General features: G+C 38.7%; 1 protein-coding gene across 4 annotated transcripts; it reads left to right on the top strand.

Moving 5' to 3' along the window:
- The first annotated feature begins 15,555 nt into the window (after positions 1-15,555).
- ZNF326 (zinc finger protein 326) lies at positions 15,556-40,991 on the top strand. Of its 4 annotated transcripts, none has more exons than XM_060773899.2 (12): positions 15,556-15,769; positions 18,444-18,564; positions 20,586-20,991; positions 24,348-24,543; positions 26,312-26,346; positions 26,632-26,710; positions 30,046-30,142; positions 30,998-31,145; positions 31,951-32,050; positions 32,727-32,857; positions 35,825-35,920; positions 40,331-40,991. In XM_060773899.2, exons 1-12 carry the CDS (start codon positions 15,754-15,756, stop codon positions 40,508-40,510), a joined length of 1,605 nt encoding a protein of 534 aa, XP_060629882.2. In that variant the 5' UTR covers positions 15,556-15,753; the 3' UTR covers positions 40,511-40,991. The 4 variants fall into 4 exon arrangements, with proteins under 4 accessions (XP_060629882.2, XP_060629881.2, XP_060629884.2 ...); XM_060773898.2 differs by having other exon boundaries at positions 30,046-30,160; XM_060773901.2 differs by lacking the exons at positions 26,312-26,346; positions 26,632-26,710 and having other exon boundaries at positions 24,348-24,477; positions 30,046-30,160.
- Positions 40,992-66,026: the final 25,035 nt, after the last annotated feature.

The following is a 66,026-nucleotide window of genomic DNA, read 5'->3' as shown; positions in this document are numbered from 1 at the left end:
AATCTAGGAAAGACAGGAAGGAAGGAAAGAAGGAAGAAAGAGAAAGGGAGGTAAAGAAAAAGGGGGAAGGAAGGAAAGTTAGAGGAAGAAGAAAAGGAAAGAAAAGGAAAGATGGAAGGAAAGAAAAGAGAGACAGCAGAAGAGAAAGAAAAAGGGGGAAGGAAGGAAAGAGATAGAGAAAGAAGAGGAGAAGGAAAGATGGGAAGGAAGGAAGGAAGGAAGGAGGGAGGGAGGGAGGGAGGGAGGGAGGGAGGGAGGGAAAGAAGGAGAGGAAGAGGGAGGATTGGCCACAGCAACACGTGGCGGGTAAAGGTTGTTATTTCTATTATTATTATGATGCTATTCTTCCTCTGAGACCCTTTTAGGGGGAATGGGAGAGGTGTCAGGTCCCAGAGGCAATGCATTGCATTATTGTTATTGTTATGATGGTGGTGAAATAAAAGGAAATAAAAAGTGAAAGAAGGAAGCAAACAGGGAGGGAAGAAAGGCAAAGGAAGAAAGGGGGAGGGAATGAAGGAAAGAGAGAAGGATGAAACCAAGTAGTGAAAGAAGGAAAGAAAGAAAGAGGCAGAGAAGGAAGAAAGTAGAGAAAGGGGGAGGAAAAGGGGGAAGGAATAGGTAGGGACCTCTCTTTCATAATAGTCCAGATATCTACCTCAACTTTGATAAGTTTTACTATAGGCCACAGCAACGCGTGGCAGGGCACAGCTAGTATATATATATAGGAGGGCTTTGGATGGCACAGGGAAGGGTTAAAGTCCTTGTGCTGTTTGTTTTGCAATCTGTGCTCCTATTCAGAAGATTTTCCCTCACTTTCTGTTCCTGTGAGAATTGGATTTTGAAAAATTTGGCTTGTTGTAGAAACAAGGATTGGTGATAACAGCTTTAGTGGAGACATCTTTTCCCCATGATAACTCTTTCAGGAGTGAGTTTCACTTTCTGGGAGTAGATTTCGATCACTTCCTGTTGTCTCACCTCTGTTCTTAACTATGAGTCATTTGTAAGTTAGATGTTTGCAACTCAGGGACTGCCTGTAATGGAATTTTGGTAACCATGGTGTGCATATGTGTGTTTGTCTTCAGATTCAAACTACAGTAGATACCAAGGGTCCACTGTACAACCCAGTGTGCCTTGTAACCTTGCAATCTCAGAAAAGGAGACTTAAGGTACTGCATATTCTGTTGGGCTCCACGGATCCCATATTAATATTTGAACATCGTTAACTTGCTGGAGTTGCTTGGACAAAAACAGCATGTGTTGTTTCATAAGAGGTTCTCTGCCAAATAGAGCATGGGCTATGGTCCTAGTTCAGCACAAAAGGGAAAGCAAGCATTCAGGTGGATACTTAGAAAAAGTGTGCTTTCTTTACTGCAGGCGCAGGCAGAATTCCTGTGATGCAAACGTCCAAAAGGTCATGATGGGCCTGTACTTGCTGTAGTAAATGGGACTGGCACAAAGAAGCAGAGGTGAGAGTAGAATAAACAGTGCTAGCTTCAGGACACACACACACACACACACATATATACACACACACACACATTTGTGTGAAGGTCATTCACTTCCTTGATCCCACAGTGGCTAAGATACCGAAGTGTACAACTGCACACACACATCTTTTGGGTGTGACAGCAAAATAATAATAATAATAATAATAATAATAATAATAATAATAATAAAAGAAGAAGAAGAAGAAGAAGCCAGTATAGTGATAATGTTTGCTGTGTACTAATCTTGTTATGTTGTTGTTGTTGTTGTTGTTGATGATGATGATGATGATGATGCTGATGTCACCATACCAGGTGACAGTTGCTTTGAGGAAAAACAACAGGAAAAACTCAGCCATTATCAAGACCTCAAAATCGAACTGCAAAGGCTCTGGCATAAACCAGTACAGGTGGTCCCAGTGGTCATTGACGCACTGAGTGCCGTGCCAAAAGATCTCAGCTGGCATTTGGAAACAATAAATATTGACAAAATAACAATCTGTCAACTGTAAAAGGCCACCTTACTTGGATCTGCTCGCATCATTCGGAAATTCATCACACAGTCTTAAACGCTTGGGAAGTGTTTGACGAGATTTTGTGATACAAAATCCAGCATATAGATCTTGTTTGCTGTGACATACTGTGTTTTTGTGTCAGTAAAATAATAATAATAATAATAATAATAATAATAATAATAATAATAATGTAGCTGACCGATAATGAAATATAGGAGCCAAATCTTTATTCTTTTTATTTTTGACTCAGGCACACAGTGATCTTGGTTTAACCTTTAATTGCTCTCTACTCAACATTATCCTTCCTTTTATATAAAAACATGCATGGGTGTTGGACAGACAGACACACTTCATTTGACGTTTTGAACTTGTGTGTATTTTCCATTGTAGAGATGACTTTTACTGATCTGTGTAGCTTGGATCCAAGTCTTGTTTTTGTTCATCCTGAAGGGTTGTTCTTCACTGTGTATTTAGGAAACATGAGCAAGGCTACATAAAGGGCAGTGGAGTAGAAATACGGTCTGGCTAGCAAGGAAGGGTCATCTTTCCAAAACTAGCAAGTGGGGCATTTAAAAACATATCTAGGAGCTACTAGGATACTAGGTTTCTAGCTCATCTCTGGAAAATTCTAATCTTTGATCTTGATTTTCACCACAAAATTGGGTGTTATCTCCAGGAAAGAGGCACAGGTTTATATTTCAGAAAAAGGACCTTTATTAATATTGATGCATTCAAGTCCGAAGACCCTGGCATCTTACCTGAGAAATGTCAACAGATGAACTATAGCTTTAAGATAAAATAATTACTCTTCCTCAGAAAACTGAGCTTCAGTGTCAAAGTACAGACAAAGTTCAACCTTCTGAATTACTGTAAATATGACTGAAAGGCATTATTGTATGCCGTAATCCTTTGGCTGACGTAACTGAAAATACTCTGAGGTTTTCTGTTGACACAAAATATAATTAGTGAAACTACCATATATGTTCATAAGTCGACCTTGTGTATAAATCAGAATATAATTTTGAGGTAAAAATTATGGATTTTTTAAAAGGTTTCTACAATGTTAAAAAAGAAAAGAGAAAAAGAGCATTTCTTTTTCCATCTAAAACAGAAAGAAAAGTGAGTGTACAGTGTTTTGAAATAAAGGAGACAAAAAAGTTGAGAAATGGAAAATAACCCTATCTAACGCTTCCTACCCTGTCTCTGCTGTCTTCTGCTTAATCAAAAAATCTTTTTGTCATAGAACTTCTTATATCTGGTAGATTAACTTTCAAGGATCCCTTGGATATTATTGGAGATCCTTTTATTCTTGTCACTAACTTCACTATTTTTTTTTCTAATTCCTACATTCCTGTATTACTAATTTTCCCTTGATGCTATATAAAACCCAATATTTTCTTTCTTCTTCTTCTTTTAAATAGTCAATACAGGTCTGCCAGTCTTCAGATTCGGAAGTATTTATTTATTTATTTATTTATTTATTTAATGCATTTATATCCCACCCTTCTCACCCCGAAGGGGATTCAGGTCGGCTTACAACAGAGTACATATAAAAATAGAACAACGTATTCATTAAAATCACATGATTAAAACATATACATTAAAAACCAATTATTTAAAATCACATAAGCCAGAAACATAAGCCAAGAGTCATTCCAATTGATCTGGCGATTGTATTAGCCTAGTCCGTTTGTCCATCTCTGTCATAACCAACATTTTTGTAATCCATATATCTTGGGTGGGAATTTCTTCTGGTTTCCAATAGCAAGCATAAACAATCCCTGCTGCAGTTACTATGTATAAAAAGAGTATCACACTCTCTGAGTCTGAGACAAAGGCAATGGCAAATCCTCTCTGAACAATTTTTACCAAGAAAACCCAGTGAAGAGCCACCATAAAATGTGTGACATGAAGATACACAGTACAAAGATGATCTAATATACCCTAAAATCAATCTATGCTTTTAATTTCTCTGGAATAAGTATCCACATAGACTGCATCTATGTTGTCCTCTTGATCTGAAGCAAGTCTGGAGCATTAGTTCCCAGATCAAGCATGATGGAAGTCAACACACTTTGAAAAACACTGCAGCACTGTATCGATGTCTTGATAGTCTAGAGGTGTCAAACTAATTTTCATCAAGGGTCACATTTGCCTTATGGTTTCCTTCAAAGGGCAGTTGAATCCATGGATGGAGAATCCATGGATACAAAGAGAGAGCCAAGTATAATTATTTCACATAGTAGTGGTGAAATAAGTCCACAGATGTTACTGAATGACAACTCCCATCCCTTTTGATCTGCAGTGCAGGGTGGGAATAATGGGAACTGCAACTCAACAGCACTTCTGACTCTGGGGAAAGAACATTCTAAAGTCAGGCATGATATCCGCAAGCCCTATATATAAATCCAAACCCCACTTTCCTGACTAAACAGAACAAATGGCAGCCTTCCAGATGGTACTGTATCACAACTCCAATCACCTCTAGTCATGACGTCCAATGAGGAAGGATCCAGGAGTTGTTGTACAGAAGTTGTAGAGCCACATAAAATGACATGGAGGGCCAGATATGATTCATGGGTCTTGAGTTTGACACATGTAGTCTATACAGACCAAGAATGCATTGCCTCTGCTGGGCCATTCCCCTGTCCATGGGTCATCATCACCATTCTTCGCCTGCAACTGCCTTGCTATTTGTCTATCATATCTACTGAAGTCATAATGTTGTACCTGCATTAGTGCCCCCTTTTTCTTGCTGATCATGCAGCATCCCATTCTGAGTTCAGAAGATGCAACCATGATGACTGGGTGCTTCCAGAGAACTCTGCAACTGTTAAGGAGCAGTGGTAATGACATGGATGACCCATCCCCTTAAGTGATCATAGAATAATAGAGTTGGTAGAGACCACAAGTACCTTCTAGTCCAACTGCCTGCCATCCAACAGATATTCACTCAGCCTTTGCTTAAAAGCTTCCAGAGAAGGAGACTCCATCTCCTTCTACACTGCCAGATAAAATTAATCTTATCTGCTTTGAACTGGATTATATGTCAATCCAGTTCAAAGCAGATAATGTGGATTATCTGCTTTGATCATCTGGATTACATGGCAGTGTGGAAGGGTCATCTAGCACACTCTGAGGCAGTATATTACACTGCCAAATAGCTCTTACTGTCAGGAAGTTCTTCCTAATAATGGTGGCTGTGTGCATGTTGACAACAGATCAGGCTGAAATGGACCTGATCCAGTTGTCTAGATGATTGCAAAGTCCACAGATAATCTAGAGTTTCCAGCAAACTCCACAGTTACTCTTGACTTTGGCCTCTTTCATACTGCCATATAATCCAGATTTTCAAAGCAAATAATCCACATTATCTTCTTTGAACTTGATTATGAGTCTACATTGCCATATAATCCAGTTCAAAGAAGATAATCTGGATTTTACATGGTAATACAGAAGGTGGCTTTGTTTAATGTGTAGCAAAGTTGTGTTAAGGGCAAAAGAACTCTGGATAATTATGGGAAGTCACTGTGGGCCCTTCCACACAGTCATATAACCCAAAATATCAAGGCAGATAATCCACAATATCTGCTTTGAACTGGAATATCTGAGTACACACTGTCAAATGATCCAGTTCTATGTGGATTTTATATAGCTGTGTGGAAGGACCCTGTGTGTCATGAAGCCTTCCAGCACTGGATTTGGGGTGAGTACATGTTTTTTAATGAGTGTAGACAAGTACATTGTAACACAAATTCCTATCTCTGCCCTTTCTCTTCTAGTGTTAGTTCCACATTATGTGTTACAGTCAACATAATTATTTTAAAAGAATCATATCCAAAAAAGCCAAACACTAAGGCCCCATGAGAAGCAGCATTTCTGCAACAGTGATCAGCAGTTGTTCATTATTAGCAAAGTTTAATGGTTAGGAGAACCCTAATCTTAGTTTTTACTTTTGTCAAATGCTTTCATATAAAACTTCTTGTCTTTAATCTGGTGCTCCTCCACTCCATTACTTCACTGTTTAGCTTATTTAATAGCACTCCCCCACCCTAAATTATACTTTTGAGCAGCTGTATCTTATTGTTTTGTGTTTGAAGCCATTTCTGATGAATGGCAATCTTAAAGAGACCTTGGGTCCTTCCACATAGCCCTATATCCCAGAATATCAAGGCAGAAAATCCCACAAGATCTGCTTTGAAGCAGGTTATCTGAGCCCACACTCGGATAATGTGGGATTTTCTGCCTTGATATTCTGGGATATAGGGCTGTGTGGAAGGACCCTCAGTCAAAGGGTTTTCTTGGTCTTTGCCTTCCTTTGAGGCTAAGAGAATGTCACCTAGTAGGTTACTATGGCCTAACAACTATTCAAATGCTGAACTTCAGATTTGTAGTCCAATCCTCAAACCAAGGCTCCATGCTGGCTCTTACACCTGGTTCTAGCTGCTATTTAAATTTCCCACAATACCCCAGAGACATGCTTGTAGGATAATCTGCCTGAGATGGCCATAGGTATTATGTGACTTAAATTGCTGAGTTGAATGAGTGCCATTTTACCTCCCAACTCAAGGACCTAACTTCTTAGATTCATTTTTGGAAATGTACCGCTTAGATTTGGAAGCATGGCTATATCTCCATGTCTTCTAACTGGTGTATATATGAAGGCATAGCTCCAGGACATAATTATTTATTATTATTTCATTCACTTATACCCCGCCCTTCTCACCCCGAGGGGGACTCAGGGCGGCTTACAGGGAGGGCACAATTAGATGCCCAAATCACACAACAAGTAATCCAAAAAATATAACAATTCAGCAGTTAAATTAAAACATCAATACATAATAAAATCATAAATCCTAAAACAATCTCATGTCAGAGTCCATATATCAGAGTCCATACATCCGTTCTATTCCGTTTGTCCTTGTCTATCGCCAGGTCCTTGAGTTAGTTGTCAGAGTGACCAAAAGCTTGGTCCCACATCCAGGTCTTTAGTTTTTTCCTAAATGCTAGAAGGGAAGTCGCCGATCTGATCTCCCCGGGGAGTGAGTTCCACAGGCGGGGGGCCGCCACTGAGAAGGCCCTGCTCCTTGTTCCCGCCAGCCTCACTTGTGACACTGGCGGGGTCGAGAGCAGGGCCTCCCCAGAAGATCTTAAATTTCGAGGTGGGATGTAGAGGGAGATCCGTTCGGACAAGTACACTGGGCCGGAACTGTATAGGGTTTTATAGGTCAAAACCAGCACTTTAAATTGTGCTCGGAATTGGATCGGCAGCCAGTGGAGCTGACGCAACAGGGGGGTGGTGTGCTCCCTGTACGCCGCTCCGGTGAGCAATCTGGCTGCTTCTCGCTGGACTAGTTGAAGTTTCCGAGCAGTCTTTAAAGGCAACCCCACGTAGAGTGCGTTGCAGTAATCCAGCCGGGATGTGACAAGAGCGTGGACCACCGTGGCCAGATCCGACTTCCCAAGGTACGGGCGCAACTGGCGCACAAGTTTTAATTGTGCAAAAGCTCTCCCGGCCACTGCTGAGACCTGAGGTTCCAGGCTCAGCGATGAGTCCAGGATCACTCCCAAGCTGCGAACCTGCGTCTTCAGGGGGAGTGTAACCCCGTCTAACACAGGCTGTAACCCTATACCCTGTTCGGCCTTCCGACTGACCAGTAGGACCTCTGTCTTGTCTGGATTCAATTTCAATTTGTTAGCTCTCATCCAGTCCGATACAGCAGCTAAACACCGGTTCAAGGTCTGGACAGCCTCCTTGGTGACAGGTGAGAAGGAGTGACAGATTTGGACGTCATCTGCATAGAGATAGCATCTTAGTCCGAAACTCCGAATGATCTCTCCCAGTGGCTTCATGTAGATGTTAAATAACATCGGGGACAAGATTGAACCCTGTGGGACTCCACACAACAACGGTTATGGGGCCGAACAGGTGTCACCCAGTAACACTTTCTGGGTCCGTCCCTCAAGGAAGGATCGGAGCCACCGCAAAGCAGTGCCTCCGAGCCCCATATCCATGAGGCGGCCCAGAAGGATACCGTGATCGACGGTATCGAAGGCCGCTGAGAGGTCCAGCAGAACCAACAGGGACACACTCCCCCTGTCTAGTTCCCTGCGCAGATCATCTACCAAGGCGACCAAGGCTGTCTCAGTTCCATGTCCCGGCCTAAAGCCAGACTGTGCCGGATCAAGATAATCAGTGCCTACCAGAAACCCCTGGAGTTGTGTTGCCACCACACGTTCCATGACTTTGCCCAAATAGGGGAGATTGGAAACTGGCCGATAGTTGTCGAATTGAGTGGGATCCAGTGATGGTTTCTTCAACAGCGGTTTTATAATAGCTTGTTTTAAGCTCGCTGGAAACTCTCCTTTCTGTAAGGAGGTATTAACCATCACCTTCACCCACCCTGCCAAACCCCCTCTGGCTTCCTTGATCAGCCAGGAAGGGCAGGGGTCTAGGATGCATGTGGTGGGTCGCACCTCTCCAAGGATCCTGTCCACATCCTCAAGCTGAACCAATTGAAACGAATCCAACAAAACTGGACAAGCAGATGCTCTCGTTACATCCCCAGAGACTGCCGTTAACATGACGTCGAAGCCAGACCGAATCCGCTCAATTTTATCCGCGAAGGATCGAGCAAATGCTTCACAGCGAGCCACCGAGTTATCCGAGGCCTCGCTTTTTGGCGGGTTTAACAGGCCCCTGACAACTCGAAAAAGCTCAGCTGGACGATTCTTTGCTGATGCAATATTGGCTGTGATGAATGTTTAAATTGATGTAACCTTTGGGATTACATCAATGTTATAAGTTTATTCCCTCCCTGCTTTGCAGCCCAGATCAGCAATCAAGTGAAGAGTTTTCTTACAGCCATGGCACTGCTCTGATACTTGGGCTCCAAAAGTGCTTCAGATGCCGTTATTGTGATCTATGGTGATCCTGTCATTGGAACTTCTTGGCAACATTTGCTCAGAGAGGGGCTGCCATTGCCTTCCACGGAGGTTGAGAAAATATGACTTGCCCAAGAGGCAACTGTGGGTTTCTGTGGCCTAGTAGGGATTCAGCTCCTGGTCTTCTTCCAGTGTTTGAACCATTACACTATGTTGGCTCTCCTGAAGGTTATATAGTGGATCAAATCCAGATACAGTGGTGAGAAAGAGTGGCCTTGCTGTGTATAAAACCATATCTACACTTTTAAACAACTCGTGTGTAGCTGGTTCTAGGTTCAAAGCAACTATTCATACATTTAGCATATGATTGTCACACAGATGATTCTTCGCCCCTTACTCAGCAAATACCATTTTTCTTTTTGTGAATACATTTGGCCAATGCTAGTGTACTGAGAAAACAGTGGGTGAAGTTCTTCTCAAGCCATTCTGGCCTGGTTCCCATCCATGAAGAAGCAGCCCTTTCATTCACGTGTAGATCAGATAACAGCTGTTCCTGGCATCCAAAGAGTGGGCAAGCAACCAAAATGGCAAGTGAAAAAAGCACGATTGTTAGGTGTTCGAATGCCAGTTACTATTCTGTTGCTATACAGAGACTATTATTCTCTGACAGCGCAAGATAATCAAAGCTTTATCTGGAAGTTGTGTGGGCACCTACTAGACCAGAACTGTGACATCACTACATAGATCCAAGTATATTGTCACATGGCATTTTGTTTATCTTGGTATATGAAAACTCATATTGATGTACAAGGGTTATCCGGAAAGTAAGCTTACAAGATTTTTTTAATGCAAAGAAAGAATAGAGTTTAATAAAACTTACATGGATTGTAGGGTAAGTATTACATTATTTTTCCACATAATCACAATTTGTTCAATATATTTTGTTATTTATGGGATGAGTTTTTGATGCCTGTATCATAGAAGTTTCCCTCTGCCTTTTTCAGCCAGTTTGTCACTTTGATTTTCACCTCGTCATCACTGGAAAAGTATTTTCCACCAAGCAGTTTTGTGAACTGATGAGAGTCACTGGATGTGAGATCAGGGCTGTGAGAGGGGTGGCTTAAATCATCCCAACCAAATGAAGTCAGCAATTCTTGTGTTGCATGAGTGGTGTATGGGCACACATTGTCATGAAAAAGACACACTCCTGCCGTCAGCATCCCATGATGTTTGTTTTGGATAGTTCTTTATGGATGTTCTTCATGTTCTCAAAATATATTCCGTTATCCATTTTGTCACATGCTGTCATGACATTACGCCCTCTCCATAAACTGAAACGATTTCGTGATGAATTGTAGCAGCATTCATGCCCTTAGCATTTAGGTAATGTATTACAGTGCAAAGTGCACACTTGGAGGGAAATGGAATGATTATGCTCATGTCTAACCTTCACCACAATGCCAGTAGATGACCTACTGATGACTGGCACGGTTCATTTGCTTCTGCTGGTTTCCCGCTACACGGCAGTAATACCAACTTCCCCTGCGAAAATTCCCTGTGAGAGCTAAGTGCCTTGTAACCTTATTTCCCAGATAACCCTCATAGATCAAGGTATAAGCATTTGATTTTTAAAATATAAATGTAGAAGCGGTTGTGGAGGGAAGTCAAAAGAAAGAAAGAAAGAAAGAAAGAAGAAGGGAAAGATGGAAGTATGTAGAAAATAACAGTGTTTGGCACATATATTAATAGAAGCTAACTATTTTGTTCAGTGCTGATATCTGTCAAACACATGTTCAATTTTACTGGATTTTTAAAATAGAATACAAAGAAGGGCACAGGCAGACAGCTGCTTGGCTTCATCCAATAGTTCTAAAAAAGAAATTTAGTATCTAGTGTGCCCTTGGTATCTGCTGTAGTTCAGTTTCAGGACCTCTTGTGGATAGCAGAATCCATGAATGTTGAAGCCCCATTATATACAATGTCAAAGTAAAATGATATCCCTTATATAAAATAGCAAAACCAAAGTTTTCTTTTTGGAATTAAACAAAATCAAGCTGTGGATTCAAAATTCATGAATACAGAGAATGACTGTAGTTTGAGAATGCAGGGAAATATGCTAATTTTCAACTGTTCTTGGAATCCAAATACTTTTGTTTCCAAAATATGTCTTTTGCATATTTTGTGCAGGGATGCAATCCTACTAAAAATACCTAATCTTGTGAAGCTAGATTTGGAGTTGAATAACATGGTTGTATTACTGATAAGGTTACTTTATTTATGGTGGGAAGAAAAGCATTAAAACATTACATTAGCAAAAGAAATTTCGGGCTGAAGAAGTGATATAATGCATATTGGGACCACCTCCCAAGTTCACATATTGATGGTGTCTGAGTTGGCGGCAATTGATTTTAGGCTGATGGTAGATAGCTCAGTGGAAACCCTGACCCATGGTGCCACTGTATAAAATAAAAGCCAAATTCCATGTTGAGTATGAAAAATGAAGACTGTAACTTCTAATATTATGAGTCTCTTATACAAATCCACAGTATGACCATAGAAGGAAATGTATTTACAGACCTAATCATTGCAATCAAAATAAAATTTTGCTTTGTGCCATTCAAAATAATTAGCAACCATTGCATTTTGACATACATATAAAAATGGCAGATTTTGTCCTAGTTTTGGCAAAATTGTTATTGAGTCAAAGCACCCCCTTCCCAAAATAATAAAGATGATGAAGAGACTTCAAGCAAGTTATATGATTTTGCACAGCTCAATAGTTGAGAAATGTCAAAGCCGCTGGAGGCTCTGGGATGGACCTAGCAGCAGTTGTGCCCCACAAACTCTCAAATCTAGCCTTTTAATTAATGTATCAACTTGATATTATATGTGTTACTTGTATCATTTGTATGATATATCAATTCTTAAATGTATAAAAGGTATCAAAATCTATCTAGAAGGCAGCTACACCTTTGGGCTTTCATTTTGCATAATTCTTTGAGATCACAGGCAGGGTTCCTCTAGCTATTTCCCAAGCCAGATAAATATCACAACCTTTGCGTGTATATGCAGACAGATTATCCTCTTTGTCATAAGGATGTGTTCAGGATGTTTGTTCATTCAACTTGTGGAGAGTCTACCACCCACACGGAAGAGGCAGCTCAGCAAACATGAATTAGTTAACTCCCTGAATGCACAGTCAAGCCCTTGATTGTCTACAATTACCATCTTTGCCTTTTGGGTCTTGCACCATTTGTTTCACATGGAACTGGACACTTGAGTTAATCAGGGACTCACCAGCATATCCACGTTACCATTTCCTCCAGGTCCACATCCTCCCAGGGGCTGTCCCTACAATGGATTGGTCCTTCAAACTGACCAACTACCAGCTGTCTTCCTTCCCACTGCAGGAATCTCTTCCTGCAGACTGTCAAGGGAATCTCTGGGTAATCCTGGTATTAGCTCGCCTCTCTTTTTAGCCAATCAGGAGAGGGAGCGGGAAGCCTGAATAGTTGTCAGAACTGTATAAAATGTCATGTATTTTTCCATGAATGTATGTGTGTGCCTTTTCAAACATAGTACTTGTACTTGCATCATATTTGGTCAAATCATAATAAATCTCTGTATCTTTGCCTTCAACTCAGAGCGCCTGTACTCTGTCCCGGCTAATCTGGTTTAGTACTCACCAAGCATGGACCTCTCTCTCTGCAGTCATAGCTGGTCATTACAAAATGACAAATGACGATCATATTATAGACAAAATTGATGCTTATGTTATAAATGGTACACTCAGGCATGTAGCGGGGGGGGGGGGGGACTTGAGAGGCTTCAGCCCCCCCCCCCCCAAATTCTCATGGTGGTCCACGAGAAGGCCTTACTGGTACATTATTTAAACTGTTATGTTTATTCATATCATGATCTGATCACCATGCTCAATATATCCCATATGCATGGGAGTATTGGGGTAACGATACAAAAGGTTTGCTAGGATAGACCCTCTTTCACTCAGACTCAGCCCCCCCCATCAAACTCGACTCCCCCCGAATCAAAATCCTGGCTACGGGCCTGGGTACACAGTTTCATTGGCTTTTTTGTTGTTGTTCTTGATACTTCATGCCTCCTTTAATATCTCACTATCATGTTTTTAAATGTAATTATTTTACTAGCATTTAGATTTCAGGCAAAACTGAGCTGATAATAACCCAAGCTGTTGAGTAGAGAATATAAAGAGAGGCTTGGGAGGAAGAATTTGGGATTACAAGAACTGCTAAAGAATATTTCTAGTGACAACTTGTTTCCTTTGAATAATACACAGAAGAGCCAGACACAGGATGTGTTCCCCAAAGAATAACAGTTACAGTGCTGTTCAAATCAGTCACCTTGGAGCTGCAATGGTGAGACTAGATGAAAGATTGTTCTCTTCTTCTGGGTAACAATACTGACAAGAAACAAAAATCATAGTTGTTGTACAAAGGTGCGGGTTGCGGCTGCCATCTGAGACACTTTACCTTGGAGTAAACCTTTCCAAACGCAGTGAGGCTATGCTATGTCATATTATTGATATCCCGCCTTACTTCTTATGAAGGAGCCAAGGTCCTGCATAAAATAAATGTGCCGATAATTGTACTGCCAAGCTCAGTCTTTCACGCACAAAGTTAAATTCTGGGATATTTTGGCTTAGACCTTTGTGGTTTGGACCTTTTCCCCTGCTGTCAGAGACAGCAGTTTTATTCTGTGCCTTTTTGTCTTTCCATTTCTTTGTCTTCTCTTCCCTTGCTTTTCACTTTTTTGAAGTCCCACAGAGAGGAAAGAAAGGGGCTTTGTTTTAAGCAGATTTGAACAGGCAGAAACTCATTGCTGGTTTCTCAGGCTACAACAACCCCATCTTGTCCACTTGTTTGTCTGAGATTGTACACCTGCACACGCTTCCTTAGTCCAGGGATCCAATTTGTTTTCATTTTCCTCCTTCAACTTTCTGCTTACCTCAAGTAGAAAGGCTTAATATCAATGTTCATATGATTAGATGGAGTATTCGGATATATTGGAAAATGTTACCATAAGGAAATATATATCTCATTGAGGACATTAGCCCCCAGTGGCGCAGTGGGTTAAACTGCTGAGCTGCTGAATTTGCTGACCAAAAGATTGGTGATCAGAATCCAGGGAGGGGGGGGGGTGAGCTCCCACTGTTAGCCCCAGCTTCTGCCAACCTAGCAGTTCGAAAACATGCAAATGTGAGTAGATCAATATGTACCGCTTCTGTGGGAAGGTAACGGCGCTCTATGTAGTCATGCTGGCCACATGACCTTGGAGATGTCTGTGGACAATACCGGCTCTTTGGCTTAGAAATGGAGATGAGCACCACCCCCCAGAGAAGGACATGACTGAACTTAATGTCAGGGGAAAACATTTACGTACCTAAGATATGGAATGATGTCTTTTTAGAGTTAGCATTAGACCTCCTCAAGACTAGATGTATTGTCAAGGGGAAACCTTTACCTTTACTAGGGACATGGTGGTTGAATAGCCAGTACAGAATGTTAAGGCCCTGAACAACAAATCAACATTTGATGCCAAATTCAGGACAAGTGACAGAAACAAAACACAGAGTCGTAAGAATAATTTACTAACAGCAGAAAAATTGTTGATAGCAAAAAAAATTGAAAGAAAGGAAGGAAATTCAATTAGAAGAATGCTACAAAGAAATTTGGAACACAGCTAATAGGGACAACTTGACTTGGGATATTAAAGTTAAAAAGGGAATAGCAAAACAAACAGGCTTTTGGAAAATATGGAAAAATTATTGAGTATATATTTAATGAGGGAAAGGGATACAAGCTGGCAACGGAAACAACGAAATTCTGGGCTTATGAAACAAGATCAAGTGCTGGAGAACAAGCCCTATGAGGAGCGGCTTAAAGAGCTGGGTATGATTAGCCTGCAGAAGAGAATGCTAAGAGGAGACATGATGTGATATAAATATGTGAGGGAAAGTCATAAGGAGGAGGGAGCAAGCTTGCTTTCTGATTCCCTGGAGACTAGGACACCGAACAAGGGCTTCAAACTACAGGAAAGGAGATTCCACTTGAACATTAGGAAGAACTTCCTATCTGTGAGAGCTCTTCAGCAGTGGAACTCTCTGCCCCGGACTGTGGTGGAGGATTGTAAACAGAGGCTGGATGGCCATCTGTCGGGGGTGCTTTGAATGCGATTTTTCTGCTTCTTGGCAGGGGGTTGGACTGGATGGCCCACAAGGCCTCTTTCAATTGTATGATTCTAAGATGAGTTGATTGGTCCTGGTGAATAACTGTATTCTTAATTCGCTTCTGGAGCGATAAATAAAATAGCCATTTATGGGCCAAACTCAAGCATACGATCCCATTCATCTCATTGCATCATTCACTATACAGTTGCTTCCCAGGACGTCCATTTCTTTTGTCCCTTTAAGCAACTAATATTGTAACCTTGGTCCTCCTGGGGTTTTAAACTACACCTCCCAGAGTCCCTAGCCAGTAGAGCCAATGCTCTGGAATTCTGGGAGTTGAAGTCCAAACCCAACCAAGGGAGAAGCCTATTGAAAAGTCTAGCGGCGGAAAAGGTTCCTTCCTGCCACCGCTAGGGGGCCACAGCAGCGACTTCCCGGACGTTTTTAGCCCCCCATGCGCCCGCATTCCATAGGCCTGACGCTCCGTCGAGGAGTCGGTGGACCAATCAGCGAGCCCCGAGGCCGCGTAAGAGGCGGGACCTTGGGACGCCGCCGCCGCGCCTCTTCTCTCTTCCGTCCTTTCTCTCCGTCCGCGTCGTCGAGTCTTTGCGGCAGCCCGAGCGGCGAAGCGGGTGACGAGGAGCACCTCAGGGCCGTCGCCACCATGGATTACGGGGAAGGTGAGCTTTTGGGCGCCGGGAACGAAAGAGAGAGGAAGGAAGGCGGCCGAGGAGAGGGCTCGGCTCAAAATGGCGGCGGCGGCGGAGACCTGGCGGGAAAGGAGGGCCGCTCTTGGGCCTTGTCTCCTGGCCTCGACCCCCGCCTTGCCATAGCAAAGCCGCTCGCTCTTTCCCTCCTTTTACAGGTTGAGCCTCCTTTGGTTCCGAAATAATAATTAATTATAGTAATAATAATTGTTAGGGATGTGCGATCCATTTTTTAAAAAATGTTCAAAAGTAATTTACAAAACGAGATGCTGGCGTTTCATTTCTAAAATGTTTCCAAACTGTAGTTAGTGACGAATTCGTTACCATAACCACAGTTACGGAATTTTCTTACTATTTCGTTACACTAATTGCGCATAAATCTGGCCAGAGGGAAAAGAGAGGGGGCTACAGTTGTAGACAGTTCCATCTTGTCTCCTGTGGTTTACTAATATAATATAATATAATATATTTTATATACATATAATATTTATAATATTATAATGTAATACAATATAATACTAATAATAATGCTATATTTTAATTATATATTTTATATTACATATAATATTACTAATTGGTGGTGGCCCCACGGCTGTGGAACTCCCTGCCTAGGGATATTAGATCAGCCTCCTCCCTCCTGACTTTTCGGAAGAAAGTAAAAACCTGGCTCTTCAAGCAAGCATTCGGAACCCCTGAATAAATAGTCAAGCTTGAGATGGAGAATGACCCAGGAACGGCCAAGACTATGAAACGGATGAGGATTGGAACGAGAGGATATAGCTCTTTTAAAACTGTCTTTTTTGTCTAAATGCACTTAATTGTTTTTGCATTTTGAATGTATGTATTGATGGCATCGAATTGTGCTGATATGTTGACCGCCCTGAGTCACCTGCGGGCTGATATGGGTGGGATATAAATAATGTAAATCAATAAATAAATAAACTAATAATACAATATAACAGTGTAGTACAATATAGTAATATATAATGCTGATATTGTACTATGTTAATAATTTAATATATTGCAGCCCCTTCGGGGTGAGAAGGGTGGCATATAAAAGTAAGTAAGTAAATAAATATACAAATAAAAATGTAATGTTCGCTTGTGGGATTAACTCAAAAACCACTGGATGAATTGACACCAAATTTGGACACAATACACCTATCAGGCCAACGAGTGACCATCACTCATAAAAATAATCATCACTCATAGAAACACTGAAAAACACTTTGGAAGAGAATCAAACAACCAAAAAATAAAAAATACAACGCATGCACAAAACATAACAACATGTACAGATGCAAATACACATATATACACATATATCTAGTGATTTTAGGGATTTAAAAAACCATTTTGACAAAAATGTGTTTCTTTTATTAGAAAAGCCACAGCACTGTCTCATTGAATGTCTCTCATACTAACCAATTCTTTGTTTTCATTGGATCCTAGAGTTGGAGGGACCCTCTAGAGCAGTGGTTCTCATTCTGTGGGTCCCCAGGTGTTTTGGCCAGTGTTTTGGCCTGAAATCCCAGCCAGTTTATCAGCTGTTAGGATTTTTGGGAGTTAAAGGCCAAAACATCTGGGGTCCCACAGGTTGAGAACCAGTGCCCTAGAGCCATCTAGTCCAACCTCCTTCAAGGCAGAAGGACACCATCAAAACTCTACTGACATAGCCATCCAGCTTCTAAACCAGTGGTTCCCCAACTTTTGGTTCTCCAGTTGTTTTGGATGTCAACTCCCAGAAATCCTGGCCATCTTAACAGCTGTTAGGAATTCTGGGAGCTGAAGTCCAAAACACATGGAGGACCAAAGGTTGAGAACCACTTCTCTAAACTAATTAATATGCTTCCCTATGGGGGTCATGCATTTAAGGATTTCTTCGCAGCCCAGAACAGAGATTAACTTGCTAGAAGTATCCGTCAGTCCTCCTCTTAGCAGATTCAACCATTCATTGGAACTCTCACTGGCTGCTGCTAGGGAGGAACAAATCACTCTCTCTGCTACCCTGATTGGTGCTTTGTGATGCTGATGCAGTCTGGGAAATGCAGTTTAGGGCAGGACCTTTTGAATTATCTGGCATAGAGCTCCTATCTTCCCAAACTACATTTCCCAGAGTTCTGTGCTCTTCTCAGCAAGTGCTGCTCCCTCTTTTCCCCCACTCCTAATGCCGAGACTCCATTAATTGATAGACTGTAGAATGAATGCAGCTTGATGCCACTTTAGCTGCCAGGGCCCAGTGCTGTGTAATCGTGTGAGTTCTCTTCGGTGCATGAAATATGTATTAAAAGTTATATTACTTCTGCCCAGCAGGTGGCAACCAAAAGCACAGCTTCAATAAATCTGGAGTTTTGGCCTCTTTTTGTACTGCTAACCTTGGGGTGTCATTCTTGTGATCAAATGAAGTAGTGGTAGCTGAAGATCTATTAACTTCAGCAATTCAATTCCATAAGCTCAATAATGCCACTTTAAGTTTTAATGTGATTCTGTGATGTAAACCTTAGAGAGTGTTTTCTCAGTTTTTTTTGTTTCCCCCCTAATTCCAGCGAATTTGGAGGACTGACTGTATAATCATTGAGTCATTGAACATATAGATCTTGAGGGGTTAAGTTTCATTTTAAAGAAACTTGTATTTTTCCTTCCTTAGAAATGGACCGTGACTATGTACACGGTGCCTATGGTGGCCCAAGACCTATGGACTCTTATATGAACCAGTCCTATGGAATGGAAAGCCATGGAGGCGGTGGTGGAGGAGGAGGTGGTAACAGGTAAAATATTGAATCAGGTGTTTTGTGTATCAAACATGGTATAATTGTAGTCTGTAGCAAATGTGGGAAGCCTGTGGATTCCCAGTTGTTGCTGCACTACAGTTCCCATCAGCTATAATGAGGCCTGTGGTGTCAGGCTCACAGAAGTGAAGTCCAGCAACCTCTGGAAGGTCACATGTTCCCTATTCTATTCTATAGTTTTATTCAGTTTAAGTGTTCCTTGAAAATACTACAGTAACTGCACAGTGTAAGTGATGAAAAGACTGCACAGCAGATATCCCCCCCCCCAAAAAAAATGTTTAATTTATTTTGACAGTGTATGTGTGTTCATTGCAGACCTGCTTTCAAATTTGTATTTATCTGTATTTGTAACATTAGTAGCATCTATAGCAGAAGGAGGAGCCATCTGAATATGAATAAAACGTATTTGTCTTATTTCAACATTCTTTATGAAAGGAGCACTTACATTTAACTACTTCAATGCTAATATATTTTGCAAGGATATTGTCTAATAGACAACGTCTCATGTCCAGATTATTTTATTGGCAGGTACTAATTACACTAAAAATGTGTGTTTGGGTTATTCTGCAAATTTTCTAGCACTGTATTTTGAAAAGCTTTCGGATTTGCACTGTGTCTCAAGTTCATGTATACTAACTTTAGGTTGTAAATATTTGTGAAAAATTGCCTTTCTTATATGATCTGCAGTTTTTTTTTAAAAAAATTGATCTATTAAACTTACCTGACTTTTAAATGTCATTGAAAGACTACAGATAGACAACTCTGAATCCATATGTTATTGTGATAGTGATGATTAAGGAACCAGAAAACAGTGCTTTTCAAACTTGTACATAGTTAAATGACCCGAGAAGCAGTAATAAACAGTACCTACCATCTAGTAATCTGCATATGATTAGAGAGTTCTCAACAGTTAATACATGAAATTGTTTTTACTGTTGATATGGATTGAATGATCTGTAGATGATGTTTCAATATGCAAGTCTTGTGTGACTGAAGTTATTTGAATTGAGAATTATACATGAGGGCCATATATTTCTTACCAGGTTGTGCTTTTTAATTAAAATATTTTTATTTCTCATTACTTAGCTGTATTTTAAAAGTGTATTCCCCTTTCCGGTATAGTTCTACATGACATTGATGTTTCCATGAACTGCTATTTTGTATTTGATTAATAATTGAAACATTGCCTATGGCTTTTGAGGAATGGGTATTTAGAAGCTGTTCATAGCCTTTCTTTCTACCTATTCCACACAGATACTGAAGACTTACTTTGTCTCTTCAGTTCTATATAGAGGTATTTACTTTATACCATGGGTGGGGAATGTGTGGCCTAACATATGTCATTGGGCTGCAATTCCCAAGTATTCTAGCCAACATGGCTAGTGGTGAAGGATAAAGTGAATTGCAGTCCAGCAACATCTGGAGGAGCACAAGTTGCCTATCCCTGCTATAGAATGTCCTAAATGTGATAATAGCAGATAAGACATGTTGGAAATTACATTTTAAAAGTGGCATAATACAAAAAGCAAATAAGTGATCTGAAATTTTCAAGGTATAAAAAAGTCACATAGCAATCACTTCTCATTATTGATATTGTCACAAAATTCCCAGTGAAGGGCAAAGCCCTTTAAGTGCTGTTGAACTGTTATAGGCATGACTTTAAAGACAGAACTGTTATATTAACAGTTAAAAGACTGTGCAGGTGCCTGCATTGGTATGACTAGGTCTGGGCACAAACAATGAGGTTTAAATAATGCTGAAAAATCAAAATTTATTGAAGTTCAGGTATACTGAACTTGAACATTACTTTTATGGAAAAGTGGCTCAGATAGCTTTCTGTCTGGTCACAGTTTGGAATTGCCCAGCCCTAATCAAGGCAAACCCTAACACAGTAAAATATACATTGATTTTTAGTTGATAAATGTCAACTGATGACTTGTCTTTTGAAATGTTTAACTTTAGTAAGCTTACTGTTTTTTTCCTCACTACAACTTTTCCAGGTTTGGACCTTATGAGTCTTACGACTCCGGGTCTTCTCTGGGTGGGCGAGATCTATACAGATCTGGCTATGGTTATAATGAGCCCGAACAAAGCCGCTTCGGAGGTAGTTATGGTGGTCGATTTGACAGCAACTACCGGAATAGCCTTGACTCTTTCGGAGGTAGAAACCAGGGCGGGTCTAGCTGGGAAGCACCTTACTCACGCTCAAAATTGAGGCCTGGGTTTATGGAGGACAGAGGAAGAGAGACTTACTCTTCCTACAGCAGTTTTTCTTCACCCCATATGAAGCCTGCACCTGTAGGCTCTCGGGGGAGAGGAACGCCTGCTTACCCTGACAGTGGATTTGGAAGCAGAAACTATGAGCCTTTTGGAGGACCATCAACAGGCAGAGGCCGTGGCCGAGGAGTAAGTACAGAATCTTTTCAGATTCTTTTCACTAGTCACTCTTTTAAACCCTTTAAAGACCATAGCATTTAAAACAAATGACACTGTATGTTCCAGTGCACTTTTGGCCAAACTGTTAGGGTTGATGACCTTCCAATCTGGTTTGGTATTTACCCAGAACCTAGTACCCTGTGTCTCCATTTACATGTAAAAGCATGAAGAGATTAGTTGCTAAGGCTTTATTGAATCTCTCCTTGTTTGAAAGCTGATGATTAAGGCAATGGGTTTGGTCTAAAAGGGGTTAAAAGGAATTGCATTTTTCCTTGTTAACACTAGCATCTTGGCTAGTGGGAGAAGTCTTGAAACATTGTAAAGGTTAATTAGAACCTTTCTCAGTTTGAGTAGCTTAAAGGTGCAATGTATGTATAGTTTTTAATTTCAGAGGATGAATGTAATACAGTGGATTTTGTGCATGTAGGCAGGAGTTTGGTTCTTTGTACTCATATTTAGCTTAATGTAAAATCGACAGACTTGAGTGGAAGGGTGGGTTTAATAAAGGTAGGTGATAAGAAATAAGTTGATTTAAAACCATAGTTAAAGGGATGCCATCAACTTAAAAACCAATAATGCAGAATGAAAACTAACTTAATGCACCTTTATTGTTATGTCTAACAGTTGTGTAATAATTCTTGCATGGTAGATGTAAGGCTTCAGTACAAGTTCAAAAGTTCAGCTGAAAGATTGTGAATAAAGTAAAGCTCTGATATTAGCATAAAACAAACCAAAAAACACAACCAAGGCAATTAAAACTTTCTGCATTACTATTAGAATACTCAAGTTTTATAAGATGATGATGTCCCATTAACTTACTTTATAATATTATATCTTATTTCCATATGCCTAGTTAAGCTATTAAACCTACATGGGTATCTTAATGTGTTTATGGTAGCTGGCCTTTAAAAATAAGTAGTTGATTTATAATTTGAGTATAGAAGGCAAGATTTTTTAGGTGATCTGTGTGTGTAATATATTCAAAAATGTTTTTGCTCATGTAACATTCTGAAGGGTGTAATTGGCATGACTAGGTTTAATTCGTCCTAAAAGGAGCCCCCGGTGGCACAATGAGTTAAATCCTTGTGCCGGCAGAACTGCTGACTGAAAGGTCGGCAGTTCGAATCCGGGGAGCGGGGTGAGCTCCCGTCTGTCAGCTCCAGCTTCCCATGAGAGAAGCCTCCCACAGGATGGTAAAACATCCGGGCATCTCCTGGACAACGTCCTTGCAAACGGCCAATTTCTCTCACACCAGAAGCAGTCGGTCCTGACATGGAAAAAAAGATCCATCATAAAGAGGGCTGGGATGAGGAGAAAGCAAAAAACTTTGATGCGGTTTCATAACAATACCTGCAGATTTGTGTAGCTCTTCAGTCCTAGATTTTCTAAAAGTTGGCATATGAGAGCGAATGAGTTAAAATCCCAGTGAATTAATTGTTATAGTAAATTTTTAAACTTTAAACATTTTGAGGAACTAACATGCTTACTGTATTTAAAATGCATTGCACCTTTAATAGATTCTGGAAATATTTGCCCATGCAAATGTAAATTATCTAGAAAATGTGCTTTGATTTATGCATATGTATGTGAAGATATTGCTAGATTGTTCTTTACTATAGCCCATTATGTGGGCAAATTGAAGTGTAGAATTTGTGCATGGACTTTGTTAGCATATTTATATTTTATTGATTTCTGATAAATCCTGCCCTCTTCCAGCTAAGTGTTATTGAAACCAGGGGCATATTTTACAGTTCTACTGTTTTTACTTTGGTTAGTTATTTATATTAAAGAATTATTGACATATATTTATTTCTGCTTATATGATTTCACTCATCCACTCAGATGAGCCTGTGACTGATATATATATAAATGGGTCAGTTATGTCTACTAACAGAAAAGCAGGCCTACATTTCAGCACTCTGTATTCTTTTGCTTCCTTCTCTTCAGTTTACTTCAATATTCAATGTTACAAAATCTACAGCAACTATTTTAAACATCTTGTAACATTTTGCAGATGTCTGAGATGAAAAAAGAGAACATACTTCACATCAATGGCTAGCATAAGTTGATGCTTTTTGCAAAATACATACCTTCTTCTTAGGAAAAATTTAATACAAGAAGGCTTTAATTTATTATGTTCACCACCACATCCATTCTGTTTTAGAAAAGAATATTTTGGTAATTAACACTCTGAGGTGTGCAACCCATTACCTCAACAGGTAATACAAGAGAAATACATAGCTCTTTATCTGAAAACACTCAAAGTGTCATCTGTTGGATGAAGATGTAACTTTTCTGGAAATTTTGCATCTTTACCCAAGAAGCCACATGGGAGGAACACGTGCAGGGAATGGTTATAAATATTTATAAATCCAACATATTCATGAAATGTACACAGTAATTTTTAACAGTTCAAGGCTTTCATTTGGAGAAAAAGATTTTTGCAGGGAAGCTTAGATAAAATAATTTTGTGTGTAGGCTCAGAAGTAGAATCTTCCTCATTTAGTGAAATTTATTTCCAGGTTAACATTATTTTAGCCTTAAAGATATACAAATATTACAGTGCAATACATGTATTTCTACTTAAATATAAGTGCCCCTAATTTCAATACCTGTTTACTCCCACATACTGGTTTGAAGTCTTACTCAGTAATAGGTGGGAATAAGTACTATTTTGTACAAACAAAATTGTGACTATGTGAGAGAAACCTATAAAATGCTGCATCTTGGGCTATATAATCACATGTCTCAATTTGTAGAAAAAATGTGAAAATAGACTTTGAGAAAAGTACATTGTTTAGACAGAAACATTCTCCTAAAGGGACAGTATGATGATGATGATTATTATTACAATTATATGTGAATTTTTTTTAGCATAAATATCATTTTTCTCTTATCACTACGAGTTGTCAGGAATGAGTAAAACATTATTTTACAAAACATTTTGCAAATCCAAGATTTTCTCCATGTCCTATTGTTTCCCTAGAACTTCTATTTTTGCCTGAGCTGTCACATATTTTTACTCAGCCTTTCAAATGTGTATATACTTTTTCTTAAAAATACTATCTGGAGACTCTGAAGAGAGGGAATACAACTAAAATTTGAATAAGACTTGTGAGCTGGACTAATGACTTTACATAAGCAGAAATCTATTTGATACAAAAATTTGTGGTCAAGTAACTGAAAAACTAATAAGCTTGCAATTTTGATGTGTGTTAACTTACTAGTCTTGTCTTGTAAATATTTTAAAATATATTGATGTAAGAGTTAGGATGCTTGTAGTCAGCCACATCATTTCCTAATACTTGCTCTTAACCCATTTACAGTACATGGGAGACTTTGGAGGCATGCATAGACCTGGAATTGTGGTAGACTATCATAACAAACCCAGTTCTGCAGCTGTAGCTGCACGAGGAATAAAGAGAAAAATGATACAGCAGCCGTATAACAAACCAGGTGGGACATTTATCAAGAAACCCAAACTGACAAAACCTAATGTGAAGATGAACCAAAACAAACCTAGTAAGTAATTGAATGAAAGATTCGAATTATAGCGCTAATTAACATTTTCTGAGGGACACATTTATGATGCTTTGCCATTCTTCATTTTTTAGCCTCAAATCCCCATTGAAGCCAGGTATACATAGAAATTGATTACATACTTTATTCTGATACAGGAGAGTCACTTTTTTCACTTTGTGCCTATATACTATGCCTCTGGTTTTTTAAAAGAAAATGTAGAAACTTGATCCTCGTGTATATATGCATATATTTTGAAACATTTTCTGGCTTTTTATTGTGAAGACTGCTTGCTTGAGATGCTGTAGGGCTGTTACTAGGAGAACAAGTTTTTGATTGTAAACTCATGTTTGAATGTTTATAGAAATCTTATAGCCAGATCCCTTTATACTGAAAACACTGTCTCTTAGCTCACTGTGAATGTGGACTTTATTTAAAAGCCACAACTAAAATCCCTTATTATTATTTTTTTCTGTACTAATCTCATTGTTGAGAATCCATTTAAGGATATGCAGTATTAATGATTACCATTTGTAAAGTGTGTGTGCACATGTGCCTGCATTGTTCTGTGTACATTTTACATGTTAACATGTTTTTCGAATGTTCTCTGTTGCTTTTTGAATAACATGGATGGTGTGAAAGTTCCATATTATTTATTTCCTCTTCTATGAGATCTTTGTACTAGTGAGAGCCTTATTATGATAATGTATAGGTTTAGTGTGGGGATGAGAGAGGGAATGGTTGCAGTATTTTGCATAGTGCAGCCCCCAAAGACTATATTTTACCCCTTCTTTAGTGAATGTTTTTTCCCATGAGGAAGGAAAAGTTCATTGGAAGGATTCATTATAAGGTGGTGATGTAAGGACTAAAATGCTATATTTAACAAATCTTCTTGAGTATCGGTCAATAACATTTTCATGTCTATATGCTGCATTTTGGGTGGGGTTTGTATTGAATCTATAGCCCATCTAGTACATACTTACATGACTACTACATTTATTAAAAGAAAACTTTCCTCTTATAGTACAAGCTTAGCTGAAGAGATTTCTTGTTATGGGAGACCTATAACAACATGTTCAATTTTTTTATGTCACTTCTCTTTTTGTTTTGAGGACAGATGTGCCCCCTTTTTTGAATCCTTCTAATGCCTCATATGTGTCTTTTTTAAACCAGTAACAAATCAACAATAAAACTATCCTTAAATGTTTGCTTCATTTTAATAACTACCAACCTGTTATCAGATGTTTGGAACTTATCCTGAATATCCCAACTCTTAAAACTAGATCTTCTGCAAGGATATCTGAGTTTACTTTCCTGATTTAATGAACAAGCTATTAGAAATTTCTTGTTAAGTTCACTCTGCACTGAATTGTTTGGGCATGCTATTTACAACTGCTTTGAGAGTAACTAAAGAAAATTGATCTGGTCAGACACAGCAATGTAATTTTGAATGTAATAATAAACCATAGTTGTGAATTGAAATTGACACAAACAAGAAATGAATGGAAAACCAGTTACACAGTATGATGATATAATCCCACATATTTTAGTCCACTTTCAAGTTTTGTTAAGACAGATAACATGTATTTTCATTGCAATTCTGATATAACCTGATACTTCTATTTCCTTAATGCATTTTTCAATTTTCTTTAAAAAAATAATATTTTCTGTTTACCAAGGATTCTCTCATCCTCCAAAAATTGCTAGGGAGATAAAACATTTCACTACAGTTCGATTCTGTTTAAATGTCTTTCTTCTTTCATGCAAATAGAACCCGGGGCTTCAAGCAACAAAATTGCTCCAGAGGTAAATATCTCCGGTTTTGCAAAACATTACACATCACAGCAAGCATTTGAGTGCCTGGTAGTAACAATCACTTATGTTAGTCAGAATGTTATGAATCAGGAGTGATATTTGTAAGTATAGTTGGCTTTCACAGTCTTTTTCTCTGGAGGAATTGAGACAGCTACATGTGCTACTTCATAAGAAAGGGCTGTTGGTAATAAGAAGGAAAATTTGTGTGTTGTGTATGGTTAAAATATTTCTTTAAACAGAATATTATAGTTTCCATTGCATTTGACCTTTAATTAGGAAATGAAAACATATGCCCCAGTTACAGATGAAGACTTCAGTAAAGATGCCTATGATAACATTTATCAGGCCTTCGAAGGTAAGCTGCTGGTTTTACCAGGTAACATTCAAGATACAGTGCCTCTATAGCTTCACCTGGTGATTTTTTTTTTTTTTTTGGAAAAAATGTGCTTGACTGTATTTTTTCTCCAATAATAATATTTTTCCTCTTTATATTCAAAACAGATAAAAGAATTTTGATTGTGTCAAATTTATCAGTTTATTTACTTGGATTAACATTTTCTTTTTCTATATTTGGATCATGTACACTTATTTGACTTTTTGTTTTTAGCATTCATGGCATTATTTAAGTGAATGTACTAAACTTGCCTACTCTTTGTAATAATTTAATGTCTAATTTAATGTCTCAAAGTAGATCAGATACCAGCTGTTCCTCACCATACATTGGTTGTGTTTATATATGCGGCTTATTAAAATAGGTAAATCCACTTCTAGGAGACAGATTTTACTAAAACGTGTCATCAAATTCACAGGCAAGAAAGCTCAACTCTGACGATGAAATAAACATCTTTCCCTTGATGTGCTGTGCTATTGTATGTAAGATATGAGGAATGTTAGGAGCTTGCTACAAATTGTGTGGACTTTCTTGACTTGAACTGTGGGCATATCTCATACTGTGTAATAGGTTTTCCATTAATTTACTGTGTGCTGTTTTATTTATGCTGTTCTAACTACAAGATCAACTAGAATTTTGAGGGGAACTGCCTCCCTGAATTCTCTCATTCTTGAATGATATAGCACATGTCTGATAAGTGAAGCATTCCATTTGTGAACATGTTAGTTTATAGTACCTTAGTAATATGCAGATCCTTTCGCTTAACCTTTCAAATTATTAAGGCATTCTGTTCAAAAGCTTGGAATCTCAAGATTATATTTGATCTTGAGCTTCCATTCCCATGGATTTGACTAGGCTGTGGAGGTAAGGTGTCACCTTATAGGTCTGTCTCTGTGGGGTAGATTTGCTTGGGATTATCCTGGTGGAAGGGACCTGGAGTAGAGGTGGGGATCCCTTCTTTGAAAGACAAGATTTTCCAGTGAGAAATCTCTTGGCAGACATACCAGACCAAAAGCTGGGGCCAAAGATTGTGCTGGGTTTTCTTTGTTTTGCCAGTGTTTGTCTTGTGCTTCCATCCCTTAAGAAGCAGGTTTAAGACTAATTCCTAATTGCTTTATTCCGATTGCATACAAAGAGTGGCAGAGTCTGTTGCTGTGATCCAAATGCACTGCAGGCTACATTTGACCTGCAGGCTGGTGGTTCTCCACCTGGGGTCTAAGGCACTGCTTCTTAAACTATGGGTCCTACCCCAAATGGAATAAATGCTGGGGTCACAAAAATTGGCCGCTGTAAAATGTTTCTGAACACCACTCATTTACACAAATCTGTTTACAACAACATGTGGTGTTTAGCATGGACTCTGCACAAAATGCTTCAGATGTGCTTTACAAAAAGAAAAATCAGCCAGCAAATGCTGAATTATTTTCAGTAAATGTTTGATTTTATACATATTTTATATACTTTTATACCTGGAGTCATGTAAAAATTTGTCAGATAGAAAGGCATTGTGCATGAAAAAAGTTTAAGAAGCTCTGGTCTAGAGTATGCAGTGTTGTGAGAGGATGGGGCATTCATACTTTAAGCTAGGGTAAAGCCTTAAGCTAGGCAAACGTATAAATTCATCTTACTTATAAGGTGAAGGCACCTTTTGGGGTCAAGATTAGTTGGGGGTCGTTCTGCAGAGAGGGGAAAGTACCAATGCTGCACCTGGCTGCTGCAAGACATTCAACCGGATACTCAAAAAGATTAGTAGCACCATGGTAGAGATAGTAGAAAGAGGTGTTGGGTTCTCCTTGGACAGACTAAGCTCTTTTCTTTTGTCACGGTACAAATAATAGCTTTTACTAGAACTAGATTTTAATTCTATGGTAAGAACAGGACCATTTCAAAGAATACCTTACCACGAAAGAACATGCATCTATGGTGCAGCAACCATAGAGAACATGGTGTATATTTTGTGTGATTGTTGTATATATGCCAAGGTGAGATCTTAACATTTACAACTGCTTTTGGTCAGAACAACCAGCTGGGATCCAATTGTCAGACTGTCTTCCTGGGGAGAACCTACACTTAGTCTGCTGCATAGTTAAATTCATTAATAACAGGTGCCCACCTGAGATATCTCTTTATCTCACAAAATGGAATTCCTTGTCATGGTGATGAACTTAAATTCTCCAACTGACTCTTGCACTGGTCACTGTACCCCACCCACTGTCTTCATCTTGTAATTTAATCCCATTTTACCAAATTTATTAAATCAAGTTTTGTGTTTAAATTTATTTTAGTTAACTTTACAGGAGTTTTAGCATAGTAATTAGTGCCTATTTGTATTTTTGTTTTTGTCTTTTATTGTTGATATGGTCATTGGACTAATCGATAAACAGATCTGTCTATCTACCTTTTGCCCTTCTTTGGGGTACGGAATTTGCACTTCACTTTTACTTATTCCTCAAAATCTTCAAAAGTAATTAATGACCATTCTAATTACTATTTCTTCATGGGATGCTATTTATCCACCAAAATCTGATAGATCACTTATATCACTTATAGATCACAGTCTTTAATAAGACAGCCTTCTTTCAAAGTGACATGTAAAGAGAACACAGTTGTTTGGATGCTTAAAAATAATGTCCAAATTAAAACTCAATCTCCCCTTATTTAGCACATGTATTGGAATCCTGCCTCCTACAAATGACGGAAATCCACAACACCAATATACCATCACAATTTTGGAAGGAATAATGTATTTCCATATATTTTGATGCACATTGAAAGTTAATCTTAATTGGAAATTACAGAGTGGGAAGGATTTTTTACTTTTGGGTAAAAATCTATAATTTATTTCAGAATTTTCAAGGTTGCATGTTTTTAGTAACTATAGCATTTATTTATGAGCTGTCTTCACAATAAAAGCAGCAAGCATATAGCATAAATATAAGTAATATTACTGATTATAAGCCTCAACTGTAGATCTACAACTATTGTTACTTATCACTCTGTTTTGGTTCGCTTATTTAACGCCATTAGTATCTAGGCACAATGAGTTTAGGTTGGCTTCAATTTTAGATTTACCTTCGGTAAGAATGACTACTGTCACAAATCTATGCTGAAATGTCCAAATGTCCCCATTTGCTTTTAATTTACTAAACTACACCCCAGTGAAAGGCCATCATCTTACATGGTTCTTATGAGATCATAAATATTGATTGAAAGGAAGTAATAGGGTAAGTTGAACTTCACATTTCCCCCTTGTTGTAGTTTAGAACTCAAGTGTTTATTCAGCTGTTCACTGCTTTTAGGTGTCAAGCCAGAAGTGAAAAATGAAGAAGAAGAAAAGCGCCGCATTGAGGCAAGAAGAGAGAAGCAAAGGCGCAGGAGGGAGAAAAACAGTGAAAAGTATGGTGATGGTTACAGGTTTGTGGTAGAAATGTCATGAATTTGTCCCAGCCATCCTTTATGTCAGTGGTTCCCAACCTTTGGTCATCCAGTTGTTTTGGACTTCTACTCCCAGATATCTCAAACAGCTTGCCTGCTGTTAGGAATCGTTGGAGCTGAAGTCCAAAACACCTGGAGGACCAAAGGTTGGAAATCACTGCTTTATATAGTCATGCACAATAGCTGTAGCATCTCTCTCAAACTGCCTTTGCTTTGTCTGCCTCATCTGTGTATTTCATTGTGTCTTTTGACTGAATCCCAGATCAGTGTAGTTATTGTACTGGGTTTTCAAAAATATATAGTGAAGTCCCTACTCTATATTAAAACCATGATTACCATTCAGAAATTCTCAAGAAAGTCTATTCCAAGAACAGAATTACCAGTATAACATGCTGAAGAATCTCCCAGATAACTGATATTTAGATACTAAAGTGAAGAAATTAAAATGCTTTGTTTTCTCATAGCGTAGGTGTTAACATGAATTTGTAAAATAGTGACATAGGATAAAATTGTGTGCTGTGAGCCACAGCTTTCATGTTCCTCATAATATAGATATTGTATATATTATACATTGTATAACAGTGTTGAGAAATGTGTAATCCATGAGGATTTATGAGATTACTATTGCATTCTTTAATAGGTCAACATTTAGAATTGAAAATGTAAATACCATCAACTCAATTCCATTGATCATAATAAAACCACTTCATTTACATATATAGCTGTGTAAAATAACAGTTTTGATGTTAATGAGATACATTTCATTTTTTATTTTTTTTGTCAAAATGATGTGTGTAATACGCCTATATCTCCTAGAATGGCATTCACCTGCTCATTTTGTAAATATCGAACATTTGAAGAAAAAGATATTGAAGCTCATCTGGAAAGTGCCGTTCATCAGGAAACTTTAGATCATATTCAGAAAGTAACCAAATTTGACAAAGTTGTGATGGAGTTTCTTCATGTAAGTAGCTGCCTTGCCTACATCAGATTAATGGAGAGAGCCATAGATCGTAGATTCATTTTAAAAATATACCATGGTGGCCTTAAGGTTCAGCAGTGGAATTTGAAGAAAGACCAAAACAGTCCATACAGATCTCTAAACATAACCCTGGATGACATCTATTCAAATGCACAATTTCCTTGTTTTTGTGACGTGAGGATGTGCTTAATTCTTGGCAGAAATGTTAGATCAGTTCAATCAGTTTGTAGCCATTTTATAGCTTTGCCACTTGCAATTTTTGAAACCTATCTTTTTCAGGCATTGGTTTGACCATCATTTATTCACTACCCCCATGAAATAGTTTCACCTGACTGTTTCACTTGTCCATGATCAAGAACAGACACATAGGCTAAAATTAAAACTTTTGAGTAGACTTTGAAAGACAGAATATGCCCATGGCATATGTTTGATAGGTTTGGGTTTTTACTTTTTAAAAAATGTGTTTGCAACACTTGTCCATTCTAAAACCAGTTTGTAATATTTTTCCCAGTGTGACATAGGGGGAGGGAACAGGGCTGTACTGTGAATATTCTGGCACCGTGTAGTTCTCAAGCACATGTTGGCATGCAGTCCCCATCAGCCCTAGTTGGCAGAGCTAGTGATGAGGGACAATATGAGTTTGTCTAATTACAGCCGGAGGTCACAGGTCGACCAGTCTCTAGTTACTGGAGTCTGGCCAATAACCTATTGTTAAGAGTATAGGAGGTGAACTTGAGATAAGTAAAGATAACATTTTTCCTCTAAGGGATATGAATTTGCCTTGTAGGAATGTATGGTGAATAAGTTCAAGAAAACTGCCATGCGTAAACAGCAGACTGCAAGCCAAATGGAAGCTGCTCTGATCACTGAAAAAGATGTAATGGAAGGCAAGTAGTTGAACAAAACTGTCTGATTTTATGCACTTGTGGTAGTTCTGTTGGATATGGTCAGTCTGGAATCGCACAGTAAAAGGCCAGTCAGTTTCCAGAGTCTGGTCTCTACAGTTTGTGGACAAATTGAGGCTTACCTAATATCACCTAAAAAGAAAGTCCTGTGACTTTGAAACTGGCATAGGTTGGGCATTCCTTCTCTGAAATGCTTGAGACAAAAAGTGTTCCACATTTTGGATTATGTTTCAAATTTTTGGAATATCTGTATTAGTGTATACGTGATGCGATATTTTGCATCTGGCCTACCTATGTGCTATTTCATTATGCTTTGTGGGCATGATTGTATTTCTCTTTAACCAGATATGGGCGAATTTCAGCCCTCCAGGTGTTTTGAACTTCAACTCCCAGAAATCCGAGCCAGCTTACCGACTGTTAGGAATTGTGGGAGTTGAAGTCCAAAACACCTGACTTCTTTAACTTGGTGACTTGTTCATTTTTATGAGTCACAAGGCTGGAAAGAGGCTGAATGTGCAATGGTAAGAATTATATTTGTGTTAACACCAGGTTCAACTAAGATGGGCTTCATATAAATCCCCTTTATCTTCGTTTGAGAAAAATACATTTGTGCTTATATACATAAAGCGTGAAATGGCTGCCTTCCTTTCATTTCCAGGTGTCACACCTGACGATCATATGATGAAAGTGGAGACCGTTCTCTGCTCTGCATGCAGTGTGTATGTCCCTGCTCTACACAGTTCAGTTCAGCAGCACCTGAAGTCTCCAGATCATACAAAGGGAAAACAGGTATTCGGTCTTGCTGTTTCATTAATTTAACAGAAAATATTGAGGCAGGAGGACAAATTGACTGGAGAAGCTAAAGGGATATGTTTTTAAGTACTGGACGAGTCCACCTCACAGTCCATGCTGTTTTGCAGGAAACCTGAGCAGCTGATCTGTCGCATAACATGATTTGATAGACAAAATAGGCAAAGCGTAAAAGCAATCAATTTGCTCTACAAATTGATCCTGGGACCTGAGTTGTAAGGAAAAGCTAGAAATTGTACAGTTAATGTTTGTCAACTAACAATATAACTACAATTTCCCTACCCTGTAGGATTCCTCATTTTTTAAAAATTTACCATTTAAACAAGGCCTGTGGCAGTTGCTACAAATATGCTGTATTGGACTAGTCTTGATTTTCAAAACTATAAATTCTAGCCATCAGTCATGCTGACGTAGGTCAGAGGTTCGCAATTTTTCTGATGTGCCAGATAAGCATATTTTCTTACTGTACTAGGAGTTGGTACATTGTGCTCCATTATTTGTGCTACATTATTGTGATACTTGCATATTTTCCTGGACATTAAACGTGGACTGGCAGCTATGATAACATTCTGATTTGGGCTACCTTAGGTGACCTGAAGCATACATGCACACAACAGTACATGTAGGAGGAAGAAAGTGGCAAAAATCTAACACTCTCTGCTGAGGAAGGGACAAATGCTGCGTTTCTTCATTGCTAAGACTCACTTTTTCCCTATATAAACATATATAAAAATTGGGTGCATCTTAGAATCTCAGGTGTATCTTACATATCTTTGTTGGTGGTTGTACTGAAATTAGGATGTGCCCTACAGTCAGTGATGTCCTACAATTGAAGAAATACGGTAGTGAAATGCTCCCTTCTGTGATGCTGACAAAAATAGAATATTTTACAGTTTTTAAGTTGGGGGTGTATGGATGCTGTGGATCCATCCACACATGATGGGTTATCTTCTGGACTGCCCAGGATTAGAGGTTGTGGACTCCCCACCTTTCAGTTCAGTTGGGAATTGCAATCAAACAGCAAACAGAAAATTACAAATGTTTAGCTTAATTAATGCAGTTATTTGATATTAAAGTTTGGCAGCTATATTTTAAAAGGATGGCCGGGGAGGGGGGGGGAGCATACCTCCATACCTAAAATAACATTTTCTTTTTGTAAATTATTTTTATTCAAACATACATACAAACAAAAAGCATACTTCTAAAATACAAGAACACATAATGAAATTGAAACTACAATTTAAAACCCCAAATGTTTCATTATATAGAAAAGTAACTAACACATCTTTATCTACAACATACAACCTACACACATTCTAAAGAAATGCCTAGTAAACTCATCTATAAGCCTCTTGCTCATTGCTTGTTTATTTTAATTTTTTTACTTGTTGGTCCCTTTAACTATCACTTTATTTCCACCTTTCTACTTTTAATAACACTCTTCTGTATCAGAAAACCAATAGTTGGAGATAGTCCGCATCTGTGCTGTATAAAAGTAATAAATATGCCCTAATCTATATTGAATTTAGTCAAAGATTTCTCCTTCATCAACATTGTCAATTTGTCCATCTCAGCTAATTCACATATTTTCATCAGCCAATTTTCTTGCGTTGGTATATCATATCTGGTTTTTTCCATCTCTGGGCATAGATTATTTTTGCTGCTGTAATCATCTATATAAATAAAAATGTAATGTTCGTTTGTGGGATTAACAGAACTCAGTAACCACTGGACGAATTGACACCAAATTTGAACACAAGACACCTACCAAAGTAATCTATGTCCACACAACCCCCCCCCCCAAAAAAAATTAACCGGAAAGAACTTAATCTGCCGCAAAGCTAAATGGCTATACAGAGCATGCGTTCGTTAAAACGACACCCAATAATACCTATATGCCATTAATAATAATACCTGTGTCTATAATAATAATATCTACATGCCTATAATAATACCTATGTAATATCTTTGAACTGGGTTATATGGCAATGTGGACTCAGGTAACCCAGGGCCCTTCCACACATCCATATACCTTTGGCCTCGAGGAGACTGAGATGGACCTATATTAGGTTGACACTTGGCCACTTCAGTTGTGTATTGGTAGTATAGAAACCAGCTCTTCCTCTTTGCTTTCTTTCCCATTTCTCCACAATGGGCCACAGTAACACGTGGCCAGGTACAGCTAGTAAACAATAATAATCTTCCATGTTTCTTTTCTAATTGGTCATCTAGCATCCCCAACAAATACAGTTCAAGTTTCATTGTAGTTTTAACCCTTACAATATCTTCTAATATAACTTCTATATTTGGGGTTTATATGTGTTCTAAGTCTTCCAATCCTTTTATAACATGTATACTTAGCAACACTTAAGGATGTTGCTAGAACTTTTCCATACACCTACAATTTGTAGTGCATCTTTAGGAAACAAACTGGAATGTTGACTGCGAGTCTTAAAATGAAATAAATATAATATAAGTAATATATTAATAGAGTAATTAGTATTTTAATGTTCTGGTATAAGTATTCATACAATATCATGCAAACACTTTTTTCAAAATCAAATTGCATGATCTTGAGGTTTCATTTTTAAACTGAATTGTTTTTCCCTCTTTCCCATTTGATGCTGCACAATGTCCCATCAGGGGGAAATAACTGTTCCAGAAAGTTACCTAGACAGGTTTTTAGAAGGTGCACAGGGACTGCTAAAGAGGGGCAAAATTACTGATTTTATGGTATAAACAAGCATGGGAAAACACCATTAGATCTGATATGTAAGCTTAATCTCTTCATGGTCACACTAAAGCCAAATGTCTAAATTGTTAGATGGAATTCTCAAACAGGAAAAAGGGCATTCCTCTTAACTTTTTTCTTTTTCACTATTTGTAGCATTGTGTGTTGAATATCCCTCTCAGCTTTCAATGTTTATGGTGCAATTCTATTTACAGACATACAAAGAACAAATTAAGAGAGAAAGTGTACTGACTGCTACCAGCATTTTGAATAACCCTATTGTGAAGGCACGGTATGAACGTTACGTCAAGGTAAGCTTGTGTTACAGAACAGTTTTCAGCAGCAAATATCAGCGATAAAAATATGTTAAATTTCTGCCTCTTGTGATTCAATTGAGTTAATTTTAAATTTGTGAAATAATCTTAAATTGTACATTTAGGGTGCCTGCACATAGTAGAATGGATGCAAATTGATGCCCCTTTCATTGCCGTGGCTCAAGGCTATGGAGTCATGGAAGTTGTAGTATTGCAAGGTCTTCAACCTTTTCTGCCAAGTAGTATTTGTGTCACTAAAATATAGAACCCAGGACTCCATTGCATTCAGCTGTGGCAGTTAAAGTTGTACCAAACTATAACAATTCTACCATGAACATTATTATTATACAATTAGCTTGAATATTGTAATGAAAATTTTCACTTATGAAATCCAAGTGTAGGCAGTCTCTGCAGTACAAATATCTGACTTATATATGATTCCTAGTTACAACCTGGGGTGAGAGAACAGGAAGTGAGAAAATACACCCCTAGGAAGGGAACTTCACTCATGAAAGACAGCACAGACATCAAAACAAATGTCACAGGAGTGTTAACCTTTCACTATCCTATCTAAAACTTTAAAAAAATGGCTGGAGTACCTGTTCCAACTTACATAAAATTCAAGTTAAGAACAAGCCTAATACTAATAATAATAGATTTTATTTCTATCCAATCCTTTGGGGACTCAGGGCGGTTTCCCAGCAAACAACTGCAAGCGTTCAAGTGCAACAAAAAACACCTTTCCAAAGGTTTGGAGTTGTGCAAGCTTAGGGCATCAGAAGATCGCACGGGGAAGGAGGAGGAGGAGGCTTTGCTTCCTTTCCTTCCCTGCACGAACGAGGAAGGAGTAGGGGAAAAAGGAGGAAGAGGAGGGCTTGCTTCCTTTCCAAAGTTTCAGAGTTGTGCAAGCTGAAGGCATCAGAAGATTGCGCAGGGAAGGAGGGGGAAAAGGAGGAGGAGGGCTTGCTTCCTTTCCTTCCTTCCCTGCCTGAGCGGGGAAGGAGGAGGGGAGGGGGAAAGAGGAGCGTCCCTACTTTGTGGATTTTTATTTATTGCAGGGCTCTTCGAACGTAACACGATAAGTGAGGGAATGCTGTACATTAGACATCAAATAACTAGAAAATTACATTTTACAAACCTACAGAACCTATATCATTGGAACCCAGGGACTGCTTGTAATTAGCTGTGACAGAATATACTTCTATATTGCGTATATAATGATATGATTTTAAATTTTTTTATTTACTGCAGTTTATAAACAAAGTCAAATAAAATGAACACATATATAGTAGCATTATATTATATTGAAGCTGTTGAGTATCTTGCAACCAGATAAAATATCAATTCAAATCAATTGCAGTCAGCTTTGATTAGATGGTGTGAATATTTTGACATGGGCCAGCAAATAATGATTTGCTGAACTTAATAGTCAGCTATTATTTACTCCAGTTAGCTCTAAAGTCCCAACTTGCTGTATTATTGCTGTATTCTAAACAATAAAAAGTTTAGTTTAGAAATCAGACTTTATATGTAGAACTGTGTTATAAAATCTATGATTTTAAATATTTATTCACATATTGATACTTTTCCCATATCATAAGATCTGATCTTACGGCAGCATAGAGACATAGTGCAATCTAGGATCTTCTAAAATAGTCTAAGATATGTTATTTTATGTATAGTTTTTTTAAAAAAACATTATGCACTTTTATCTGTGTCTGTTTTAATTTTTACAAACTTACTTGACTTACAGTTCTGTCAAAAAGTGTAAAGTAAACAACAATAGTAATGATACCTTTGTTTAGTATAATGTAACCTCTAATTTTTTCACCTGAGGATATTTAGAATAATGTTCAGGGAAATTATCAGAAAACAAAAACATGGAGGCAACTTGGATGGGTAGAAACTAAGGCTGCAGTAGTTCAAAGATAATGATAATCCTGTGTGTGTGCTTTTCATTTTCATACATTTCCATGTGAAAAATTTGAAAACCAGGAACATGTTTTCTGTTGTGTCGTGTGGCACACACATTGTAAAAGTGAAAGAGAATTAGAAGCAATCGTCTTGTATGAGGAAAATGGAATTAAGACAGTGCTTGTCACTTGTAGATTTAAGATGTGTTTACATTCATTTTGTTTTTCAAAATACTAAATTTTCAAGGGCTTGTGTTTGTCCAATTTCAATTTTTTTACTGTAATGTTGCATCTCTAGTAGACATGTGAATTTTAGCTACCATACCAATGAATGATATAATTTAACTTCACCTTTAATGTGGTTTAAAACAAATGAAATGGAAGATAATCACTATTTTAATATTAACCCATGCAAACGTCAACAAGTACAGGGCCTTAATCACCGATTGTAGACTAGTTGCCATTTGGTGTCTTAGAGGCAGAGCACAAGAAAAAAGTGTTAAAAGCACCAGGGGAAGAAAAAAAACTCATCAGTGTTTCCTTGCATTAAAATAATAATTTTAATGTTGATATGTTTTATCGGATATTTTAATGTTGATATGTTTTCTAATTTGATGGATATGTAATGTATGGCATTGAATTGTGCCTTTGTCCACCGCTCTGAGTCCCCTTAAGGTTGAGAAGATCGGGATATAAATATGGCTAATAATAATAATAATAATAATACTTTTTTTCCTTTTCCACAATTGTGATATCTGGTACATTGTGTTCCAAAACTTTGAATCCAGACTGACAAAGTTTTGGAACAAAAATACACCAGACATCACGATTGTGGAAAAGAAAAAAGTTTGGATTATTGATGTCGCCATACCAGGTGACAGCTGCATTGAGGAAAAAAAACCAGAAAAAACTCAGCTGTTATCAGGACCTCAAAATAGAACTGCAAAGGCTGTGGCATAAACCAGTACAGGTAGTCACAGTGATCATTGGCACACTGGGTGCCATTCCAAAAGATCTCAGCCAGCATTTGGAAACAATAAACATTGACAGAATCACGATCTGTCAACTGCAAAAGGCCACCTTACTTGGATCTGCACGCATCATTCAAAAATACATTACACAGTCCTAGACGCTTGGGAAGTGTTCGACTTGTGATTTTGTGATAAGAAAGCCAGCATATAGATCTCATTTGCTGTGACATACTGTGTTTTAGTGTCAGTAAAATAATAATAGTAGTAGTAGTAGTAGTAGTAGTAGTAGTAGTATCTTTACTATAGCCTTTTGGACTGTTCTAAGGAGATGAGGAAAAACCAAATGCCATTTTGCATTTGGTTTGGCTACTCCCTGTTGTCTCTCAACAAGTGGCTTTAACAAGTTGTGCACCGTGGTACTTGAATACATTGGAACTTAAGTAACTATACACAGAATTGGGCTGTAAAGGTGTCTTTTGAGGATGGTTTCTGCTAAGGATTCTAGGGTGCAACAACCAAGAGAAGGGAGTGAGATACCTTCTTGTTTGCTCTGGCTAATCCAGACACCTGTAACAAGGACACAGTTCTAAAACCTCTCTTAGCTGTCCTTGACTGTAAATTACTTCAAGATTGGTCTTTTTGCTGTTTATTTGCTCATGGATTTTTATTGGAATATGATTTGGATTTAATACAATGTTTGGGAGGTATAAAGTATAGAATAAAACAGGTATTACTCTTGCTGGTCCATCATATACAATTTACATGCAGTCTGTGTTGTGAAAGAAATCCCATGAGGTAGAAATAATAATAATAATAATAATAGTAATAATAATAATAATTTATACCCAACTTTTTCTCCCCAGAAAAGAGACTCAAAGTTTCTTACAGTAAAATTAATACAATACAATTTAAAACTCCAAAACATATAAACATTAAAATAGAATTAAATATTAATGGTATTATTAAGAAACAAAAATCTTAAAATGAATTTAAACTCCTTCATAATTAAAGCTAGAGCACTCCCTGACTTGATCTTAAATTTCTCTTTCTGTAAAAGCCTGCCTGAATAAAAGGTTTTTGCCTGCTGCCGGAAGGAGAGCAGGAAGGAGGCCATTCTGATTTCCCTGGGAAGAAGGGAGTATCAGAGTCGAGATGCAGCCGCTAAGAAATCTTGTTCCCACCAACCTAGGTTGCGATGGAGGTGGGACTGAGACAAGGGCCCCTCTGGAGGATCTCAGGGCCTGGGCAAGTTAATACATGGAGATGCGGTCAGCCAAATAGCATGGACTTGAGCCACATAAGGCTTTAAAGGTTATAACCAGGACTTTGAATTGTGCCCAGAAACAAACTGGTAGCCAGTGGAGCTTCTGCAACAAAGAGGTTGTCTGCTTCCTTTAGCCAGCATCAGCAACTTGGCTACAACTGAAGAAACTATGTGTTTAGTTTAATTTCATAGTTTCCTGACTGCTACATTCTTCATATCACACAGTTAATTCAAAGGTTTTCCTTTTTAATCTGTTTAGGGTGAAAATCCATTTGAAGTTACAGAACAGACTGCAGAGCAGCAAGAAGGAGAAGACAAGGCAACTGAACCTGTCGAGGAGGAGGAAGAGGAAGAGCCAGAAGCAGAAGAGGAGGAAGAGGAAGAACCAGAAGCTGAAGAACAGACAGACTTCACTCTTGACCAAACAGAAGATAGTTAAATACAAGAAAATTTACACAAGCAGTGGAAAACGCTGCTTTACATTTCTGTCAGTGTGGCTAAGTGTAAAATTTCTAAAAATTAAATACGAGGCTCTTGCTGTTACCCTTTACCCTATGCATGCATTCCATTTCAATTGAAAATGTTTTTCGTGTCATCTTTATCTCTACTTAAAATGAAGCTTTAATGTTTTTAGTTCAGCTTTTTAAATAACCCCCCATCTTGTGTATGTTTTTAAGAGTTAATTTTCTTGTGATAATTAAGAACTGATTATAATAAAAGTAGGAAGTTACATCATTTCGGCACAAATATATTTCGAGGAAACACAGCATACGTAGTTCTAGAATGCATACAATTATGTTGTGAGTGTGGCTGTCACTTGGACTGCATCACTCAGTGTAAAAAACATGCTACGTCATACCTTGTAGGCTTTTTTGGTGATAAAAATGTACTTGTTTGTAGCAATAAAACATTTGAATAATCTTAGTGTCATGTAATTTTGAATGAAGAACCTGAAAATGTCAGCTGAACAATACTTAAACTGTTCAATGGTGGGTATTACAATGTGCTGCGTCTTTGAAACACAAATTGATACAATATCGTTTCTGTAATGCTACCATCCAAAGTAGGGCTGGAATTATTTGTGATGAACACATAAGACTTGACTTCTTAATAACACTTCAGATCCTTCATGTTGATCCTTCTTTTTGTTTTGGTTTTTTGAATGCCTGCTCACAAGCCTTTCTTTAGAGACCATGGAATACATCCTGTGGCAACTTACTGTAGCTGGTGTTACTGGATTCCATAGGATGCTGCAGTGGCAACTAAAATTGAATATTTATTTATTTTGTGTCAAACGCATTGCATAAATAAATGAATTTAAAACTTATAAAGGGGCCACAAGCAGTTGAATAGTTTAGAGAAAAAACAGGCTGTACCTTTAATCAGTTTTTCCGCTGTGCATGAGTCAGGGCATAGTGGGCAAGCATACAGGTGCTGAGTTATTTGTTCTCCACAGTTGTGCAAGGTGAAGGATTATTCTAGGTCAGTGGTTCCCAACCTTTATTTGACTAGGGACCATTTAAACAGAGACTACTTTGACCAGCGACCAGTCTCCATTAGTACCAAAAGGGTTACAAATCAGTTTTTGGTCAACTTTAGATTCGGGTTGGTTATTTGGGGTGCTGATTCAGAAAATTCCATTGGATAGACCACATTGGATCTAGTTTCTGATACAGAACATATGCTATCCAGTAGTTGCCATCTGCTCACCCACAGAAAACCATATTTAATAATCCAGAGCTGATGTTGTAGTAGTAATCTTTTGTGGGCAGTCAGCCTTGCCCCTCCCGACATCTCCATTGCCTTGGCACTATAAGAGGGTTTCGCAAGACCAGTTGCTTTCATTGCCATGTGGTTTTGAGGCAATGGTGTAATGGTGAGGCCATGGACAATATTTTTGTTCTTGGGAACCACTGGTGGTCCACAGACCACAGGTTGGGAACCACTGTTCTAGGTACTGTAGTGCCATTTTGCTAGGTTGTCTTGATCTGCCAACTCCACTTCTGAGTCCATGCAGGGACTCCCCAAGTTGTCCATTCTTGGTTTGCTGGGGGAACATTAAGAGGATTGGTAGTTCTCATGAAACTGCCTTGATTTAATTCTGCTGGGAGGAGACTGGTAGCCATAAAGTGGGTTGCTTTCAGTGTTCATGATTGGCAGGAACTTCTCGTTGCACACTACTAATTCTGAAATGTGAAAAGGCCACGGGTTTAAAAGCCACCTTACCTGTTACATTGGAGCTTGTTACTACACACATATACAGTATTCTTTGTGTTCAGAGTTTCCATTTCTTACCTGTAAGGTGTGTGGTATACACATGATGACTGTGTTGAACAGAACAATCCCATTCAAATAAGGACTTGGGGAAACCTATCATGATTTAGGGCGAATTCACGTTGGATATGCTTTGTTTTTAACCAGACTGCTACAAAAGCCATGCAATTATCAAAGAAACGGGATCTCTGAGCAAGTGGTGACATTGGATGTTTGTTTTCAGCTTAAATGTTTGTTGCTAGCTTTAATGGCATTTCAGAGGCCTAATTTAGGTAGGAAAATACTTTTTCTTCCTTAAGTAGCAAATGAATCACCTTGTCAGTCTATTGTAACACTCTGACATCTACCAGGAGATCCCAGTCAGCCACCTGCCTTTTCTTATGCTAGGAAATCATTGTTGAATGCAAACGTACTGCAGTTGTTTGTGCAGATAATGTACGGTGGTTAGCCAAAGTCAGATTGAGAGGAAGACAAGACTCCAGTCTAAGCTTGCTCTTACTATGCATGTACCTTTCTGGTATTCTTTAATTTAAGAGGCTTTTGCAGAGATTGGATTGGTGTGGTAGCTGGGTCTACTAAATATTTGTTACCTATAGGTTTCATCCAGTTTGCACTTCTCTGGTTGAGAAAATTAGTGTGATAGAACTCATAAGAAGCATATATTTCTTTCCTTGCAGACCCTTCTTCAAATTGTAGTAGGATTACTGTCTCAATACAGTAATGCCAAGTACTTACTTATTGAAATCAATGGGATTGCTGCCAGAATAGACTTGTACTGACACGTTTAGGCTGGAGAAAACTGAATTGCGCCATTCTCATTTAATAATTGTATCCCAATCCATTTTCAAAATAGCTAATGCGCTCAAAAGTATTTGAGGAGAAGAGTAATAATCTAGATTATCACATGCAATATTGTTCCTTGAAATATTCTTTTCATGACCACTTAATTACAAATCATGTGGACAGACATTTGTGCAAAAATACTTCATCCTGATATGGTCTATTTTGGTTGACTTTAAAGTCATGTAGGAAGTCTGGGGGTTGTGGAATTTACTTTTGTTGCTGCAGATGGCCAGCTTCACAATCTAAAGAGAAGTTCTTTTCCATTCACAAATAAACAGCAGCAGTGTTGGCATAGACATTTGTTTAAATTATCCCTTTGAGTTAGTGCAATGCTAAACAAATGCAATATGTTGCTCTTGAAACTTCTGGAAGCTTGTGTGTGCCAAGGCGCTTGTCCTCCCATCATCCACTAACAGGTTAACTTGTTTCCATTCTCTGGGGATCTGGGTTGCCTGTCTGTGCTGAGGTCATTGTCACTCTTAAATGACAGATGTCTTCCTGAAAATCCCTTTGCGTATTCCCTTGTGATGTAAAGTTCAGTAACTGCAATAACAGGGTGGAGTTCTCTAATAACTGTTAAATTTATTCTTTAGAGACTTTGCAAAAATGTTCTATTGCTCTTAGAGGGCTCCCTTGGCACCCAACTCTGCATTTTCTTTTTGCATAATGCCTGTAGATTTAAAGTCGCTGTACTCCCAGTTGTATGGTTTCAGTAGCCCTGGTTCGGAGCTGCTGAAATGCTCGTAAATCTCCTTTCTTTTAGCGGCTTTGTGCAGCAGCTGGGGTATGACAATAAGGTCCCTGATCTGTAATTCCAGGCAGCCCCTGCGGGGTGTAGAGAATGACCAATTGTGAGCCTCCATGTCACTTTAAATGATGAGGCTCAGAGAAGTATGCAGTCCCCAAGACGTAATTATCTAATGCTTCCTATTTGTATTCTCCAGCAAACTCCTTTCTGTACTCATACATGGGGTATTTGTCATGATTACGGGGCATACCTTCCCATTACGCACAGAAATAGAGACTGGCACCATTTTCTAAATAAGTGTGCTTAAAGTTGGGCAGAATGATTGTTTCAGTCAAGGATCTAAGAATTTTATTACCAACTAACTAATGGCTGTGTAGAAGCTTCCCCCTTCCTGGCTCCTTACTGGAAGTCAGTTTTGTGAAATACAATGCTCTGTAGAACCTTGGATAGCATGCTTTTTTTAAAAAAAAGTGATTTAGTACACATCATGTTCATAAAGGGTAGTGATTATTTCATAATCAAAGGAAAGGGCCTATCCATGATTTTGTTTACTTGGATGTAAGTTCTACTATGTTTGCTATGAAAGGTAATGGTGCCTATTGTATTCATTGCTTTGAGTCTCTGTAAGAGAAAAAAGTGGTGATAATCATAATCGTAATACAATACCATCATGTTGTATGCACATTCTTGATTTGGCATCTGAAACACAAATTTGCTCCTGCTAGGCAAGGTGTCACATTGCTGCACAACAACAACAACAACAACTTTATTTTTATACCCCGCCTCCATCTCCCTTAAGGGACTTGGGTCGGCTCACATGGGTACAAGCCCGAGATTCAACATAGTTAAAATATAACAACAAGATTCATAAAAACATTTCAACAGTATTAAACAACCACAGAATAGTGAATATCTAACAGCCTCCAATTGTCTGTAGTGCACAGTTCTGAGTTTGGGCAGGCGGCTGGTGCAAATCTCTTGCCAAAGGATAGGGTTGGTGGATAAAGTGCTAAGGCAAAGGACGAAATTAGGACCTGGGTAACGAAGTAGCCTATCTATCTATCTATCTATCTATCTATCTATCTATCTATCTATCTAATGTAATATTCGTTTGTGGGATTAACATAACTCAAAAACCACTGGACAAATTGACACCAAATTTGGGCAGAATACACCTATCAAGCCAATGAGTGACCATCACTCATAAAAACATTGAAAACACAGCAGAAGAGATACGTTACAATGCATGTGCAAAATAATACACACACACACACACAAACATACATATATATGGAAACACATATATACAAATACACCTATACACACACACGCATATACACACAAAACACATACACAGGCTGGGCCACAGCATTTATATTGGAGGGGATAATGCTATAATTTTCCTTTTTTAAAAATAGTGTTTAAAATTAACATTTTATATCAAATAATGATAAAAGAGACACTTTCCCCTTGCTGATGTTATTCATAGCTTTCATCAACAACTTTCTTTTTTTAAATGAAGTTTTCTTCCATACTTTATCTTCTTCCAGATGAATGATTTGAAATTGACTCAAAATTGGACCTTTTCGTGTGAAAGTAGCCAGAGTATACTTGGGGAAAAAGGGGGCCAATTCTTTCTGTCACTGAAACATGTTGAAAAAATTGGCTGCGAAATCTAGGGCTCTGCTTATGCCTGTAGTCCTTGAAAGATGTTTTAATGGTACCCCGGAGTTATTTCTTTCATCCTGCCGCCTCAAAGGTATTCAGTTGCTTTCCTCCTTACACATGGGACTCTCTTTAGTATTCAAGTTAAGCAATTTGGGCAGCAGTTTTTCCATAATTGCTTCAGGGATCCCATATTTGCTCCCCACTGAAGGGTTCTGAATATATACATTGTGGAAATGGGTCTTGCTGTCTAATCTGTCTTTATAGCACAACTATAATTTTAACCAAAGGACTGTCCTTTAAGAAGCTGAGTAGTTTCAAAGAGGAAGATGGTAGCTTCTGCTCATTTTACATCTTGCTATCATCTCCTATTTTTCCAGGCAATACGTTCTTTCATTCATTCATTAGTACCTTAAATAATTCCCTTGCGAGAGGCATAACTAGTTAATTTTACCTTCACACACACACAAATGGTGTAATTTGCATGGCTGATTCTCCTTTTTTTACCCACTTTGCTCTTCTTGTAGGCTGCTAGCATAAACAAAGTACCAGTTAGGTTAATATCATTTTCCAAGCATAATGAAAACTTTTATGCTTGCCTGAGGGAGGTGCATAAAGAACAGTTGGCTGATTAAATAATTCCAGATTAGTGTTAATAGGATTTCGCTTTCAATAGTGCTAAGTTATTAGTTGTATTATGCGTTGCTCCAGGTTTTTCTGTTTCTTTTGCTAAATAATATCCAGAGGGCTGGCTGTGTGAAGTCTCTTGCACAAAAACAACAAAGCACCTTAAAGGCTAAGAAATTCATTACAGAATAAGCTGCCAACAACGGAAGACATTCCATACATCATATGGAGTTGAATTGTGGTCCATCAAGGGTTATGTCAGGCTATATGGGCATAGTCATTAAAATGCCACAAGATTCTTTGATTTGAGGTGTTTGGGTGTTAATAAACATGTTTTAAATCCAGAATAATGGGGAAAGGCACACCATGTGCTGTCTTTTAGTTTTTTGTTTTGTAGGACTGGATTTAGCCTTCACTGCCCCATTATGCTGTAAGCAGTCTCCATTCAGAACAGGAGAACTGTGAGATATTATCTGCTTTCTCTTGGAATTGCTGCAGTCACATCACAACAAAATAAGGCAGTTTAAGAGACCCTGAGATCTAAAAAGGCAAGGCAAAACACCATGTTGAGATGGCCATGGGCACTGGTGAAGTAAGCATGGAAGAAGAACTAATAATCCATGGGGCTTCAAAAGAATGTGCAGTGGGGCGACAAAAGAACTGCCATTGCTAAAGATCATGTAACACTTATTTTTGCTAGATAAGCATTTGGTGAGAACCATCCTATCAAATGTTCAGTCATGAGCATTTTTATATAGACTGCCAGCACTGAAGCAATGATTCTCCACCATCAACTTCACTTGACTGGCCACATGGTCAGTTACTTTATTCTCAAAACCGGTTACTTTATTCTCAATTTAAGAATAGAAAATGGGATGTTGGTGGACAGGACAAGAGATTTAAAGATGGGCTTAAAGTTAACCTTAAAAAAATGGCATAAACACCAAGAAATGGCCCTCAAGCACTCTAATTGGAGCTCAGCTGTTGCCAACAGTGCTGTGGGTTTTGAAGAGGCACGGATAGAAGGAGAATGGGAGAAAAGTCCCAAGAGGAAGACATGTCAGCAAACCCTTGTTGGGACTGTCTTCCATCTGGAAATCTGTAGCCTCATGATGAAAGACCATGTGGATCTAGAATAGGCCTCTATAGTCACTTATGGGCCCACCACCGAGATTCAGCCATGAGTGATAGCCTACAGTAATAGAAATACAGCTACATTTATGTGTGTAGGAAAATGGGATGTTGGAAGTAGTCACATCTTTGACAGATGTTGTGGAAGTGTCCCTTCAAATACTAATTAGACAGATTTAATGCTGAACATGTGTAGACTGAGAAGAACTAGAATAACTGCTTTTTCAGAATGGTTGTGTCCAAATTATATGAAGAAGAGCTACATAAAGCAGCCAATCAGTTTAGAGTCTTTTATACAGTGGCATTCATAGCAAATTGCACAGAGCAAGTTCCTTCAGTAGCAAATAATAATAATAATAATAATAATAATAATAATAATAATAATAATAATAAACACTGTTCAGCTGCCTCTTTCAATGTGAAAACACATGAATGCTAGTTTTTTCATAAAATATACGCCTAGATTTGTTTTCTCTAAAGTATCCTGATTAATATAGGGGCTCCCTGGTGGTGCAGCAGGTTAAACTGCTGAGCTGCTGAACTTGCTGGCCAAAAAGTTGGCGGTTCGAATCCAGGGAGCGGGATGAGCTCCCACTGTTAGCCCTAGCTTCTGCAAACCTAGCAGCTCAAAACATGCAAATGTGAGTAGATCAATAGGTACTGCTCTGGTGGGAAGGTAATGGCACTCCATGCAGTCATGCTAGCCACATGACCTTGGAGGTGTCTACGGACAATGCCAGCTCTTTGGCTTAGAAATTGAGATGAGCACCAACCCCAGAGTCATTCACCACTGGACTTAACACCAGGGGAAAACCTTTACCTTTACTTATCTTGATTAATACAGGATATAATACTCTCCATGTTCTCAAACAGCTTGAGAACCAAACTTTGGAGCAACGTTTCTCCATCAACCTGAAGTGGTAGAATAATTGATGTGGTTCAAATTCTTACTTGGCCATAGAAACCCATACGTAACCTTGGCAAGTCATAATTAGATATAATTTTGTCTCTGTTGATCAAGCTCATTCCTTTTACATTTTTTTAAAAAACTCAATTAAACAAATGACTAGTTTTAGTTTCCAAGTTGGCTGTCTGAACATTTAATTCCTCTAGTTCCAATAAAAGCCCTAAATCCTGCCCAGGGGAAGTCAATTGTGGGTGTTCCTATATATATATATAATTTGACACTACTTTAACTGCTATGGCTCACACTGTGGAATCACGGCAGTTATAGTTTTATGGGGTTTTTAACCTTCCCTGAAAGATTGCTGGCGCCACACTAAACTACAACTCACATTGAGACATGGTAGTTGGAGCGATCAAACTGTACTAATTCTACAGTGTATGTAGATACACTATCCAATTTAAATAGAAGGAAGATTCTCTAGTACAGGGGCACCCACTATTTAGATATTTTGGCCTTTAATAAAGTTCAGATATCATGGGCCATGGTTCAAAACGCCTGGAAAGTCTCCAGCTGTGTCCCCCATTCAAATGAAAGAGCTGCAAATCTGGGTTGTTATAGGTTTTTTGGGCTGTATGGGCATGTTCTAGAAGCATTCTCTCCTGACGTTTCACCTGCATCTATGGCAGGCATCCTCTGAGGTTGTGAGATCTGTTGGAAATTAGGAAAATTGGGTGTCTATGTCTATATCTATATCTATATCTATCTATCTGTCTGCAAATATATTTTTGTATTTTTCAGACTGATAGGCAGAGGGCAGCAAAGCCTTATTTTAAATCCGTTCCTCCTTGGTTGACTCAATAAATGGGCTTTTATTTAAACTCAACAAAGCTGTGCCATTTTGACAGGTGATGTGCTCCTTCCTTTGCCGATTTAAGAATTTAAACAAAGAGAAGACTACACCTGCAGAAACATTTCAAATAGGGATATCTATATGGTGTAGTAAAGGAAACAAATCAGGCATCTGCTGTGCAAATTGTGAAATTAAGTCAGTATTGCACAAAACCTGAAAACACGATAATAAGACATAATTTTGGAGACCATACCTGAGAATGGAACCTGCGGTGAAGCGATACTGTTGGATCATCTGTGTTTTTTCTATGTGGATTTGTGGACTTGACAGTTCACAGAACTGAAAGGTGACTGCACTAAAATTTCACTGAATGGAAAGGTGGTTGCACTAAAGTAGTGTTTGCTAGACTGGACGCAATTTCGCAAAACGATTCTGGACGTATTTCTATCTCCTGCATCCTTTAAAATGAAAGGACAAAGTCTTGCCTCCGGCAGAGGATTGATTTTTGGATATAAACGGCATCATCCTGTTAGTTTTCGAACAGTGAGAAATTATTCATATTATTCAGGAGCTAAACTTGCTATTCCCTTGTCTAAACGGATGTGCATTTCTGAAACAAAAACAGCAAACTTTAAATAAAATAAAGAATCAAAATATAATTTCTGAACTGTAAACATTCCACAGGAGGATCTGACAAATTGTTAATGGGGATAGGAGAGAAAAAAACCACGTTTAGCGGAGGCTAATTTTTATGATTTCCTCCAAAAGGGAATATCCTTTGCAGTACTGTGCCCATTAATAATGAATGTTAGTCATTAAAGCAGAAAGTAGAATTTGCTTCATTAAATGCAAGATATGGTGGTGTTATTTTGCTAACCAAGTGGTTATAATACTGTGTTATTTAAGCAGTTGTGGCGGCTTGCGCTGTTGCCAAAGTGCTACAAAGGTAATGTGAGTTCATTTCTCTTGCTAGGCAGTGGGGGATTAGCACAGATTTCTTTTTAACTTGAACACTGGAATTTTAATGTGGCTTCTTGGAATTGTAATTTTTCCATCTGGATCCACGGAAGCCACTTCCCAGAATCAAGCGGCACACAAAGAAGTGGGGTTCGTGGTGCAGATACACTGAAAGAAGACTGATTTAGGGTGCATCTACACAGTAGAATTAATGCAGTAGGACACACTTTTAATTGCCTTGGCTCAAGGCTATGGAGTCAAGAGAGTTGTAGTTTCACATGACCTTGGATCCTTCCACACAGGCCTATAACTCAGAATATCAAGGCAGGAAATCCCACAATATCTGCTTTAAACTGACTTATCTGAGTCCACACCGCCATATTTGTTGTTTATTGGTTTAGTCACCAGCCCATGCCAGAGCTCCTTGTCGGCCGTGGCCACCCCAGCTCCTTCAATGTCAAGCCAGTCACTTCAAGGATGCCATCCATCCATCTTGCCCTTGGTTGGCACCTCTTCCTTTTTCCTTCCATTTTCCCCAGCATTATTGTCTTCTCCAAACTTTCCTGTCATATTTCCCAGTTCAAAGCAGAAAATGTGGGGTTTTATTCAACTATATGGAAGGGGCCCTTGAGTCTTCTCTGCCAAAGAGTGCAGGTGTTTCACCAAACTACAAATACCAAGATTCCATAGCATTATTTATTTATTTATTTATTTATTTATTTATTTCTATCCTGCTTTTTCTCCAAATTGGGATTCAAAGCAGCGAACAACATATAAAAAGCATCACATACAATAAAAGCAAACAATCCCATAGTACTTAAAACAAATATATTGCGCATCTCTTTCCTCCCAACATATATGAATGGATGCCTGCTTAAATGGTAAATGAAAACCTCATCCCAGCAAAGCAAGGAAGAGAGAAAAACAAAAATCTTGAAGTGTACATCACTGGTGAGCTAACAGATCTTATTGTGTATACAAAAAGTGGTGTAATGTTTTCCATGTATTTGCTGAAGTATTATTATGGATTTAAATGGGTCAGTTATACTGGTCAGGTATTTCTTGGCACTCTGGGAGATGGGGTTCATCCCATCAGTGGCTGACCAGGAGTCTGTTGACGGGATTGATATGTAGTGTTTGTGAGGATAACTCTCATCCTGGAGTTTAACCAAATTAGCATATAAATAGTGCTGCTGAGATTGTAGTCCTAAACTTCCCAGGGAATAAGCCCCTTAAACCCAATGGGTCCAACTGCTGAGTAAACTTCCAAAGGATGGTATCATATTTGAGCTCTACACTAGCAGGTTGAATAGTTCAAATAATAATTTTGAAAGTGTGGGAGCAAGCAAAGAATGGAGGTAGGCAAGTAACCATGCAATGCTACATTTATCTATTTGTGTGTGCATCTTTACCTGTTGAATTTCATAGAGTTTTTTTTTTTTGGTCCAGGAATACTCAGGCCCAATCTATGGCCCCCTCTATACTGCCATTTAAAATCCAGATTATCTGCTTTGAGCTGAATTACATGGCAATGTAGACTCATATAATCCAGTTCAAAGCAGATAACGTGAATTATCTGTGTTGATAATCTAGGTTATATGGTAGTGTAGAAAGAGCCTGAGTCCCGTGTTTATAGTAGTGCAAACCTGGATTAGATATCACATTAAATATGGAATGAAGTAATATTGTGTTGAACCAAGGTAAAATTTTGTAGTATGATCCTGTACAGGTTTGCTACTTTCAGTGGGTCTAATTCCTACAAAGGATGTACATTATGAGCATTAGAGGGCTCAGGCCTCTTCCATGCAGCTGAATAAAACACCACATTATCTGCTTTGAACTGGGATATATGACAGTGTGGACTTAGATAACCCAGTTCAAAGCAGATATTCTGGGTTATATGGCTGTGTTGAAGGGCTCTCAGTTAGGCAGTGGACATCATAGCCAGTATAGCTACTGGTAATGGATGCTGGGAGTTCAAGTCCAGCAGCTGCTTGATGACTCTTGCCTCTGGATTAAATCCAGTATTCTCCCTATTAGTGTAAACCAACTGAAACCAGGTAGACTAATGTTGTTGCTGTTCAGACCGAGGGTGACCCTGATGGGGAGGTTGTGAGGAGAGTTGGGAAGGATATTTAGTTTTAAATACAATTTTAATCGTACGCAAGTATTTTTTATTGTATCTTTACTGTTTTCACCTATATCCATAATACAGTATATGAAATTTGTTTTTAATTTTTGCATTTGTCATTTTTAAATTGGGTTATGTCATGCAATTGTAAGCTGCTTTGAGTGCTCATGAGAGGAGAAAGGCAGGGTGGAAATAAACAAGTATTTATTATTTATTTATTTACCACACTTGTACCCTGCCCACTTGTACCCAAATCGTCATTATGATATTTTGTAATCCCTTATTGCACTGCTCCAATTTAGTGACCAAAAGAGTGGTCCCAAAGCCATGTTTTTAGTATTTTTTCTGAAGGTCAGGAGGGAGGGCGTCAATCTAATTTCACTGGGCAGGGAGTTCCATAGATGAGGGGCTACCTCTGAGATGACCCTGTCTCTTGTCCCCACCAGTTGTGCTTGTGAGGGGAATGGGACCGAGAGCAGGCCTCCTCTGATGATTTTAGCCTCCGGGATGGATCTCAGATAGATAGATAGATAGATAGATAGATAGATAGATAGATAGAGAGAAATAATAATAACAATAACAGCAATAGCAATAATAACAACAACCACTACCCTATATCAGGGATTTCTGGGCAAGATTTATTCAGAGGAGGGTTGCCTTTGCTAAGAGTGTGTGATGTACCCAGGGTCACCGAAGAGGTTTCCATGGCTGAGTGAGGAGTTGAACCCTGGTCTCCAGAATTGTAGCTGAGCCCTCAAACAACCATGCTAGCTCTCAAGACCTATGTTACTGATAACAAAATAGTCTCATTTGTTGCAGCGTTCCACTATTATTGGAACCAACTTTGAGTTTATTTCTAAGAAGATAATCTGTATTTCAGATGAAAACAAGATAATGATGAACAAATAACTCACTGCACAGTGCTAGGAATTGCCTCCAAATTGATTTGCTTGTTATTTAGGTATTATCCATCTTCAAATCCCACTTTTGCATTTATTTGTGTTTTCTGAGTCAAAGAAATCATTTGTTTTCTGGGGAGAAAGATAGATATTCCTTGTTGGCTTCTATCATCCAATTAATGTGGTTTTAAATGTGCTGAATCCCATTTGGCCTCTCATAACGTGCCATTGGCTTTCATGGTAGTCAATAGGAATCCCTAGTGAGCACAATAGCAATCCAAATGCAGTCCCCACATATTTTTCTAATCTTTCTAAGTATTAGTAAATGATTCATTTACTCCCGAGACTCCAATGGCTCTTGGGTAAATACAGACTGTATCCCCCCCCCTCGGTTTTATAAAAATGTTTTTCGGTTGCCAAGAACTGGGACTGCTTTGTGCCACTTATTTCTCTGATTTATTTGCAAGTATTCCATGTGTCTCAACAGGCCGCATCAATGAACAGACGCCTCTATAATGAGTCTGCTTTTACTCAAGTGATTTTGATTCTCCTCTCAGATCACTGAACGAGTCTGTAGTATAGGTTGCGATGCCTTGTTAAATGAATGATCAATATCAGCGGTAGGTATTAATCCTAATAGAAAGAAGACAACACACTTCCAATTCATCATATTCAAATATGCTTTAAGGAAATAACAGATATATTTACTGACTTTTGTCAGTCAGTAATAACATGTAATTGTTTAGATACATATGAACTCAATCCATTATACCTTCAGTTCATATTTGATATCCATGCATGTAAAGCACAAAACTGCTTACTGGTGATGTTTACTCTAAAGCTGACACTACTAAGTTCAGTGGGACTTTCAGGTTAGTAAACATACAACTGCAGTCTTCATTCTTTATGATCAAATGCAATGCCTTGACTGCCTGAAACATATCAATAAAATATAGATCCCAATATACGTGATCAAGTGTGTTTCCTGCTTCTGAATTCTACTCATTTCCTCCTTTTTCTTTCCCTTAAAAGGGAAGAGATATGAATATATACATATATAGACATATAGATTACAAGACAGCTGTTAAGGGCCTAAAATATATTTTTCAAAGAGCAGCTGGCTTGAGAGAACTGCTTTGGATCATGTTATATAATGTCTCAAAGAGAAAAGCCGACTAGAAGCAGCGATGCAATTGGTCGCCACAGTGTCTTAACGCAGGGCTGCCATAATGGACAAAATATTGCATTTTTCATTGGCCAGCCGAGCCTATAGCGCCGCCAGTGAATAACAGATTGACGTTTGGTCATTATTTCTTATCAAGGGCGTTTTACTTGTAATGCTACTTGACAGCTATATTCTAGGTCTGACAGCACTGAACCAGCTTAATTCCCACTGAACTGCTCTAAATACGTGGTATTGCAATCAGTTTAACAACCCCTGGAGGCAATGAAATCTCTCCTTTGAACACACTCAAGGGGAAGAAATCTAAGATTTATAAAGGGCAGCAACTATTCAAGAAAGGGGGCAAAGTTTATGTGTGAGCCCATAATTGATGTTTCCTTTGTTGCCAAAGAAAGCTTGGGTATGCTTTAAGAATTAATCTTTAACAAGTTCTAATCTGCACTAACAAGATCTGTTCAAGATGACTGAGAGAAAGAGAAATGCGATGCTCGGAGTTTTGTCAGTTTCAGTCTACTCAGGTAATGGAGTTCAGGTACGTGCCATTGAGAGAATGGGAAATTTTCCCTTTTGCTCCTAGGTGATTACCGATAGTAGCATTCTCTCTCTGTCTCTGTCTTCCCCTCCTTCCACATGTTTTGGCTGTTATCTAGGCTTGCTAGTCACTAGTACATAGTCTGGAACGGAAAAAATATATTTTCCCACCTGCTTATGTCTCTAAGAATAATATTGTACAGAGGTGGTAGAATCTACCAGGTAAATAATACAGGGTCCAGACACATTTAAATCAAGTCAGCATAACAATGTGACATTCATTTATTTGCCACATGCACAGTTCATTTGTATTGCTGAAATTTCTATGTGTGGCTACATTTGAAAAGCTGTGCAAATTTTGGCCTGAATACTGTTATGAAATGATGAAACCAGCCTATTGAGTTGACCACGACTACATATTGGAAATGTTTAACCTGCAATTTCATTGGCTTCTGTTGTTTTTCTGGGCACAATTCAAACTGATGGTAGCTACGACATTCTGAAGACTGTAATAAACCTACGTCATGACTTTCTTCCATATAAACCTGCCAGAACATTGGGATTTTTTCAGAGATAGCCTTGTTCATCAATATCTGAAGTATATTTGGTCATGCTTCAGGAAAGAAGGTCTGCTCAACAGCTATGGCTAAGATCTGGAAGTATCTTCTTAAGAAGGTGCTTCTAGTCCCATCTTCAAGGGCTACCTAGGTGACTGAGAAGTAGTGGAGGCTGGTAGATTCCATGTCAGGTTTAGATCAAACTTTGAAAGATCTATTAAAACACCAAATCATTTCTTGTAATAAGTTCAGCACCATGGACAATTCCTCTGAAATTTGGCCTGAAACCTGGAGCACATTCACTATCCTAGGGCCCTTTCACACAGCCCTATAACCCAAAATATCAAGGCAGTAAATCCCACAATATCTGCTTTGCATGGGGTTATCTGAGTCCACACTCAGATAATGTGGGATTTTCTGCCTTGATATTCTAGGATATAGGGCTGTGTGGAAGGGGTCCTAGTGACATGAGAATCACCAGTCAACATACATTATTGTGTAAACGAGTATTTGGCTTATTAAAAAGGTAAAGGTAGTCCCCTGACATTAAGTCCAGTCATGTCTGACTCTGGGGTGTGGTGCTCATCTCCATTTCTAAGCCGAAGAGCCAGCATTGTCCGTAGACACCTCCAAGGTCATATGGCCGGCATGACTGCATGGAGCGCCGTTTGGCTTATTAGTTGAACTTAATCATCTTGGCTGCTGCAATGCAATAACAAATCACATGTGAAGGTGTCTCCTGGGCCCTTCCGCACAGCTGTATAACATTCCACATTATCTGCTTTGAACTGGGTTATATGGCAGTGTGGCCTCAGATAACCCAGCTCAAAGCAGGTATTGTGGATTATCTGCCTTGATATTCAGGATTATATGGCTGCTGTGGAAGGGCCCTTAGAATCTGGTTACCCTTAACAATATATTACAGCATCATGTTGTGCTCTTTCCATCCTCTTTCCAGTGCCACCACTGATCATTGCTTTATCCTCATTTGGTATTCCATCTTACAGCCTCATTTCATCTGCTGCCTGCAGAAATAGCATCATCATGCTGCCTGATTCCTGACTTGCTGTGGTTGCCATAGGATGGTGTCCCTATTTGTTAATTGTTGGTTAGTTACATTAATCTCCAACCTGTTTCCAATGAGCTTAAAGCCAAATACATGGCTTCCTCTTTTATATCTCAAATCCATAAAAATCCTAAGGCTGACCAAGCTAAGAAAAGGTGTGTTACATGACTAACTCAGAACTTGAAATGAAATCTCAGAGGTTCCCATCTAATTCTTGAACCTCTATGCCAGTTTCTGTTTCCTTGCTTAGAAAATGGTGCTGAAACAGCAAATGATTGAGAAAGAAGACATGAACAGCTGGCAAAAGTTCTAAAGTGAAGCAACTATGGCTTCAGACCTCATCAATTTCTCCCAAGAAATAAACCACTGTATTTTTAGCCCCCTCCTCCAATTAAAAAAAAATCAAAATCAAGCATCTTACATAAAAAAAATCTCTGGAGCCAATAGTCTAACATCTGGGATAATTCATACTTTGGTGGATGCAAATTTTTATTCACTTTTGAGAAAAGATTTTTTTAAAGTTGTATCCTTTTGCTGCCTAGCAGTTCGAAAACATGCAAATGTGAGTAGATCAATAGGTACCGTTCCGGCGGGAAGGTAACGGCGCTCCATGCAGTCATGCTGGCCACATGACGTTGGAGGTGTCTACGGACAACGCTGGCTCTTCGGCTTAGAAATGGAGATGAGCACCACACCCCAGAGTCAGACATGACTGGACTTAATGTCAGGGGACTACCTTTACCTTTACCTATCATTTTGCTGATGTCCTGATGATAGCCAATAGAGAGTCTTATACAGTGTTTTCTAAAGTTGCCTGAGCTGTCTAAGTGCTCTTTCAGGACTCCTAAGCTGAGGTCCAGACTAAAGCTTGTAAGATTTTAGGTTTTGTTTTAGGCAGTTTAACTGCATTGAACTACATTATATGGCAGTATAGATTCACATGATACAGTTCATTGCAGTTAAACTGTATTATGAAGTTGCATTTTATGGCAGAGTAAATGGGGCCTTTGAAGATATTAAAATAATAGAATCATAGAGTTGGAAGAGAACTTATGGGCCATCCAGCCCAACTCCCCTCCAAGATGCAGGAAAATTGCATTCAAAGCACTCCTGACAGATGGCCATCCAGACTCTGTTTAAAAGCCTCACACTCCTGGGCAGAGAATTCCACTGCTGAACAGCTCTCACTGTTGGGAAATTCTTCCTCATGTTCAGGTGGAATCTCCTTTCTTGTAGAAAACAAGCTTGCTCCCTCCTCTCTATGACTTCCTCTCACATATTTATACATGGCCATCATGTCTCCTCTCAGCCTTTTCTTCTTCCTTCAATAAATTCAGCACCTTGGATAGCTGTCATAATATTAGTGGAAAACTGTGTGGAATCACTGTCCAACTCATATAGGAGGTAGTAACCATTACTGTTTGTAGTAAGTGCACATCCAAGCAATCAGCTTAGGGTGTAGACTGCATATTTCAGGTGATCCCCAGCATGTGCTGCTCTGCATACCTTTTGTACCAAATGTCTAAGATTGCTGGTGGTCTCAAATAACTCCCCTGCTCCCCAAAGAAGTGGATGTACTCTGGAGGCTCATGATGTGTGTGAATACACTTTCCAGATCCTCTGAAATGACTTATCTCTGACTTGGCTAAACAATACATAAACCAATTTGTACATGGTGTTGGAAAACTGGGACAATGTATTCTTATTTGGAGATCTTTGAAACAGGTTGCCCACACTGTAGGCATACACATAAAAATCCCATTTATATGATCATAAGAGACCTCATCATTGCCAAAGAAAGGTGTCTCCTTTCATCTAATGTTTGGCCAAAAGGACTAGGTTAACATCAGACTCTTTTATATGCCAACTCCAAAGTAAATCTCATTGAGTTCAAGGAAGTTTGAAAAAATTAGGGATTTATTACATCATTCCTTTATGCCATATTATTCTGTTTGAAATCTGCTTCAACTAGTCCTGTAATGATAATTTATTGTTGATGCTCTCTATCACATCTTTGCTGAATTTGCACTTTGAGATAATAATTTACAATTATTCTAATGCCTCGACCCCTTAATACAGTTCCTCATGCTGTGGTGACCCCCAAACATAAAATTATTTCCGCTGCTACTTCATAACTGTAGTTTTGTTACTGTTATGAATAATAAATATCAGATGTGCAGGATGATTTTCATTCACTGGACCAAATTTGGCACAAATTCCTGAAAGTTCAGGCAACCAAGTTCCCTTCTAGACAGGCCCTATATCCTAGGATTTGATCCCAGGTTTTATTTATTTATTTATTTGCAGTATTTATATTCCGCCCTTCTCACCCCGCAGGGGACACAGGGCGGATTACAGTGTACACATATATGGCAAACATTCAATGCCAATTTTGACATACAACTTATACAGACATCCACGGAGGCTATTTAACCTTTTCTGGCCGCCAGGGGAGCTGTCGCTTTCATCGTCCATCTGCGACACTGATGAAGTACTTCCACATTCCCCGCATGCTTTGCTGGAGTGCTTTTGCTGAAGTCTTTTTAATGGCCTCATAAATTAGTTAATTTAGCCTCCCCACACAAGGTGGTACCTAATTTTCCTACTTGAGAGATGCAACTGTCTTTCGGGTTGCAAAGGTCGACAACAGGCTACACAATTGGTTGGAAGCCCACTCCACCCCGGGCTGGCTTCGAACTCATGACCTTTTGGTCAGAGTGATCTTAATGCAGCTGACACTCAGCTAGCTGCACCACAATCCAGGTGCCTGTTTATCTGTTTATCCCAGATTACCTGGCAGTTTGGACTCATATAATCCAGTTTAAAGCTGAAAACCTGGGATCAGATCCTAGGATATAGGGCCTGTCAGGAAGGGCCCCTAGATAGCCTTCAACAATGCCTTCCTGCACTGAAAGTACTGCTGCTGTAGGTCAAGTTGGTGAATTGCAAAAACAACAGCTATCCAGGATTTGATCTTAGATGACTCAACCATCTGGCTGTATCCCAGAAAGGTCACTGGATGAGATGAGAAGGGAAGAGCAGGGAGGAATTCATCTATTATGTTTATATTTACAAGGGAATGCTGTGAGATCTTTTACAGAGCCAGGAATGCAGAAGTCACCTTGGACTTCTGCATTCCTTAGTCCAGCTTGAATTGCAATTTTTGTCAAAGGCTCCTGATTATATGGCTTTCTGAAAACTTTTCACTGGCTCTTTCTTATTTCTAGCTATAGCTCTGCCACATTTTTCCAGTGATCAGGTTCATTGTAATACAGTTGTTTGCATAGTATTGCCCTGCTGATCCCTCCAACAATGTCTATATTCCTATCACAACGCTACCTCACAAGAGTGGCCTGCGGATTGTCAACTGGTTTCCATTTCTTACTGACATGACAGAGAACTATGTTTTGTCAACTAACTAATGCTGGGTGGGCACTGAAGTCTACAAAGTGAACTTCACTGATGGCAACAACAGCTTATTTATATAAGGCCACCACTGTACAAGTAAAAGGCCAACAAGCAGTTTTAATATCATTAAGATTTGACACAAAAAAGTGGAGGACAGCATGGTCATGGACTAATTCCAACAAATGCTTCTGCTTTTTCTCTCCCTGTGAGCCCAAGTCATTGGCAGTTGTGATGGAATGGCCTTTCTTCTGTTTCTGAGATAAGGTTTGAAGAAGATGTGTCTGCTTCTTCTCTCCTTTTGAGGTCAGTGCTGTGACAGTTGGGATGGCTTTTCGGGCCAGCTAGTTCTCAGCCAGCAAGTTCTACTTATCACCTGTAATGTACCCTGCCTTCATCCTTAAGACACTCAAATGTTCTGTAGCTCCATCTCTACTTAACCAATCCAGACATACCTGTTTCTGCCCCAGGATTTGTTGAGTCTGGCTCTTTGATTCCAACAATAAGATCAACCCTGTGATGTAGTGATGGATTTGAAAGCTGGTATAGTTATGGCACCCCAAAGAGTCCAAATGGAGACCAACTGCATTGATTCACATCAACCAGTCAGGATTAGTATTTTTCAGACAAACCATATTGCAAGTCCCAAACAGGATAGGCTCATTGAATGAACAAGTCAACTTACTCGAGCTCTATTGATTCTTGTTGGGATTTACATTTGGATTTAGATTATTATTTCCACTGAGCATCAATTATTTTGTAGAGCTATCAGAACCTATTTGTCCATTTGAGAACAGGTTGCCTTCAAATATTGAACTGTTCACAATACATTATTTCTGAGGAAAATAATCCATTCACCCTATGTATTTGGAACACTGCAGTTTAGAGGGAATAGGAAAAATGCCAAAAGTGGGTCAGTGCTTCTTTTTTAATTCCCTCAGGGATGGACTAAGTTGTCACCTCTCATACCTCTTGGAGAAGGAGATGGTTCCTTTTTGATGAGGTAAGGTATGGTGCTTACTAGGGGTATGCAAAGCTTTGGAGCTCCACTTTGTAATTTGGAGATTCGGAAATACAAATAGCCAAATTACTAATTGGAAAGGACCCCTCCGATACATTTACGAATTGAAACACAAGCCTCTGAAACTTTTGGAGAGAGTCATAAAAGATTTGTTGATTCAGAGGGTTTTTTTCCCAATTCACAGACTCTGTCACCCTATCATTGTCTGTGGATGGGCTGATTTGATTGGCAAAGGCAGCTGCATGCTGCTTTTTTCTTTGTCAGCCAATCAGAAGAAGAAAGCCAAATCATGTGGCTTTCTGCAAAGCTGGTCTTCTATATACTCCTTTCAGCATCTCCTCTGTGTGGTGTGGCATTTGCAGGAGAGATAAGACGTGTTCTTGGAGCTCTGTCCTGTTTCTGTGTGTTTCTTAAAACTTAAACTTATAGAAGCTTTTTCATGATTCTGTTTGTTTCTGTCTACATATCAAGTCTATAATCTTCCTCTGTAAAAATTATATCCTACCCCAAACAGCAGCCCGGTTCTTTTGGAGTGAGCAGAATTCTGGGAAATGTAGTTTGAGAAAATAAGGACTTCTGTTGTAGAGTATTCAAAAGGCCCCACCCGAAACATTTCCTAGAATTCTACTTGCACCAGAAAAATGGGGATGCCCACATTAAAGCCCCAGTGTCAGTCACATATGCTTAAATTGGGAAAAAAATCTTAAAAACCAGTGGACAAACTGATTGTTCTGAAACCTGGCAGGCTTGTCTCACTGTGCCACAATTTGAGGGAATATCTCTTTTAGTTCTTTAATTTTTAAAATTGAAATAATTTTGAAAAATCATAGAAATTAGTAGATGAACTAATCTTTCTGAATATTTTCAAGATGCCCTGCTCATGTTGTTTCATTGTGCAGAAATTCAAGGGGAAACCTTTATAGATTAAAAAAAAATCCTAAAAATTAGTGGAAGACTGAAACGTTCTGAAACTTGACAGGTTTAAAGTTGTAAATGATGCCTATAGTGTGTCAAGTTTCACCCTGATAGCAATAAAAATGATAGAGAAACAAGCCTCTCAATTTTCCCCATTACTGCCAATGGAAAAAATCTTATCGAAGCAATTACAAAGCTTCGGAGATTTGGATTACAAATTGGAACGGGACCCCTTGAATCTTTACTAATTGATGTGGGGGCCATCCAAATCTCAGAAACAAATTACTAATAGAATTTCAGCTGTTTCGCACAACTCTAGTACATTGACCCACAAATAAGTTGACCAAGGTTTTTTGGTTTGATTTTTTGAATTAAAATTTCCAGACTTATACATGAATATATACAGTATGTTTATTTGCCCTGGAATAAAGGGGAAGATCTTTGTAAGTGATCACTTAACCACATGGCAGTGGAGAAGGGAGAGATATCAGAATGCAAGAGAATGAAGTGTCATAGAGTGAAAAGGTTGACTGGAGAGAAAAGGATGACTTCTCCCAGTTTGGAACACAATGGAAAATATGGCCCCTGACTTGAGTTGAGAAATACGACCTTTTAAGAAAGCAACTTCCAAATTCCCTGGCCCTTGGTCGGTGGCAGTTCTGGGAGTTGTAGTTTGAAACGTAGCATTCTCACAGATTGTCCATAACAGGTAAAGAGTTTCCTTATGTAAATGTTGTGGGTGATTTTACCAAGCTTTGGAGAGAACAACAAAATTATAGAGAGTGTTGCTTAAAAAACAAGTTTATTTTGGTCAGTGGAGGCTGTTAGAATTTGAAGAGTTTCCCATCAGATGGGGTACAAGACAGAGGATGGAGTTGTACTCCATGCTCAATGGGCATGCTTTCCATAGGTGGTCATTGTTTAGAGCAGGGGTCCTCAAACTAAGGGCCGTGGGCTGGATGCGGCCCTCCAAGTTCATTTACCTGGCCGCTACCTTAAACTTTAGACAGGTTTGACCTTAGTCTGAAATTACTTGAAGGCACACAACAACAATCCTAATTAACTAAAGTTGGCCTACACTTCCCATTGAAAGATGGGTAAGTTTATGTTGGTGAAAATTGTTCTTCATTTAAAATATTCTTTTGACTTTCTTTTTTTTTTTTGCATTACAGATAAGATATGTGCAATGTGTATAGGAATCAGTACATTTTCCCCCCGAACTATAGTTCACCCTCCAAAAGTCTGAGGAACCATGAACCAGCCCCCCACTTTAAAAGTTTGAGGACCTTTGGTTTAGAGTGTAGAATTACTTGGGACTTTGGTCTGATCCAGCAGGATTTTCCTCTTCTTAGCTACTACTAGAACCTAATAAATGTTAGGAATAAGGGCAACTTAATTTCATGAGTTTTGCTCATGGGGTGGCACTTGGCTGTAGCTCCTCTCTTCTCCACAAAAGTGAGAGAACAGGGGATCCTGCATGCACCTCTGGATCCCACCATGATTCCTGGTAAGACGGTTTCTACCTTGTGGTTTAAGAGAGCAATGTATTAATGGGTACTTGCCAATAACATCAAAAGATGACTGTTGTAGCCATTGAAGTGCACAAAGTTCTTCTCTAACATTTTTTTCTAAGCAAAATGGAATACATTAGAGATATTCAGCTGAACTCAGTGGATCATTTTAAATACTAATCTCAACCAGGTAAGCAAGACTGACTATAAATTGGATTAATTACTGTAGCTCAAGATTTAGCTCAACAGCTCTTAATTTCAACTTCCAAAGGCTACACAAACCAATTTTGTACTCTTAGATTATAATGAGGAGTCTTTATTCTTTAATCAGTTCATCCACTATCTAGCTGTCTAATGTAACGTTCCTTTGAAGTCTAGCAAGATCTAACATAATTGAAGAAATGTCGAACTACTTGACTTTCTCCCTTTTTTAAAAAACATAAAGGAATTAAACATTAATCAGACTTGTGCATCTCAATTAAACCAATTAAAATTATCACAGAATGAACTACACACAGCAATAGGTAGCTTTAATGTTTGAATACATTATCAACTTCTACCTAATTTCTTTTAAAACGTTTGTGTTTTTTTTTTTTGGAGGAAAGAACATTGCCATCCTTCATAGCCTGTAATGGTTAAAACATTTCATACTATTGATTCAATAGACATTTCCTCCCCAGATATTCAAGTCATGGTGTAAAAGAATTGGTATAGCACATGGACCACTTAAAATCTTTCAACAGTATGATGATATTCTTCTTGGATGTAGCTATTGTTGCTAAGTTTTCAAAATAGCCAAAATCAGTGATATGGAGGGTTCGCAATCAGGTAGTAATTATTAGTAAGCATGTGTCCTACAGGTAGAATCTAAAATATCAAATGAAGGCACTAGTTTCCATTAACTTAGACATGTCTTTATTTTAAAATTTCCATGCATATTATATGATGCACACATTTTTGTCTTTATGGACAGAATTCTATTCTCATTCTATCATCTATCTGTTTATCTGTCTCTCAGGAGAACCAGTGTGGTGTAATGGTTTGAGTATTGAAGTAGGACTCTGGAAGACTAGGATTCAAATCCCTGTTTGGCCATTAAAATCTACCTGTGACCATGGGCAATTCACACATTCTCAGTTTCATAGAAAGGCAATGGCACACTCCCTCCAAATAAATTTTGTTATGTAAAACTTGGTGGCGGGTTCCCTTAGGGCAGTTCTTCTCAAACCTTTTTGACCAGGGACCTCTTTGACCAGGGAACTCTCTACAACATTAGTACCAAAGGGGTTATGAACCAGTTTTTGGTCAACTTTAGATTCAGTTTGGTTATTTGAGGTGCTGATTCAGAAAATTGCATTGGATAGACCACATCAGCTCTGGTTTCTGATAGAGAACATATGCCATCCAGTAGTCGCCATCTGCTTGCCCACAGAAAACCATATTTAATAAGCCCCGGAACTATAAGAGGGTTTTGAGAGACCAGTCACTCTTGTTGCAACAGTGTAGTAACAGTGAGGCTGCAAACCATATTTTAATTCTTGCAGACCACTGGTGGTCCATGGACCACAGGTTGGGAACCACTGCCTTATGGTGGGAAATGATCTGAAGGCATATGACTATCTATCTATCTATCTATCTATCTATCTATCTATCTATCTATCTATCTAAATCATTCCATATAAAAGGAAAATCATTCCAACCCTCAAATAAGGGGCATCCCTTAGAACAGTGGTTCTCAACCTGTGGGTCCCCGGGTGTTAGAATGCAGTGTACCTGCTCTGTGCCATAACTTAGATCAGAGGTTCTCAATCTGTGGGTCCCAAGGTGTTTTGGCCCACAACTCCCAGAAATCCCAGCCAGTTTACCAGCTGTTAGGATTTCTGAGTTGAAGGCCAAAATACCTGGGGACCCTCAGGTTGAGATCCACTGCCTTAGAATATAGGATACTTGGCAATCCTAAAAGGGACAAGCTTTTTACTACTCAAATACGGAGCATTACTTACAATAAGGGACACTTGGCAACCCCTAATGGGCACAGAAGGATGTATGCACGTGTTTGTGCATACACAGACAGACAGACACATACATAGAGCCAGTGAAAATACAAACAGGTTAATAAGTGTTTGAACTCATTGCTATCAAAGGCAGACAGTTTGGTCTTATAGGCTGACACATATACACAAAGTCCATATAATTACTAATAATTTGTAACAAGTGTTAATTGATAAACAGCTCCCTCTGGTAGCTTAATTAATGCGGTAGGATATCTAGGCAATTTACAACTGGGATTGATCTCAATTAGTCAACAAAAATCTGTGGAGTCTGTTCAAAGTAGATGGAGGAAATTTAGCCCTGTGAGGCTTCGGGGATTTTCTCTTTACAGTTCTTCCCTCCTTTTTTTTAAATGGAGTGCAAGAAAGTCACAAGCACAAGTCTGCTAACTCTGTATGCCATACTCGATCAATTGTGCCTTTCCTTTGTGTTTCACAACACTTTTGTTTCATTAGCTGCTTCATGTTTTTTACTTTCAATATGGAAACTTTCTACTAATCTGTCCACACTTCCATGGAACCCTGATTCCTATTTGGTATATTGACACAATTTACGATTGTATAGACTGCACGTTACAACACAGTCCTCTATAAACTTCAAAACATATTAATAACATATTTGATGTCACTTTTCCCAAGATGTTTTGTTTCCTTCAGTGATATGGAGGCAGAAATCGCAGGGT

Source organism: Anolis sagrei, chromosome 4 (assembly GCF_037176765.1).
Source record: "Anolis sagrei isolate rAnoSag1 chromosome 4, rAnoSag1.mat, whole genome shotgun sequence".
Lineage (NCBI taxonomy): Eukaryota > Metazoa > Chordata > Lepidosauria > Squamata > Dactyloidae > Anolis > Anolis sagrei.
This window is presented reverse-complemented; position numbering and strand designations above follow the sequence as displayed.

What these genes read in the sequence shown, in the direction of transcription:
- ZNF326 (XM_060773898.2), top strand. An exon ending in GATGAACCAAAACAAACCTA is followed by an intron (nt 24,544 to 26,311) that starts GTAAGTAATTGA and finishes TCATGCAAATAG; the next exon opens with AACCCGGGGCTTCAAGCAAC. An exon ending in GGTATGAACGTTACGTCAAG is followed by an intron (nt 35,921 to 40,330) that starts GTAAGCTTGTGT and finishes TAATCTGTTTAG; the next exon opens with GGTGAAAATCCATTTGAAGT.